Below are 64,989 nucleotides of genomic sequence, written 5' to 3' on the forward strand. Positions count from 1 at the left end.
AATATCACACATGTTGCATACCTTAGAAGACTTCCTGTGGAAAATGATGAGCACGGTTTTCATTGGATTGACTTTTAATAAAGCGTAAAACACACACACACACACACAAAAAAAAAAACACTAGACACAGAACTTACAATGAGAAGAAAAAAATTAACTTTAGAAAATTTTCATATCTGTTTCGCCGAAATGTTTTTTTTCTTTTAAGGCCTGATTTATTTATATTACGAGTCCGTGCACGATTCGATGCATCTCCTGAGGTCCTTATCCTGGGTGTCTCCTGGTCCTTGTCCTAATCTTGGGCGTTTGCCCCCCTATCCCATTTAACGGGACGTAGGTCCAACGACGGTCTTGTTCATCTTCCCTATTGAACAAGACATTTCGCCGCTACACTCCTGTTTCGCCTTCAGTTATAGACTCAGGGAACAATTTACGATTCCCAGTATCTTGTACCTGTGGTGAAGTAAGTTCTAGGCACTGGTTGTTTCGCCTAACCTAACGCGATCCAGACTGTTAGGTGGTTATGGAACGACTAACTTCATCGCCCTAATAACAAAGGGAAGATGACACTGAATGTACAATGGCGTTCAGAATAATATCTCTCGTTTGCTGCTCATATCAAACTATTCCCGCAAACCACTATCCTGTACTTATGCACACAGTTGCGAGCTTCACTTTCACAGGATTACAAACGAAAGTTTATATATAGTTCGACGCTGAACATGATAAATGCGATAAATATTTTATGTGTTTAGCTATAGTTTATATATACAAGTCGTTCGCGCACATAACTAATATAAGTGCAAACAAGCACAAAATTCAACATTCGTAACTAACGCTGATTATTCATTCTACATATGCTGTACGATCGAAGTCAAAATTATTCAAAGTTTTCAATAGCGCGTAGAGAGTCCTACTACTCTCACAATCCAACACAAATTCTTGAAGAACATGAAGAGTGTACCTTCTCTTCCGATGACAAGACACGAATTGCCTCACTTCCTCCCGCCTGCTTGTATTTAATAAACCCATCTTCTATTCAAAAGGCTGGGCTCGCTTTCTAGCTTTTGCGAATCTTATGACGGGGGCGAAGAGGGGGACCAGAGGGTTGCCTCCACAGGATATTGTACCCTCTGACCTCAATTTACACTTTTACAGCTTCTCATCATGATTATTTAAAATTGGTAATTGATAATCACAAACTGATGCTTCCACTATATAGCTGTAATGTCAAGCTTTTGATTGATATGCAACACTTCACTTAAAATGTTATTAACAAACGTATACTCTAAATTTTCACACAAAATTATACACATTTTGGACGAGATAACCCCTTGCGCTCATGCACTTCCGCAGTGCTGCCATCTAGCGGGATTTCTCTAAGGCAGTTCACCTGTATGAAGGGTTGCTATAGTGGAGATTTTCACTTTTGCATTGTTTTTGTGTGTTCGGAATGTTTGTCACCACACAACAGACTAAAATAAACACACACACACACACACACACACACACACACACACACACATATATATATATATATATATATATATATATATATATATATATATATATATATATATAGGGTGCGGCACGTAAAACCGGCCCGTAAAGTGAACACATAAAATGAAATGTAATGTTTTGAATATGACTACTCACCTTCACAGCAGGTGCTGAAAGTGTCCTCCGCCCACTTCAACACACATGTGAGCACGATTGAGGAGGTTCATATATACCCTTGTCAGTTCTTGTGTTGTAATGCTATTGGTGTCATCCTGGAACCTGGTCTTGAGTTCTTCAATTGTGTGTGGATTTGTTTCGTATACTCTTCCCTTTAACAGTCCCCATAAGTAAAAGTCACACGTGGGCAAGTCTGGTGACCGAGGAGGCCACAAGCCTTTGCTGATTGTCCTCTCTGGTGTAAACATCTCATGCACAAGGGACAATGATGCAGCTGATGTGTGGCATGTTGCACCGTCCTGCTAAAAGTAACATAACTGACGCTCCTCTTCGGTCAAGTGTGTATAAAACTCCTCCAGGATTCCCATATACACGTCACTGTTCACTGTCATCTCAAAGAATGTGGGCCCAATAACGCGTGTGGCGGAAATGGCACACCAAACACCAATCTTCTCATCATGCAAGGGTACCTGGTGGATTGCGTGTGGATTTTCTGTCGACCAATACCGGTTGTTTTGGGAATTTACGTACCCAGATAGGTGGAACCACGCCTCGTCACTCATGATGAGCATTAGTGGATCCAAGAAACCACTGGCAACATTGCTCAACAGCCATGAACAGAAATGCGCCCTCTTCTGCAGGTCAGGCTCCTTCAGTTCTTGCACAACACTTATCCGGTACGGTTTTAACTTCAGTCCCCTTAAAACACGTCTGCAACTTCTCTCACTCGCAAGAACCTGTTGACTCAATCTCCTGGTTGACTTTCGAGGACTTCTTGTCATTATCTCCTCCACCTGCATCTTTAATTCAGGTGTGCACACAGATGGTCGTCTGCTCCTGGGAGCATTTTGAACCGATCCTGTACGCCGCCATTTTTCAATCAATTCCTGAATGGTGCTTTTTGCTGGCACAGAACGTCCTGGAAATTTCTCCCGAAACAAATTCTTTGTTTTCTCAAAAGATCCAATAAGAATGAACCCTTCAACAATGGCAACACGCTCGGGTATCGAATACGGCATTATCACACACTGACACTCACCCGGCTTAACACAACGAGGCCTTTTTCTCAACTGGTTTCGACAAGTTTCACTGGCTGCGGCTGCACGTGACTGCTGCAGGTCACGTAAGTCGACCCGACCTCGACACGCCATCTCTTGGTAGGAAGGTAGATTATTTAAGTGTTGCCAAAAACACAATATACCAGAATATTACGACGGGTCGGTTTTACGCCCGCAAACTGTATCTGTATATATATATATATATATATATATATATATATATATATATATATATATATATATATATATATATATATATATACATTAAAACATCTGAACTGAACATATGACATGCTGTCATATCCGATAAACATAAAAGTTACACATGCATTTCTCTCAGGTTTATACTGCCGAACTTGTCGTCCTGAACTGAAATAAACCTTTCTTTACTCATTTATTAAATAATACCGTACAGCGACTAACCTATCTTATATACTACAATATCGAAACTTCAAGAAAATTATTACAACAATGAAATAATTAGTTGTGGAAGAAAAATTATATACAGGAGTGAAGGATTCTACATAGAATGCTCATTTCCTCGGTTTTGCTCCGGTGAGGTGAGGGGAGCTGCAAATTTGTAGGCTGGACTTGAGCTGGCGGAATTGGAGGTGACGCTTCACACGAAAAAGGTGTGATTTCTGGTCATTTCCACAAAATTTCACGGCTCTTTGTAATTGGAAATCTCGCATATACCTCTCAACTCCAGCAAGAATTTTTAACAATGGCTGCTCTTGTCTCGGTGTCTCCAACTGTCATCGTATCCGACCTTAGTATTATTCTCGTCGATATCTTTTGTAGGCTTATGAATACTGAAGTTTCAGCCATATTCCCTTCTCTATGGAAAATAGAGTTAGCAACTATGGACCAGCTGCTTCTAACTCTTGGGTGTTCTCTGCTTGCAGACAAAGAATCTTCCAACTTTTCTCTTTTTTTTCTGTGCTGGGTTTCATGCGAGCTACGTTCCAACTTCCTATAATTTCCAGAGCATTGCCTTATGATTGCATTTTATTCAAAATCGACATGTTTAGTTAATATTCTTTACATATTTTAATCCTTCCCATGACACTGACATAAACACACATAATAATAATAATAATAATAATAATAATAATAATAATAATAATAATAATAATAATAATAATAATAATAATAATAATAATACACAAAATGAAATAAACTCTACACAATTACTTCCACAACTAATCCTTTACGTATTATCTAACACATGCAAATAATTATACGAAAAATATATATTTAATACGTAAATCAGACACAAAATAATGATATGCATGACATACTTAAATAGATTTGCAGACGGTGCTGTATGTATGTTACAATGAGAAATATTTTGAGGGTAGCTCCCCGGCTCTATACTGGTACCTTCGAAAGGAACACCATTTCTGGCCAATATAATTTTTGCACAAGTTTGGTTTGATTCGGCGAAGAAGTGCAGCCGATAATGTAAGTAAAATATACAATATTTAGGTGGATTAAATAGACGTAGAAACATCCCTACCCCACCGCCGATTTGGACTATCTTCTAAAGGAACCAAATTTTTAACCCATGCTAATCCTGTGTAAATTTCGTTTCATTCTGTTAAGAAATGAAGTAAACAAAGAAATTACAAATTAACATGGAATGTTGGGGTGCATAGTCCCCCAAGCCCTACATTAATTTAACTCATGAAATAGGTCGTTTTTCTGCCTCATACGAGTATCGTGCAATTTGGTTTCATTCGGTTAAGAAATGCAAATGCAGCTGCTATCGAGAGCCAAAAAGCGTTAGGGTCTATATATATCAAGCAAAACCCGCTGCGGATTTTTCGAGGCAGTGACAAACACCAATATTGAATATCGACAATATCAATATCGAGTATCGATATCGACAGCATTGATATCAATATTATATATCGTTATCCACGATATCGGAATCGATTTCGAATATCGACGATATCGGATATCGATATCGAATATCGACGATATCGAATATCAACGATATTGGATATCGACATCGAAAATCGACGATATCGGATATCGATATCGAAGATATCGGATATTGATATAGAATATCGACGATCTCGATATATCGACGTCGATATTTTTGCGATATCAATTATCGATATAAGCTGATATCGATATCGACGATATCGACATTTCGCACAGCCCTACACACAGTAGTCCTATGTTTCTTGCAGTATTAAGGCTTTTAGTACGATGTTAATCATACGTCAAAACGACTCTGCGTAACGACTAACGACTCTGGGCACCACTTACGACATTTCCGCAGTACATGACGCGGAATCTTTGTCAGTGGGAGGAGCTTACTTCGTTAATAATGCAGCTATAAAATAAAGATAATTTATATATTTATTTCCCACGCTGTTTTGTCTAATTTAAAATAAACAAAAACTATTAATGGTAATCTCCATTGAGTTTTAACTCCAAAGTTTCTTCTACATTAGCCTTTCAGGGAACTTTTTAGGAGGATTAGTGGATTTACGAGTGTTATATGGCTACACTGGTCCTTCTTCTCCGTCTGGTTTCGATCTGAGCTAAACGTGCATAGTTTGGTGGTATTTTTTTGTGGCTAAATTGATTTGTGTGTTTGTCATTTACTCTGTTATTTACGGTATGTATTTTCCAGCGAAATAGATTTATTTATAATATCAACCGAAATATGTTACTTGTGTAATGAAAGGTGATCAATCGATACATTCGTATTTGCATTTCATTGGTTACAACCTGCCTTAAGGCTAACTTAAAGGGTCAGCTTTAATTAGATCTGAAATCAGTGTAACGTAATACTTTCTTGCATGTGCATGCAGGGAGGTTTTTTACCAAAGTGTATTCATGATATAGCAAGTGGTATCAGCATTACATTCTGCAATTACGGAAACCACGTGGCATAGTTGTCAAAGCCGGTTTTTATCTCGGAGTTATTTCTGCCTGGTATCTTGAATGATTATAATAGATCAACATTTAACATACAGTTAGAAGGTAAAAACACTAATCCGCCGTGTACAGATTGATAATAGCTCAGTGTAAAAATGGAAACTTGGTTAAAATATGTATTCTCAACGGGAGGAGAGGGGTTAGCGCTTACACTTCTGTTGTGAGGGGTCCCTGATTCGGTTGGAAGTTCTGTGAGTGTGCTGGACAGCGGGAACTTAAGAAAAAAGTACAGGTTTACTTTTGGTACAAAAGTACAGGTACCACTAGAAAGAATTGTCGAAAAATTATAATTTACACTAATTTCCTTCATATTGTCCCCTAGAAGGTTTCCACTGGGTGACGTGAAAATATATCAGTTGGTATAGATTAAATTCAAGGGGACCACCAGAAGTAATTGTTAAAAAATTACGATTTACGTTAAATATGGCTTTCGGATGTGTAGCAGAATAGTCCAAAAACAAACCAACTTGTGCTATGTGGCCACTAAAAATGCTAATAGTCGGAGCAGGGCAAAGGTGGGGATCCCGTGCGGAGGTGCGTCCAAAGAGAGCAGGTGCCCTGTAAATCAGTTGTACATTAGTAATTCTGCATTTGTAAACCTAAAATACAGCTGTATTACTTTGCACTTAATTCAGTCGCCCGCAGAAACTTGTTGCTTATAACCCATCTTTTCATGCAAAGCATTGAATGTTACCTATATATCATTCAAACTGTGGTGCGCCAAAACTGCACCTGCGCACAAGAAAAATAAAAAGTAAAAGTTGTCATTCGAAAAATTATAATTCATTAATTTTCTTGTTCTCCTTCTAAATAAACTGTGCTGGGTGACATGGTAGGCCTTTCTCTCGTTCTTATCTTAGTGAAGTGCTAGGAATCCACCAGTAATAATTGTTTAACAAAAGTAGTTCTTTCACGATTTGTTTATAATACAGCGTTTAGATACACCCTAAAACCTACAGTGCAAGAATTAAACTAGCCTATGCTATGTGACTTCCGCAAGGCAGAGCTAGTTTAGATGCGGCCATAAGTAGTAGGCGCTTGAGCGACGATGGGTATGTGCGTAGCGAGGTAGAGCGTTCACCTCTGGTGCTTGGGGTCACGGGTTGGATCCCAGCCCTCGCCAAATGGACTTTGTGGTGGACAAACACCGTGCTCCTGGGTTTTCTCGGGGTTCTCCCGTTTCCTCCCACTTTCTTCATTCCATCATTTTCACCCCTCTCTCATCATCACCGTCTCCTTTAGCCTAACCGGCATAACCGTGGGACGTAAAACTCAAGGATTTATTTTTTTTCAACTTTGTACAGGGTCATGTTTTGAAATACAGTAAATCTTCCATTTAGCGGCCTAGTTGGATCGAAAGCATGTTCGTGAAACACGAAGTGTTTGAATCCAAATGTAATCTTGAATTTTGTTATGAACGATGTATACAATGAAATATTACGCTTGAAATTTTGCTGTACAGGGCGAGCATAAATGGTTCATTCATTTTGAAAAGGCTATATTTTCAAAAGTATTACATGCACACACATGAACACAAACTCACCAAGTTTATACACCCTCTACAGATGTTCTACAATATGCGCCCCTTTGGTGACACGACACACGTCCAGGCGATACTCGACATCTTATTTTCTTGTTTTTTCTTTCATTTTCGACAGGTACTAACCTCGTACTGCCACACAATACAAACTTTGTGAGTTTGTGATTCTTTTCATAGATATATATATATATATCTTTCATGTATGTAGGTGTAATACTTTTTAAAATATAGCTTTTTCAAAATGAATTAATTATTTATGCTAACCCTGTACAATAAAATATTACACTTAAAATTGCACTGTGTAATGCTAAATTTAATACGGGACATATATTAAGTATTTACCAAAAAAAAAAAAAAAATCCTCTGTTAGAAGAGTGGAGAAAAGCCTCAAGCTTCATTTTCGTTCCCGTTAAATATTGTTTCTTAGTAATCACCTCTGTAACCGCACTTTTTTAAACAATGGCATATTACAGTCGCATCCGTCGCCGCGTTTTTTTTTTTTTTTAATTAATTTGGTTGAAGTATTTTTGTCTCACTAGTTTTACTCCCAGCTACACTTGCTACCAAGTTATATCATAAATACTGTCATAAAGTTTGGAGTGGTGCTGTAGGCATCCGGAGTGGCACAGTGCTGCCATCTGTGTATAAAGCGGAAGATAGCAGGTAGTGTGTGTTTGACTGTTCATGACATACGTTGATACTGTATTGAGTTTTGATGGAGTGAGGCAGGGCTCATAACGAGTTACTTTTTAAACTAAGTTACTTTTTTTCAAGTTGGTCACTAAAAGTTACTTTTTTGGGAGGTAAAGTGACTTTTTTGTGTGATTATATATAGTATATATAGATTATAAAAATAATCTATATATACTACCGGTATATATAAATTGTGAGTATATATAGATTATAAAAATAAATAGAAAAAGGCAGAAACTTGTTACTCATTACTCTTCTGAAAGCTTCAGTATTTGCTGCCACATGTGAAATAGTCAGCTTTATTCTCACTTCAGCTTTTATTCTTTCTAAAGCACAGTGGATGGTTGGTGGATGCTTAAGCTCTCAAAATGGGATTGAAAACCCTTCAGTGTCTATTCTATCATAATAGTCTTTGTTTTCTCTCGTAATAGTTAACACTCCGCTCAACGTTGTGTGTGTGTGGTGTGTGTGTTTGTGTGGTTCATCATGTTCGTCTTGTGTAATGCTTCTTGTGTGTTCTTCTTAAGAGTAGGTGATGAATTTGAATATTTCATGGCTTTGAGAACTCTCAGTGCTAAGTTAAATATAACGTCTGGGATGAAGGAATTTGGAAATAGGCCAGAACTGGTTCCACATACTCAGAAGCTTGTTACATCTCCTAAGTCTGCTTACCGTAACTACAAAGCATACTTAGAAAATCTAAGAAAGGGGAAAGCTCAAAAAGAAGTAGTAAAGAAGAAAAGATGAAACAAAACAACAAACAGAGAGAGAGAGGCAATGAAGAAATTGACAAAGGAAAAGAGGGGCATGATGAGATTTTGGTCACTTTTTTCTGTGCTTTTGGTCACTTTTCAACTATTTACAAGAGACCAGACTACTATGAGCCCTAAGTGGGGCGATTTCGAAAATTGTGTAGCAGTAATTGCACTACACAAGGTCGGGAAGACAGCAGGTAGATTTTCAACCTCCTGAAACCCCTACAAATCAGCAAGAGATTCGTTTATCGCGCTATACAGCGATACACCGAGACTGGAACGGCAGCTTACCGCGAAAGGAGTGGCACACTACGAACGGTGCGAACCCCGCAGGTCCAGAAAGCAGTCGCAGCAAGAATTCGAAGAAATCCTGTTCGAACACAAAGTGTGATGGCTACTGAGATGAACATCAGCAGAAATTCCATGTCAGGAGTGACCTACATCTACGGGAACATAAGAGGCGGACTGGTCACTTTCTGACCCAAAGATTAATGTCACTGAGGGTCCTTAAATCAAAGAGAGTGTTGCGGCGTGACGCCAACAATCTGCACAGAAAGATTCTATTCACTGACGAAAAGGTGTTCACAATTGAGCAGGCCTACAACGCCCAAAATGACCATGTGTATGCCACGCCATCTACTGCAGCTGCTAAGGCAGCTCCAAGGGTTCAGAGGGTACATCATCCTGCCTCAGTGATGGTTTGGTGGGGAGTGAGCTACTCAGGCACAACCCAGCTGCATTTTTGCGAACAAGGTGTTAAAACATCTGCCAAGGTGTACCAGAACACAGTGCTAACACCTGTAGTGAAACCACTGTTTGTTACCATGTTCCCTGGAGAAAGGTGGACCTTCCAGCAGGATTCCGCTCCGGGCCACAAAGCGAAAACAACCCAGGACTGGCTGATACGGAACGTCCCCGACTTCATTTCTACCACTGATTGGCCTTCTAGCAGCCCGGATCTTAACCCGTTGGACTACAAACTTTGGGCAGTCCTTCAGGCAAAGGTCTGCCATAAACGACATCCATCTGTCGACAGTCTGAAACAATCCTTGACCCGAGCAGTGAACAATTTTCCCATGGACGTGGTGTGTAATGGCATTTACCAGTAGCCGGGCAGACTTCGTGCCTGCATCAAGGCCAAGGTGGGACATTTCGAAAAATGATTCGTGCATCAGGTATACAACATATCAATGTAAAACATAACCAAAATAAATTGCCTTGGTGTTAATACTCTGTTATTCACATTCAAACTTGTGACAGTATGTATATCAGTAGGTATATTAGTCTAATTATGTTCCCTATATCATGAATTTTCTGTTATGTTGAGTGGAAGTTTAATAAGGTGTTTTTTTTAATCTTCCCCAGATTCAACATGGCATCACCACTTGCACAAGAGAAGGTATGGTTTGACAAATATAAGTATGAAGAAGCGGAGCGGCAATATTTTGAAAAATTAGCTAAGGTGAATATCTTGAATTGTATGATATTGTAATCACGTAAATATTTTCTTAAGTTTGATCAAATTGTTAAAGTATTGAGTAAGCTTCTCTTGTTCACATTTAGTATATTTTAGTATTGAAAAAAATCTAAGGTTTTGCGTATGTGTTTGATATTATTCTGGTGAGTGCGTGGATGGATTTTTAGTATTAGTATCATTGAACCAGTATCGTGAAGCAATTGATGAAGTTCATGAATTAAGAGGCAGCGGATTTCAGTCTGGAGAACCAAGAGGTGTTAAACAACTTTAAGAAATGATTCCTTACACATACATTATATATAATCAACCTAAGTGCATAAATCTGTCATTTCAGAGCCATTGCTCACCGAAAACTGATCGGAAGGAATAAACAAAGTGCTACAACTAGAGAACGAAATGTCGGGTAAAAGAACCTTGTACTTACCTTGATAACCCGATTCCGTTAATGTACAGTCGGCAGCAAAAAACCTGCAACATGAGCATGTAATTTTATTGTCCAAGGACGAAGTCTTTTGCTCCAAAATAAGTGTGCAGCGGAGGACGCCCAGGTTTCTCTGGCGTGATTCGTGCCACTTAGACATTATGTTGATTTAATGCGTTTTTTAGGCGTAGTTTCACAATAAACTTACATGTTCATGTGTTTTGCTGTGGACTGTACCAGTGGATATGAAAAATTGTGCTAGCTGTCAGACCCTGATGAAACCTTTTTCGTTTGAAGAAGACTCACGAACTTCGTTACTGTTCCTGTTTCAAATTCACCGGAGCGTTGATGCAGTCTAGTAGTGGACACAATGACTCGCCAAGCTTGAGCCGTACATTTATCACAGAAATATTTTACTTCACACAACACATCGGAACATTTAGGTACGATTCGTGAATTTACTTTCCGAAGCCACACTTGAGAAAACGGCACCAGCAAACTTTGAAGTCAAATGCCCGAAACAGAAAACATACAACTATAGTAGGAACGGAAACAATTATTCGAATTAAATGGTAATAATAATAATAATAATAATAATAACGAAAGTATAGAACAACTACTAGAGCTTTTCTATTTCAAGTGTGTCCTCGGAAAATATGTGAAACATACTTCGGCCCCACCCTTGCCGTTCTCTTACGGAGAAAACCTTGCGTTTGCTTTGGGGAAAGAAGTGAATGACTTCCATTGTGTTGCCAGTTTGTCATTCAGTCGTTTAGTCTTGACGACGGAAGATCGTAGGTTACTTAGCATGGCTAACAAGACGGTGCATAGCGAAGCCCGTCAATCTGGCAACTCTGGCCAAAGCAACTTGTCACTCCTTCTTCGAGGGAGGCACGGGAAAACACACATCGGCAGCAGCGCTAGCAGGGGCACATTTGAAACGGAAAGACACAACAACAATAATAGAAATAACAAAACGAAACTTAGCGGCAGTTCGACACCACTGTACCTTCAGAAGATTTTCTTCGTATAGCCTGAAAGGCAATGCTGTCAAAATCTCGTGATTGAGAATAGATGGCGGGAACACGCTCTCTTGTTCTATTGAGTGATGAAATCGGTAGATCTAGGCCAAGCTTCATGACTCCTTGCGAACATTATAGGCTCAAAGTAATCATTACGATCTTTCACCCGACATTTCGTTCTCGACTTTTGACCCATTGGTTTCGACCAATTCTCGACAGCCCATAGCTCGGAAATGAGGCATTCGTATTTCTGTTTGTTGGTCTATGATTTTTTTAATGTTTTCGTGTAAAAATTCGTTTCCGTAGATTGTTTTGATGTTGATTTCAAACACAATGTATAGTTACGTTGCTAGACGGTACAGTGATCCCGTAGCACCGACTTGAACATGCATAATTTGACAGGCCATAACCATCGCAAGATTTTAGTGGAAAGTTATTTCTCCTTTAATAAGATAGATTCACAGAAACAACCGGTGTGTTCTATTTTTAGAAAAATAATTCAATGTAGTCGTATTATTTAAAAGAAAAGGAAAAATAAATTGGACAGTATTAAGAAAATTTTTCATGCTTGTGAGCATACATCTCTCGGTTCTTTGATGTTGTTTTCGAACACTTTGTATTTTCATTTCCTATAGTAGTGTTTTTCTAGTCTGCTGCCTCAACTGTAATTTTCCAAAATTAGTTTCTCCGATTTGACATTTTCCATAGAATGACTGATAGTACGAGATATTGTCATGTTTAAAGGACGTCAATTTTACAATTTAAAGTGTTTTTTTTTTTATTACGTCGTACAAATACATTTTCTGGTTCAATATCTTCACTTTTTGTGTTTTTTAATTAACATGTTCGTAGTTTCATCATTGCTCTGTCAAGGATGCGTAATATCTCCTCTGGAGCGTCCAGCGAAAAGTTGAGAGTCCAAATAAACAAACTTACTCACCGAATAAGATATTCATCCGCATGCTCATGTGTCTTGCATAAGCGAGACTGCTTTTATGGCGGGAAGACAAAAACTACAAATCCATAGGAAGGAGAACAGGCATTGAAAATGACCACATACAGGAAGCCATGTAAAGTGCAATGCATACCAGTTGGTTATACAGGGTGTGTCTCGGTCACGAAATCAGAAAACGGTCATGAAAGTCAAGAAATTTAGCTCTTGGGTCACTTTTTTAATTTTTTTTTTTTTTTATTATTAATTTGTGCAAGGAAAAGTACAGACTGGAAAATTTTGTTGTATAGAACGTCAAAATTCACCACCAACAATATCTATGGTCGGCTTTAGATGCTACCAAATTGCAAGCAAAGCACGCTTCTATCGCATGGATGAAAATTTGGCCTAATTCGCACCCACATTCGCTCTTCAAAATGTTACGAAATTTTATGGTTTGGTTAAAAAAAAAAAAAAAAAAAGTCACGAAATGTCATTTTGGTATTTCAGTAGACACCCTTTTATACTACTGTGAAGATTCGTTGAATACATTTAAACTCCGAATGTTTTCGCCACTTGTTAAAGGTTGCTTCCTTCTTATGTCGGAGAAAAGGATTCAAGGTGTTCTAGGTTATCTCGCAAAACTATGTGCACATTCCCTGTGTCATTTTTGCCTACCCTTAAATTCCGTTCGAACAACTTGCTGAACTGAAAACCTGATTTAACATAGGAAGCCTTACCATTGTGGAGCTTAAACGGCTAGTGCGATTGGAGAAATTCGATCATTTTAGATTGAAAAAAATCATCATTTCCAACTCTTTCTTTCTTTCTTTTCTTTTCTTTCTTTCTTGCGTGCTTTTTTGCTTTTTCTTTACGCATAAGTGAATTGCCTTGTGACCCCGGACTTTTGTTACACCAAGTATAGATTGTGCAGTATTTCGCAACCAAACTTTCACAAATTTGCATTAGGTTTATATTGTCAATATTTTAATACCGTAGAAACTGAACAGTAAGAGAGAGGGGAAAACTGTTTTCTACTTTTACACATGACCCCGAAGCTGAATGCAACCAATCAAGTGAAAAAAACGTTCCGACCTCTTTCTCACTGACAAAATCACAAAAGACAAAACTACCTCTCGAGGTACGGAGTAAACAATAATAACGGTAACTTCGGAAGTAGTGGTAATAAAGAAGAATCATCATATCACGTTTATGGCAACTTGTTGATTTCCACTTCTAGTTCGTCTATTGTGCCATAAATAAGACTTTGTAATAGTGGTAATAAAGAAGAATCAATATATTGCGTTTATGGCAACTTGTTGATTTCCACTTCTAATCCGTCTATTGTGCCATAAATAAGACTTCGTAATTCAAAAAGAGAAGAATGATCACAGTTTGCATATAACTTAAAAACTACAGCGGAGATACTCATATCGTACTTCAAATAGTTCAAATAAATGTATCGTCGGCGTTCAGGCAGAAGTCACTAACTCAAAAAACTACTGATGGGGCTAGGCACTTCTTCCAGTACGAGGATGATATACAAGGTGAAATATACGACGTTCTGGTGGATATTACGAAGCTAGATGTAGGAGATGACATTGAAATGGTAAGGATAAAAACGCTTAGCATCACAATTTCACCTGCTACATCTAGCCTGACAATGTTAAAACGTCGTGTATTACACCTTGTGTATCGGTATCGTACTGGAAGAAGTACCTAACTCCATTTGTGTGTTTTTGGAGTTAGTGACTTCTGCCCTGAACGCCGACGATATACTTTCCACCCCAGACATGATTCAAATCTAGATCGAAATAAACAAGCTGGAAACTTGTTTCTTAGCAGCCTTTCTACACATGTGTGATAGACAGAAGTACTTGAAGTTTATTTAGGTATTTCTATTAAAACGTAGATGTGTTATATCAAATAACAGTATCTTTACTTTTAAGATAAGTACATTATACATTTAGAAAAAAAAAAAAAAAATACCTGTTTACTTTTGGTAGTCTCGTATTTTACTCGAATTAATTTAGCAGACTGAACAGGAGTCATATGGCGTAACGGATCAAAAAACCATTAATAAAGTTAAACCAGTGGAAAGAAGTTTACTAACAGCCACGTAATTTTGTTTATCTAGACTTAATTTTTCACTCTACAGATTCTATGGTGATTGCAAAAAGACAAAAGTTCCATCCTTAATTTGATGTCATAAGGCATGTTTTACCATGTTGATTCCTTGCTCACTACCACAAACTATTGCAATCCGAGTAAAATTGTTATTAAAATATTTATACATCTCTATCTTCTGTTTTCTCAAAACTTACTTCAGTGGAATATTCTCTTTGTGAAACTATCATCCAAATAATACTACTACTACTACTAATAATAATAATCAGGGATTCTTGAAGAATACTTACATTTACTTTAATTAAAACGTAAATTCCTTTCTCATTCAAAGGTTGAACTTGTTTAATTACAAATGCATATTCCATGTCTTGATCCTGTATTGTATTTCAAATTTTGAAACTTCAGATCACAGATAAATACACAGACAAGTATGATATGGACAAAATTCACGTTAGCTATATAAAGTTTAATCTTACACTAAAATATTAGAGTACAGTCCTCATAATGGTTTAATATAACGTTATCATTCATTTCATTATCAAGGAGCTCTCTTGTGGCTAATTTCTTAGCGTAAACACCTTGGGCATGGAAAACCCAGTTTCCAGGCGGGGGCTCATACGGTCGGGATTCCACGTTAAGAGTCTTCATCCCGGCGAAATTAAAATACCGCTAATTTTACAGTAATTATGTGATATCTTCAAATAGATAAAAGATAATTGAAATATGGAACAAGAGCGCCCTAGACAATATTATTTTGCATGAGGTACCGTTACCACAAGTCACCTAGTAGCTTTCCGTTTTCAGCTGTTTAGAAACGCGAAAATAAATGCCGATTTTCAAAATGGCTCGAAATCGGAAGCAGATAAGTGAGTCGTGATAACGGTTTCTCATGTAAAATAATATTGTCTAGGGCGCTCTTGTTCCACATTTCGATTATCTTTTATCTATTTGAAGATATCACATAATTACTGTAAAATTAGCGGTATTTTAATTTCGCCGGGATGAAGACTCTTAAGCTGTAGTTCCACGTCTCATACAGCCACGCTGCTGAAGGGAATGCTAAGCTGAAAATAAGTCAAGTCAAGTCAAATTTCATGTCATGTTTGTTGTGCATTTGTCTGTGTTCAGAAGTTTCAAAATGTTAGTTGCAATGTCGAAGCTAAATGAAGACATGGAAAATGTGCCGGTAATTTGGGAATTCTATTTTTGAATGAGAAAAATATACTGGAAGGCTATAGAAACATAGTAGCGGTGGACGAAACCAATGGGTCGATACAGTGGAAGTAATTATAAATTTTAGGTATTTAGTTGTGTATCATTTACCAAAATAGAACTAAGTATAAATTTTAAGTATTTAGTTGTGTATAATTTACCAATGTTGAAGTGGTTTTAAATTTTAGATATTTCATTATGTATAATGTACCATCGTTTTTCTTTACAAGCTGCTTGTTAACAATGGACTTTCCTGCCCTAAACGTGAACCTACTTTTACCCCTTTCCCTAAACCTGATCCCCCTGTTTCTGTTGAAGCTCCCCCAATGCAGCAAGTTCATGTTGAAATCGCTCCTTCTGCAATCTCTATTGTCCATGGTTCTCCCAGAAAAGCCCCCACCCATTCTCCCAGACCTGAGAAACACATGAAGCAAAGAGAAGGTAAGGAAATTAAAGAGAAAAAGAACAAGGCTGATAAAAAGGGTAGAGAACGCAGGCACCGTGAAGAGAGTAAGGTACAGTAGTGTTCTTAAAATAACGTTCAGTGTATAAATGTTCGCATGAACTTAGGAAGAATGTTTTATTTTTATTTATTTATTTATTTATTATTATTATTGCTTATCTTACGGGGGCACAGTGACTTACCTCTAGCACATGGGGTCTGTGGTTCGGTTCCCGGCCAAGTAAGTTTGTGGTGGACGACATCGTGTCCGCGGGTTTTCTCGCGGCACTCCCGTTTCCTCCCACAATTTCATTGCACCCAATTCTTCCATCATCATTCACTTGCCTTAATCATTCGTGTCCCTAAATCTAGGTTGCCATGCTGCAAGAATCTTATAGCTGTCATTAAAAAAATAATAATAATAAAAAAAAAACCTTGCGACAATTCTTTCATCTTGCAAGGAGTCAAACCATGTGCAACCTTCTGGGTCGTCTTGCTTACTACCTGCTATCGCCCTCCCACTGACATAAAGAGAAAAAGCAGTTTCGCCGCTTCCGAAATGATGAATTCTTTTGGACGGGGAGGGGAAGCGCGTCAAAATAAACATTTTTAATGAGGAGGTTCACTATTTGCCCACCAGAGTGCAGTTCTGCATGAGTGGAGATATTTTTCTTGCTTTCAGAAAGTTGTAAAGTATAAACAGCAAATATAAAAATGGGGTTGCATAATTTTTTAATGACAGCTACAAGATTCTTGCAGCATGTCACCCTAGCTTTAACCTGAGAGCATAATCGTGAGAGATTAAACTGAAATTTTTAATTTTAATTTTGGCCACCTTTCTGCTCTTTATTTCAATTCATTGAAAGTTTTCAATTACTATACTGGTCAGTTGGGTATAAAAAGGATTTCTGATTGAGAAGTGTCCTGTGATTCGTTGTTCAATACACATATAATCTGAGCGGATAGCTTTTGAAGAGGAAACAGTTCATCTTTCGTGTTATTATTTTGCCACTAAGGTTTCAAACGTTTTTCTTCTCTGACCCAATTTATCCGTAAGACTTTGTTATTTTTACCGCACTTCTAACACTTCCTTGATATATATATATAACGTAAACTTGTACTTTGTCAGTGATGTGTTTGTTCTCTGGTAAATACAAGAGGAAGTCAAAAAATAAAGGGACTTTCGAGAAAAAGTACACTCATATCCAAAATGATTGTCGCATATCTATAACTGTCTTCTTGTAAGAATATAATTTGATCATGATTTTGCAGGGTACTTTTAGTGCTGATACTATGTGTATAATCGGGAAATTATATTTGTGATAAATTTCATAGGAAAAGAATTATAAATACGAAAATTAGAATGAGTAAAACAAAATATTGCTAAATGGACAAGAAAGTTTTATTTTCGTTTTATTGTCCTTATTTACTAATCTTTTGACATGAAATTTGCCACATACATGTCTTTGCCGATTATATACGTACTAACATTGTAAGAAATATCGGGCGAATTCGTTATCAAATTATATTTATATAGACATGCGACAGCAATTTTGGACATGAGTGTACATTTATTCTAATGGTAGAAAACTGAAACATACATTATTTTTCTACATAATCCCCGTGCACTTCAACGCACTTTTCCCAACGTTTCACAAGTTTATTGATTTTATCGGAAAAGAAGCAAGTTATTCGGTTGCACCGCATCAATGACTAGCTGATGGTTGATGTTTAAATTTCTTAATTTCTGGTGATGATGAGTGTTTCCAAACCATGCTCGCAGCCTACTTTCCGATTCGTGATGATGTACCCAAGTTTCATATACAGTAACGATTTGCTGTAAAAACCCATCTCCCTCTCGATAAAAATGGGCCAAATGTTTACGAGAGATGATGTGCCTTACGCTGCGCTGACAGTTCTTTGGGGACCCACTCTACACATACTTTCCGGTTGTGTTTAACATCTTCCGCAAACAAAAAAACGAATCGTTGTCCTCATTTCCTCCTTGGTGCAGATCGACAATAGAGATGCTGCTACACTCCAACGACTAAGTGTGACATGTTGGATAGAAGTGTTGCAGACGACACTAATACGATAGGTTACCATGGCGCTATATTCTATATAGCGTGATTAAACAATGCTGAGCCAATTATGTCGTCTGACTAACATTAAACTTAACACAGTTACAATTCTGTTCTCATTGTGACAGATGATTTGCCACAATTATCTTACAAATCCTGTTTTGTCATTCATTACTTAGTTTTCCAACTGTAGTATGAGGCTGGCGTATTACTAAAAATAAATCACACACTTCATACGCGTAATATAAGGTTACTACACATCCCGATTCCCTGACTGCACTCACATTTTGTTTCTAATCCTCGGGGAAAAATCTTCAGACTGTTTTCCGACATGGTCCCACAATTTTCAGTTTTCCTTATTTAAAGTCACATTGATAGTTTTTTTTTTTTTTTCACTTTTACTTTGTATACAGTTGTGTATTTCAGTCGCAAATTAAGGCAATCGGAGATCTTATTACAATTTTGAAGGCTTGATTCAAATGCCACGAATTGGCGAGAGAGAGAGAGAGAGAGAGAAAGCTTGTGAAAAGTTTCACATTTTCTTCATACATTCTGTTGTTTTAAATTTGCGGGTGCAATTTTGACTATATCTAAACTTAATTAGCCAACGTTAAATTTTTAGTAATGTGTTTCACTGCTGCGTAAGTAAATTTTGATGAGTCTTGATTATTATGTACTTATTCTATTTATTTTTACGGTGAAGAGTTTTGGCGATGGATCTTAAGAATAGAATTCCGCTAACTCACCTTCCGACATCACATTTCTTATAACTCGACGATCACTTTGCCATTTTAATCGATAAATGATTTCTGCTGGTCATCTTTGAAATAATGTGTGGTGGTCTACCAAGAGCTGAGTAATAATCGCCTAACATAGCTTATACAGTACAAACAGTATAGGTATATTTTAATTCTGTATTACTGCAATTAGAGTACATATTTATTCGCATAAATGTCCGCATGGTTTTGTGTTTGAAGATTGGTTACGGTATTCAATTTGTGGGGGGCGCGGAGGCTCATTGGTAGAGCGTTCATCTCTAGTGCATGGATCCTTGGTTCAATCCTAGCTCGCGCAAATGATCTTTATGATGGGCAAACACCGTGTGCGTGGGTTTTCTCGGGGTTTTTCCGTTTCCTCGCACTTTCTTCATTTCACCATTTTAATCATTTCTCATCATCATAGTCTCCTTTAGCCTAGCCAGCATAATCGTGGGACGTAAAACTTAATTTAATTTCATTTTATTTTTGTTTACGGTATTCAATCTCTAATTCCTTCCCTTTGTGACACTAATTCTCAGAACTGTCTGACGAATTTGAGACGGATTTTGTTCTTTTCCTAATCTACTCCATTTCCCCTCTCAATAAGGAAATTGATGAAGAAAATCGGCTGCTGTTAAAACAGCACTCATATTCCTTTCTATTGATGCTAACCGTTAGTAGACTTGTCTGAAGATTTATGGCTATATCGTATTTGCACAGACAAGAATACACAAGCATTCATTTACATTTGATCTTTTAATGATTATTTTAGCGTAGACGGTATTTCCTGTATCCAGTATTGTGCTAGAACTTTTTTTTTCGAGTAATATGCAGTAAATGTATATACAGTAGAACCTCTCGTCCGCCCTCGGCTGATCCGACCAAGCCGAACTTGGTTCCGACTCGTCGGTAACTCACGAGGCCCACCCATTGTCATTTTCTGCCGTCGCGGCATTGTTGTTTACTTGCTGTTACCACATATCCCCTTTAGTGCTCCGTTGTCTCTTGTATAGTTTCCTATTACATCAATTCAGTATCATTCACTTTCATTGATAATCTTCCTCTTTTAGCCTCGAAAATACGATCGTGGGACCTAATATTGAAAGATTTAGAAACAGAAGTAAACGCATCTGCCCATTTTCTGTCCTTTGGTTAATAGCGTTGGTACTGTTGGATAAATTTGAATACAATGTGCTTGACACAAAGATAATATAATTCTCTGTATATTACAAAATACTATATTTAACGAATTCTGAAATTGTTGACAATCAAGAAATAATTGGTAGTGGGGAAGCACTTTTCGGTGGCCGCTCTCTCACGTACGTTTATTACTGTGTAGTGTTTTGTAATTGTTACACTATCTGCTGCAATGTCAAGTTACGTGCATCCTTCACGTGCATTTTTATTTCCAGAAGTTATTTTGTAATGGGAACACACTTGGAGTGCACCTTTTTATTGAGCATACACAGAGTGAAGCAGAGGAAACACATGTTTTTTGAACTGCTACTACTCGGTGACGAAGTAGGGGTATTGATTTTGAACGACGTTGTCAGACAGCTCAGACAATGCAGTTTCAGTTGCTCTAGAGCGTTAAACATCGTGTGTTCGCGGTTGAGCAGTTTTTTAGAAATTATGATTCTGTAGTTACGGTTCAACGTCTTTTGCTTCAAAAGTTTAATGTGGAATGTTGTGGTACAGTCCCAGATCGAAATACTATACTCCAATGGGTTGCAGCTTTCAGAAGACTGGATCTGTGATGAAAAAGAAAATTTGAGATCATCATGTAAGATGCGATGAAATGAACGATGTGACATACCCAGCGATACAGCCTAGCGCCTAGCGAATCGTTTCGGACTAGCAAGAATTGTTCGTTTCACTCTACGTTTTCCGGAGTTCGAACTGAACTGGAAAGACCAAGTAGTTTGTTTTCCATCACAGATTCAGTACTTCTGAACACTGCAACCTATCGGAGTATAATGTTTCGATCTGGGACTGAACCTCGATGTTCGATATTAAACTTCCGATGGAAAAGGCGTTGAACCGTGACCACGGAATCATTGTTTCTAAAGAACTGCTCGACCGCGAACACACGATGCTCTACGCTGCTCTAACGCTCCATACCGACTGAAAACTTCATTGTCTGAGCTGTCTATCAACGGTTGCTCAAGATCAATACCCTACTTGCGCCAAATACTAGCGCATTAAAAAAACATGCTCTATCCTGTATTTGCCTTAATGGAAAAATAATTTTGAAAAAAGGTGAAGATCCTTAGCTATTTGTATAGTAGACTTAACGGTTACATTTAGACTTTCGAACTATGCTGTATATATAGGTATAATAAACTGTAAGTGAAATTGTCATAGAACGAGTCATTTTGATAAGTATCAGAGCTAGAATGGTAAAGATATAAGAGGAATGCTATTATTGAATTCTCACATAAACAGGAATTGGCGTGATATAAAATCGATTATTTCCTCTGTTAATGTAATATAAGTGTATAAGTTCAATATATAATCAAATGTATAAATTCAACCATCAGAGATGTACTATAAACGTAGCTTACAGAATAATCCAAAAGTAGATACATTTGTTCAATTTCATGTTGCTGTCAGGTAGTGTTGGAGTCTGAGACCCCCAGAGTATATTTCTTCAAAGTTTATGTATTTCGAAAAATAAACAGGTGTCAGTGACTCCATGTCTTTGCTTTATGAGCTTCATTTCAATTGTTCTGAAATTCGCCTTTTTACATATATATATTTACTTGTAGATATGAAATCAGTTGAACTTGGCAAATTCAGTCTCGATATCCCACGTTGTAAATATGTAAATAATACCGTATATTTCAGAATCCAAGACAACTCACCGATTTTTAAACAAAGGATTAAAAATAAAAGTTTACACTACGTATTGAGTATATTTTCAGGGTTTAACTATATAACTACACTAAAAATAGAATCATATACTGATCTTCCTTCGTCCTCCTCACTGGATCTTTGAACGTTCAAGGCTAAAGCAGTAGACAAGGAAGAGGATAAAATTACAGCTTTATGGAGGCTCGTGATTCTGATCAATAAAGACAAAATCTACGTCACATATTGCAAAAGCAAGACGACTTCATATTTTTGGGAACCAAACTGCGGCAAAAAATCTCGTCTTCGATTCAGAAATATACGGTAATAGAAATAGGGGTAACATACCCACCACCTTTCTCGACACCTATAGAGATAAATTTGTGAATAAACAAACTAAATAATACCGATTGTTTATCTTAAAGGTAACTGCGTAGGTGTGTTTCTTTTTGACTTGGTGTCTTGTAATGGTTTCGGTAACACAGTATGTAGACATGTAGAGTAACTGTGAATTAGTGCATGCTTATATGGATGTGCGAGATCATATGGGAATTAAAAAAATCTAGAATCATCTGGTCATAGCAGTTTTTTTTTTTTTTTTTGTCACGTCCCTTTGTTTACATACGAGGGTCACTACGAAAGTTTTGAGATGTGAAATAACTTACATACTTAAAATCAATTTAACACTTACATTTTCTCAAAGTATTCACCATTACACTGTACACACTCCTGCATCCTTGAAAACCACTTTTGGAAGCAGTATTGAAAGTCTTTTTCTTCAAGTGTTGAAAGTTCATTCTCGTAAGCCACTACAGCTTCTTCAGGGCTGCAAAATCTCTTCCCACGCATGCGATCTTTGATCCTGGGGAACAGAAAAAAATCACACTTGGCCAGGTCAGGGCTATACGGCGGATGAGTCATAAGTTTGACCTCCGTACATTCTAAAAACTGAATTGTGATGTTGGCCGTGTGTGCGGACGCGTTGTCATGAAGAAGCAGGACCCCACGCAATCCAGTTCTTGGACGCCGTTCCCGAAGCTCCTGGAACACTTTTGTTAGGCAAACAGTGGTGTACCACTGAGCAGTAACAGTCCTTTGTTCTTCAAGTGGAACAGTTGCAACATGCCCAGATTTGGAGAAGAAAGTTGCGACCATCTTCTTCCCCACACTTTGCGGTCGCTTCACTTTCGTGGGTGGATTTTCGTCGGAAAGATCGAAACTGTAGACTGGCGTTTATTTTCAGGGTCAAATTGGTAGATCCTAGTCTCATCACCAGTAACAATGTCAGAGACGCGTTGAGAATTGCCTCCATCAAATCTTGCAAGCATTTCTTCACACCATTCCACACGCATGCGCTTCTGCTGTTCAAAGTGTGAGGCACCCAACGAGATGAAACCTTCCTGAGCCGAAGATCATCATGAAGAATTTTTGTTACTGCTGGCGATCCAATGTTCACTGTAGATTAAATGTCCTTGAAAGTTGTTCGAGGATTTTCTCGAATCATTTGTTCCACAGCGGCAATGTTTTCATCTGACACAGATGTTGGTGCCGGACGTCCAGTTCTCTCTTCATCTTTAAGCGATGTCCGGCCTCTTCTGAATTCACGAAACCACCGAAAAATTGTAGCACGGGAAGGAGCAAGGTCCCCAAATGCCCCCTGCAAACGGTCAAGGCTCTATGTCTCGTTCAAACTACTTTTGAAATCGTAAAGGATCATTGCCCGAAAATGTTTCCTTTCGAGCTCCATTCTAGACAGCCGAATACTTCTCACATCAACAAACAAGTGAAGGTGATACGGCCACGCCGATAAGCTAGGCGAGTTGAAACTTGCTTCGCTTCTTCGCTCTGGATACCACTACCGAACGCAATTGTTGGAATTCACATACTGTGCCATTACAATGCATATCTCAAAACTTTCGTAGTGACCCTCGTATCGCCTGTGGAAACATTATCAGGTAGGATCTCCTTCATTCATGCATGACTTTTTCTTTATTCCTTAGAGTTACACATCCCTCTTGTGTATACTAGGGAAATATGCAATTCATTTTATCTAAAGTAGAATAGTGCCTAGTGTTGTTGGTGTTTAGTATGGATGCTTAGTATCGTAGTTAATCTTAAGGATTTTGGAAGTGATATATGTTAACATTTTACCTCTAACATAGACCATTAATGCATCTGCAATGTCGATTCTTGGATTATCTAATTGATGTTATAAAATTTCGTTGAGTATAGCGTGTCAAGAGTTAAATTCAAGGAGGAGGTAACTTTAACATGAATGTAGTGAAATTGTCAAACCGTTTGAGTTAGGTTTATCAGCCAGAACACCTTTTTATATTTACTGTGTGTTCGTCTGTCCTTTATATATTTACCTTGTCTGTCCGTCTGTCCTTTATATATTTACCTTGTCTCTCCGTCTGTCCTTTATGTATTTACCCTGTCTGTTCTTTATATTTTTAACTTGTCTTTCCTTGATATATTTACGTTGTCTGCCCTTTATATATTAACCCTATTTGTCCGTCTGTCCTTTAAATATTTACCCTGTTCGTTCGTCTGTCATTTATATATTTACCGTGTATGCCCGTCTGTCTTTTATATATTTACCCTATTGGTTCGTCTGTCCTTTATATATTTACCATGTATGTCCGTCTGTCTTTTTGTGTATTTACCTTGTCTGTCCTTTATATATTTACTCTGTTTGTCCATCTGTCCTTTATATATTTACCGTGTATGCCCGTCTGTCTTTTATATATTTACCCTGTCAGTTCGTGTCCTTGTGTATATTTACCCTATTCGTTCGTCTGTCCTTTATATATTTACCCTGTTTGTCCGTTTTATGTTTATCCTGTCTGTCCGTCTGTTCTTTATATTTTTATTTTGTCTGTCCTGTATATATTTACCTTGTTTGTCTGTCTTTGAGGAGACAAAAATTCTCAAGAACTATTTTACTTGATGGATCACCAACTTTAGCCAGGATGTAGGTCAAAATCTAAGAATAGAATTAGTTCATGGAGGTGATCCTTCCACTGGAAGTGTAGAAATGATTCGTAACCGGTTTGTATGATGATCACTATAAATGTGTAGTTTCAGGTTCATGTGAGCTTTAAGTATGAAATTATTATTATTTTTCCGTTCTTTCATAAATTTCCTTCGAAATAACTCCATAGCAGAGTGCCCACTTACATCATAACGTCCGTATATTTGTTTTCCTGGACCCTTCACCCCCTCCCCCACCTATTCAGTTAACTCCATCAAATCTCATAATCATTCATTTGGATGAATCGTTCGTTTTTGTAGTGAGCTTGGGATGTAGAGCTAGAGGTGTCTTTCTTTTATTATTTTAAGTCTTCATCGTAATATATATCCATTCAGCTAATACAGAGTTTGTGACTGGATTCGCATTTGTAGTTTTGCTTAGTGCGTATTAAATAAATGTTAAAATGTAAAATATTCTAGAATTTATGAATGTATATATAGTATGGCGTTGTCTTTATGTTTAGATATGTATAATACTGAGTACTGAAAGTTATTGTTAATAGAACTTCGTGAAAAGTATTGTAGAATTTATGGTGGTGTATTTAATTGTGCGTGCTTGTCATCGTAGAAAGGGATTAGTACGAAAGAAAAACTGAATTACTTTGAATTGGAGTTCAAAAAATCCAGGGCAGTATGTTTGCCATAGGGACTGGACTAGGTCTTACATCTAGCTAGCTAATTCAAGACAAAGACACATAGGATGTGTGTATCAAATTGAATTTGTTGTTATGGCGCCTAGTTTTCAGAACTGGTGCGTAGGTCAGAAGACTATTTCTCCAACATTGCTTTCAACTTCTGCTAGTGTGCGTACTATTTGTTAATTGGAAGTTTGTAATGATCATTATTTTAAAATATGTTATTTTTCATTTTCGTGATTCATCCTTATGTGATGACTGGCTTGAAGTAGTGCATTGTTTGATGCTGAAAGAAATAGGAATAGTAATAGTTGGTTTACAGTTACTTAATTACGCTAGTGTGACAGTATAAGGAACATGTTGCCTGAGAAAGGAAATTCAGGAATAAGGAAATTTAAATGTATGCGTAACTCATCTGCAGTGACACGAACGGGTCATTCCATGTCAACTCAAGACACTGTTTTATACTGACCCTTTAAGATTTTGATTATTTTTACGTCACGTGAAGATATCATAGCAAGATTGAAAAATACCAAATTTCAACCTCCTACGTTAGTTAGTTTTCGAAATTTTACGGTTCGAAATTTCTAATTTAGTCGAAGACTTACGTCATTGCAAGGACATTGTTTTAATCTTTTTTCAGATAAATAAATCAATGAGGATATACTAAAAAGAATTTTCGAAAAATTCAAATTTCTCGAAAAAGGGCACTTTTAAATTTAAAAAAAAAAAGTCTTATATGAAGGTTAGGCCTGTATAAAGATATGGTCAAAATATAATTTTGGGATCGTTATAGGATCGAGAGATACAGACTTTGAAGAAATTGTGTGAATAAAGAAAAAATGATTTGCATAGTGTTCACTGAACGTTCCTTGCGCTGTAACATTTGACAATGATTCAAACTACTCAACTATAGCACATCTAATTAAATATTGAACTTTGGTACAGAAAGGAACCAAACTAGCTATTTTACTAACCTATATTACGAGGGGGGGGGGGGGGCTGTGTTCTACACAGCCACAATATTGTGCTCAAGGCTGTCCGATATTGTAACTAAGTTATAGTGGTCATTTTTGTTACCTTTTTGGTGATAAATGGCGAAAGCGTTCCGCTGTAACTTGGTTGGTATTCCAGTGAAATGACTGTGCTTCATCTTGTACAACAAAAAGATAATTTTCTGCGAAGTCACAAACAACAAATTCACTTTCAATTTTTTTTCCTTTAACATGGTTAAAAAATAAACGTTGCTTTGCGATGAAGTCATGATAAAGATGATCATCTAATTCTTGATAAAATAGCTCAATAAATTCTGATGATGGCTTCTGAAGTTTCTAGTTTCTAATGTACATCTATCAACATAAAGTCTCAGTTTCAATTAAGTTTTCCTCTAGGACGTCTTCCAACAGAGTTCGGTTTGATGACGTAAGTTCGTGGGCGAGAAGAGCAAGTTCCTATAGAACAATTTTCAGACACAGGTTCACACGTCATGGGGTGTAGGTAGTCCTTGTAAAATGTTATAGAACCATTGGTGAGAGTTTGTAACTTGGCATTTTCTATCATTAACTTCACATTTTGATGTGTCATACAAACGCAAACAGTGTGTGTTCCATTACCTCCAGCTATTACAACATATTTTGGGCGAAGATTTGCAAATTTTGAAAACCCTATGTTCATATAAGGAAACTGATCTTTTAACAACGGATATACTTCCCGCAAATTATACAAAACAAGACGTTTAGAAATTTAACTTTCTTCCCACTATTGTTTCTTTCAGAAAGACAGTCTTTTATGCCTGGCATAATCCTAGAAATGTCAGCAATTTGGTAGAATTGCTTGACGGCCTGGGCGTTTTCTAGTGGAAGAAGTTCACCCGGGACGTTTCTATTATTTGTATCTCGCGATCCCGCGTACTTATATTTTGACCGTATCTTTATAAAGGCCTAACTTACAAGTGAGATTTTTTTCCCCACAAATTGAAAGTTGCCCTTTCCCGAGAAATTCGGATTTTTGAAAAAAAAAAAAGTATACTCCCATTGATTGATTTATATATCTAAAAATAAAAATACCTAAAACAATAGCTTTGCAATGACCTAAGACTTAGTTCGGTACGTTAATTAGGAGTCAAAATATATCAAATTAAAGGAGCTAATATATGCAATTTTTCGACCAAAATTGGAAACTATGAACCGTAAGATTTCGAAAATTGATCAACCTAGAAGCTTGAAATATGGTATTTTTCAATCTTGCTACGGTATTTTCATGCGACGTAAAAATCATCAAAATCCGAAAATGTGAAGGAGAAAAAAATGTGCTTTTTATTTGTTGATTTCATATGGAATGACCCGAACACTTCCGAGGGGCTGTTTCCATGGTGTTTTTGAGAAGCTTATCTAGACATGTTGGTCAGTGCCCACGGGGCTCATTTTGCAGTGCTGGCATCGGAACCAGATTTGACAAATCAACAGTGGGAGTTCATTAGTTTTCTATGGCCCAAATGCATTGCTAATGTCTTATGCGGATTGCTGTCCAGAATGTCCCAGTGTGAATTCGTAAAGAAAAAACAGGCAATTGTGTGTTCTTCATAGTTCATTCTAGGGCCATGTTCAACACGCGTGCCTCCTAATTGGGTATCCCATGGTGTATTTTCATACGACTCTTTTCAACAACATACTGCCTCCTAACTGACTGGGTATCCCATGCTGTATTTTCATACGACCCTGTTCAACAACGCACAGCCTCCCAACTGTCTGGATGCCACAGGCTATTCACGGGTTTTGTACAGTTGTGCGTTAGACGGATAACTTTAGTCAATCTTTGTGTTGCTGAGGTGAGTTTCTTCAGACATCAAAGCGGACATTACATTCGGACTAACGTAATATGAATATTCGATAGGATTTACTGATTTGAGTTGGATTCACGATTAAATTTTGGAGAGTTACATTTCTCCACGTCAAATAAAATTACTCCTTTTTCGTGTTTTCATTTTATACTTAAAAAAGAAGAATACACATTGTTTCAGCTTTCCATGCATATTTTTTTATACATTTTTTTAAAAAGTATATATGTAATCATATTCACGCAACAGAAATTGAAAAGGGAAAACAACCGGGTTAATTCAACATAAAGTGTAAAACGGAACCGCAGATGCAGATTCCTTTGTGTTAGCTCAGTTGCTATACCTTTTCCATTTTTAACTTGCGTTATGTGAACATTATCCCCGATTTAAAATTTCTAAGCTAAAAAATATTGCTCCATTTGTTTTATATTATAGCAAGATTTAGTTTGAGTATTTGATTGAAACAATGAGTGTAACAAATAAAAGAAAATTTGTATAAAGTATCTGGCGATAGTCATATCACGCTTTGTTTAAATTTTAATAATGGTTAATTTAAAAGTACTGTATGTTGATGTGATGCTCTACTTGCTATGGTGGCCCTACGTAGCGTTGTTGTTTGTAGAGCGAGCAGTCCCGGGTTCGATTCCCGGTGGGAACACTCGATCGAAAAGATGTAACAGCTCTTTCAGGCCAGTTGTCCGAGTGAGATTTTTCTGGGATTTCGTCGTTGTCACAAGACAAATGCGATTATAGTACCTAAAATATAAGTCCCATGCTGCTTCCTTCTCCCCTTCTACGGATAATAATGTATTCGCTGAGGGACGTCATCCGTCATACGTGACGAGCTTAAAGCCATAGATACTAATAATACCTAGACACATGTATAAATGTATACATAAAATTTGCTTCTTATGCGTATGCTGTACAAAGTTTAGAAAGTCTTATAGAACGGCCGTATCTTTGTATAGATATCAAAGCAGAAACAGTAAGAGATATCAAGCTTCATTTTGGATCCCAAGAATAGTTTCTGGCAAGCAGGTAGTTGTTTGAATGAACCGTTACCGGCTTTTAACGTTAATCACTAGAGAGAAGAAACGGTAATAACTAGCGAGAAGCTGTTATTTTTTGGAATCTGTTCGGTATCTGATGAATTACTTGAATTCTAACCCTGGGCCGCGGTGGCTCAGTGGTAGAGCGTTCACCTCTGGTGCTTGGGGTCTCGGGTTCAAACCCTGCTCCCGCAAAGTGAACTTTGTGGTGGACAAACACCGTGTGCGTGGGTTTCTCGGGGTTCTCCCGTTTCCTCCCACTTTCTTCATTCCACCATTTCATTCATCTCTCATCATCACAGTCTCCTTTAGCCTAACCGGCATAACCGTGGGACGTAAAACTCAAAGATTTCATTTCATCTGAATTCTAACCCATCTCTCCCTTCTAAAACTGAAAGTAATAGAAATCCACTATGAATGACTTCCGGTTTCAGTATTGATGTCCATAGAAGAGAGAGTGAGTAGTGTTTTTTTGATATGGATTAAACATCCCAAGAATAAGTTTAATCTCGACGTGTATCCTATTCATGACTCATCGCCATAGTGAATAAACTATAATAAGTAGCAAGAAGCAGTGCGGGAAGAAAAGGTTTCATCTTCGACTTAACTCCTTTATTGGCGGAAATCTGCATCCTATTATTTCATTAAATAACATGAAAGTAGCTTTCATTTGTTCTGGCTGGTGCGTAGTTAATCCCTTGTGTTCCAGTGACATCCATGTGGATGTCATAAAATACTCCATTGCAAAATACCAGTGACATCCATGTGGTTGTCATAAAATACTCCATTGCAAAATACCAGTGACAGCCATGGGGATGTCATAAAATACTCCATTGCAAAATACCAGTGACATCCATGGGGGATGTCATAAAATACTCCATTGCAAAATGCCAGTGATATCCATGGGAATGTCATAAAATACTCCATTGCAAAATACCAGTGACATCCATGGGGATGTCATGAAAATGTATCGTTTATTAAGGGTCCTATTAATCCTGAAGATGATGAAATTTTTTAGTAGCTGCAAGACACGAATTAATGTTACTATTTCTCCGTAGGTGACAGCACCTTACTGACAAAAAGAAAAAAATAAAATGTTTTGTCACAGTAGATGGCAGGCCTGAGGGAGATACGTGTTTGCTTTGGCGATAAGTGATTGGCAACTTTGATATCTTATTTCGAAATCGGAAAAAAGAAAAACTTGATTTCGGTCAGTGTTGCTAACCTGAAGCAGCGTAAAATCCCTCCAGAACATCAAAATTTCCCTTTTTCAGTTCAAATGCTCCATAATGCAAATAATTTCTTTTAACAGTAATGTGAGTGCTATCGTTCTGCTTGTATAATAACTATGCCCTACATAATAGTCTAGGTAGTATTTTAAGAGTAAATGAAAACCTGGTATTACAGCACGTACATAAGAAAGTGACACCGCAAGGGGTTAATAGCAAAAATACGCCTACAAGCTCTACATATTCTTTAATGAATGACTTCCGACGTTGAAAAATAAATAATTCGGTCGTTTCGAAGTTATTAACAACATGTCTAGAGTATACAGGGTGTCTCAAAAATCCCCTGACATAGAATAACTGTCATTATCAGAGTTACAACAAAGTGTAAGAAGGGAAACCGTCTCCAAATATGATGTTTTCAATCTAAAATGAAGGATTTTTTCTTTTTTTTTTTTTTTAATGGACGAGCTGTTTGAGCCGTACACACTTTATGCTCCCAATGTTAATTGAAAATACAACGTTGCAATTTACCTGGATCCACAACATAAGTGAATGATGTTACTGTTTGAAATGGGGGGCTGGCCATCGACACGTTAGCGTAAAAGGCAGTCACTTAATTCTCTTATGTTATGGGTCCAGGTAAATGGCAACGTTGCATTTTCATTTAACATTGAGAGCATAAAGAGTGTACAGCCCAAACGGCTCCTCCGATTTAAAAAAAAAAAATCTTTCGCTTTAGATTGAAAACATCATATTTGAAAACGGTTTTCCCCCTTACATTTGGTTGTAACTCTTATAATAACACGGGAGACCCGGGTTCGATTCCCGGCGGGAGCTCATGTGGTTCGGATTCCACGTTAATCAATAGGTCCACGTCTCATATAGCCTTGCTGCTGAACGGGACGATAAACTCAAAATCAACTCAACTCTTATAATGACAGTTACCTTATATCAGGGGACTTTCGAAACACTCTGTATAAATCAATTTTGCTGATGATTATACAATCTGTTGTGCAGCAAAAATAACCATTAAATTTCAGTGCTAAAAATGGATTTTCTTATTAAATTGTCCACGTTCAGTCATCACTTCCAAGGTCCGTTGTAAGGTGATTGATTGCTGTGAACTTGATATAAAATCTGATCTGATCATTTTTGTCTTCTTCTTGGTGTAGGGTTCTCCTAAAAATACTCCTCTCAAAAGTACTCTGGCAGCTGAGGTAGCGAAGGCACGACAACATATTAAAAACTCATTAGAATGTGTGAGTAATTTAGTAAACTATTAATCTCATTAACCTATAGTGTTGCATGATACTGTTTTTCCTGTATAGTACTAACATAGGATAAGATGCCTTTATTTATTGCAAGTAAAATTCTAAATATATATTTTTTAAGTTGCACGTGATAATAAGGAAACTTAAGTTTGCATGTATTTTTATTATTATTATTATATACATTGGTTGTATTAACTAGATTTTAATACATAATAATATTTGTTATAAATTTTAATAATCTTATTTCAGGGGATTTTTTCTCTAAACGTAATATTTTAATTTTCTAGAATGTCTGATGAGTATAGAATCCTGAGCTTTTTTGAAGATTTTTTTTTTTTCATGTTTCGAGGGCTTTTTTCCTTAATGGGGGTAGTGGCCCCGCATAGCGTAGTAGCTAATGCTCTCGCCTTCCGTGGGACGGTCCCAGGTTCGATTCTTGGTGGGGAAACTCGGTCGACAAAGTGTAAAAAGGTTTTTTAAAGCCAGCCAACCTGAATTAGGTTTTCCTCATCCACACCAGACAAATGCCGGGGTAGTACCTCTCTTAGGTCCCAGGCCGCTTCCTTCCTTCCCTTTCCCCGGATAATGTGCTCGCCGAGGGACGTCATTCCTCATGTATATGACAGGCTAAATGGCCATAGGTGCTGAAAGCCCAGAAATCTAAATCCTAAATCCTTAATGGAGGTATCATTCAAGAGATCATCGTAGTTGATTCACCATTTCATTGCATCTTACTGCTCATTCAATTCTTTTCTGAGATACTGTCCGTAAATTTTTTAGCCAGTCAAATGTAACTATAAACTGGGAATACAGCTTTCTCAGTGTTAAACAACTTACACGGTGGTACCTGATGACCATGTACTTTTATGGCGTAACACTTTTCTTTTTAATTGGGGTAGTACGGTGGATCAGGGGTAGAGTGTTTACCTCTGATGCGTGGGGTCCCTGGTTCGACCCCATGCCAAGTAAGTTTGTGCTGGACCCCATCGTGTCCGTGGGTTTACTCCTGTTTCCTCCCACATTCCCATTCCATCATTCACTTACCTTAATCATCAATCTCCCTTAGCCTAAAGCGCATAATCGTTGGACGTTAAATTTAAGGATTTCATTTCATTTTTCTTTTTAATTAATACAATTACTGCAAAGGAAGTTCTAACGGGCGTCACTGCGTTTTTATGTAGTTAGTGCATCATGAGGCAGTTGACAAGCTACCGAAATTGACAAGGTATCGAACTCGTGACCTAACATCCATACGCATCTGCTCGGCTTTACGTAGTAAGGAATTTGATTTATCAAATCTCCTTTGTATAAATCGACCTTGTATGTTTGTCCGGGAGACAGAAAAATCTTACGAGCTCCGTGATGGATCACCATCAATTTTTGCAAGAATGTAAAGGGTCAAAAAAATTAAGAATTGAGTTCGTTGATGGTGATATTAAAACCGGAAGTACTAGGAATCAACTATTTCCGGTTGTAACGTTGGTTACCGTAGAGCAAAAACGGTAAATAGACAACAAGAAATGGTTTCCTGCAATCCCAAGAAGATATTTTTTTTCATCTCTGGATAAAAACTGAAAGTAATAGAAATTTACTACAATTTTGGTTTAAATGTTTATCTACATAGAGCAAAAATAAGAGATAGCTAGAAGCGATGTTCTTGTAATCCATTTAACGTTCTAAGAATAGGCACCATCTCTCTTAAGACACTGTTAAAACCAGAAGTGGCAACCACTTCCCTTCTTACCATTGATTTCTATAGGATATAAATGGTATTTGATAGCAAGATGCGGTTTTTTGGAATAAACTAAGCGTCCCAGGAATATATTCCATCTCCATCGTAATATGTTCTAAAACCGTAAGTGATAGAAATCGAATGTTAATTCAGTGAATATTGGGGCACAATGTCTCAGTGGTAGAACGATTACCTCTGGTGTGTGGGGTCCCTGGTTCGATCCCCGGCCATAACATCTGCCCATGCGTTTTTTCGAGATACGCCCGCTTCCTTCCACATTATCATTCCGCCAATCCAATTATTCCATCATTCACTTGCCATAGTTAGCCTCTCCCGGTCATATTCGTGGGATGTTAAAAACTGAAAAATTAAATTTCACTTCAGTTCAGAAAATATCACGCCATACAAACCAAACTTCTCCACGTTGTACACACGTGACACTTCCACGTGCAGCTTGGGAGGTTAACATAAACTGAATCATTAACAACAACAACTACTACTATGGGAGAAATGGAAAATAATCAATCAGGGTCTGGTTTAAGGATTCCATCACGGCATTCACCTGGCGGAACAGAAAATACTTCGAGGGTGGCAATCGGATTCGCTTTCGGAACTTCCCACGTATGAAGCAAGAATGCTAACCAGTAAGCCTACCTTCGTTCGATATCGGCCTGTAGTTTGGCTTATAATGCCAATGATTATATAACTTATATTACTTAAATATGTTCTAAAGTTCTTGCGGTATATGCAAACGAGAATCATTAACTGAACTGACAGAAATTGAAAACCAAATCTGCACTCAAATGGAATGTGCTTAGATCAGAAAACAGTACTCATGCATGTATATCAGAAGATCGCAGAAACAGGAAAGCGAAGTGGAACTTTTTAGGTTAGCGATACTAGTAGTTTCAAATCGGCAAATTACTTGCACTGCACAGTTTAACATGGTAGTGACCTCTTTTGACATCTTTTGCGTGTAGCGTGACCCACAGACTGAAACGGGTGTCGTATATTATTGGGATATTTAACTTCGTAAATTCGCTTTTGTCATTTCATTGCGTATATTTTAATCCAGTCTTTTTGCCCTTTTAAGAGGAAATAGTATGCAACTTCCTGGACGAATTTGGGGCCTAATGTTGTAGGACACTTCAGTTATGTTTGGTTCTAGAAGTCATCTGTTGTGAAAACCAGGGAAACCACATTAATAGATTTCGAAGGATTTTTAACCCTAAGTTATGAGCAGTAATCCAATACAGGACTGTGGCTGTTCGTTTTAGAATTGGATGAAGCACTGTAATCTTCCCACCTGACTTGATTAACGTATAATGCATTGTGATATACGCTTTCATGCTTATTAATTTATTTTAATTTTAATTAAATTGCAGATGGATGGCATTGCGGCTCTTGCATCTAGTCCAAATGTTGAAGTAGTAAATAAAATTAACAATCTAGAAAAGGAGAATGCAGATTTGCGGAAAGGTATGTATGTGTATTCTCTGTTCGAGGTTCAGAATTTGGAAATAAGAAGAAAATTGAACTCAAAAGACAGTGAAATGATTCGAAATCTAAGATATCGATTCTGCTGTAGTCGTTTATTGTTATCTTATGAAGATTATTATATTTAATAATCAGAGTGAGGGATGTACTTACACCTGGTAGCTTCTCAAATTCTGAAATTGTAAATTTAGAAAAGTGCAAACTGTACCGTATTTTAACCTCAAGTTTTGGGGCCAAATTTTTTTTTTTTTTTTTTTTTTTTTTTTTTTTTTTTTTTTTTAATTCTTGCATTCTTTCTTGGCATTTGAAATTTTCATTGAACTACGTTCGGATCGTTACTGAACTGAAAGGTTAGTTACTGAATTCTATGTTTGTTTGTGTGTGTGCGATTTTTATTTATTTATTTATTTATTGTTTCAATTTTGAGCCCTCCAATCGATAGAGCATCAAAAACTATCTGAAAGAAGTGATTGAATTTTTCGCGTCACTCCTAGCATTCTCAAGATATTGGCAAAAAAGGTTCCAGTTTCGGTAGATTTAAGAGCCTGCCTTACTAAAAAAATACAAAATTTATCATTTTTCTTTTGCTTGTTTATTCATCAGTGAAAGGAGGTAATGAAATGCAAGTCACCACAATAATAGATAATGCTATTCTACGACAGAAAATATGAACCTGAAGAATGTTCAGTGTTGCCAGAAAAACAATTTCCCTAAAATCTAAGTTAAGACAGCGAGAAGAGGAATGAACTCAACTGCATTTGATTACGTATCATGTTCTTTTGGTTTCTTGTGAACTACTTTTTAATTAACATTATTATTTAGTTTTAATAACTGTATGTTAAAACTATTTTGTTTATTACAAACTAAATACCACTATTATTTAAAAAGTAGTTCACAGGAAACCAAAACAATATGATACGTAACCAAATGCAGTTGAGTTCATTCCTCTACTCGCTGCCTTAACTTAGATTTTAGGGAAATTGTTTTTCTGGCAACACTGTAATTTCTATGGATGACAACATTGAACATTCTTCAGGTTCATATTTTCTGTCGTAGAATAGCATTATCCATGATTCTGGTGACTTGCATTTCATTATCTCCTTTCACTGATGAATAAACAAGCAAAAGAAAAATGGTAAATTTAGTATTATATTTAGTAAGGCAGGCTCTTAAGGAGCCGTATCTCGGGAAATGTAATTGAGAGAGAGATAATATTGATATTGATCAATACAAACATTGATTCAGTACCAAATTATTGCGTCAATCAAATAAATTTGATAAATTTCAAAAAAAAAAAAAAAAAAAAAAAAAAATCATTCGTAAGTTCGTTCTGGCAGTGCTTTTCGATCATTCTCAACTGGTTTCTTCCTGTTGCCTCCACAAACTAATGGCTAAAGATCAGTTCTTTGGACAGTAAAGAAACATGGGAAATGGGCAAATAGCCTGTTATAATTGGAAATATGGGCAGTAAACTCTTTAACTTTGAAATAATGAAGATAAACATTCAGTAGCATACAAAACTTACATAATTCATTATTACTGTTCAAATAATCTAGAAACCTTTGTTAAAAGTACTTCCTCAAATTCATCAAAAGTTATCTAAAGATAAATGTGTTTCGTAAAGAAGTAATAACTCTTTAGTTGAAGAAACGTGTTAGCACTACATAAATTGGAATCTCTTCAACATTCCTGAAATCAATGGGATGTATTCTAAAAAGATATGTGCTAAAGAAGGCAACAACTTTTACCGAGAACGTTCGCAAAGAAACAAACACGGAGGCACACGGTAATCGGTTTTCATACGCCAAAGCATGTACCAGTTCTCGTCTATATTACTGTCGTCTTGCATTGGATCTTCCTCGTTAAAAAATACTTACCCTAAAAACACTTAATTTAAAAAGTGAACGTTTCAGCAAAAAGTTATTTTTTTTCTCGTCGATTATATTTTTCCCAGTAGCATTAGTTTTCATACTTCCAGTGGTCTTCCATAAACTTTCTCTTGTGAGCGCTAACTGGTTTTATATAGCTCATTAATAATAATTAACACGTTGACCGCCTTTGTAAATTATATATTTTCCCCTGGAGTCTCTAATAATTATATATAGTGTGTTAATGAACTATACCGGCAAACTTTAGGAAGTGATTCCTCACGTCAAAATAAGAGAAAAAGTTCATATGAACCTATGGCGAATAGTGCATAGTTTCAGAGCTAGGGCTGTCCAAAATCGCGGAAAACACCAAATATCAAGAGGCCCTATTTCGAATTCGAGAGACTGTGGATTGTGGTCCTTATCAGCGTAAAAGAAGTCAGACATACATAATCCAAAAGTGCTATTTCATCAATTGCCAATAGGTGTAAAGGATATTTCCTACCGGGTGTAATTTTCAGATATGTTTTCAATAGAGTTTTCAGATATACCTTGATCTCAAGAAGGGTCCAAAGTAGGCAGGAGGCGACAACAATGGACATCCAATGCTTCGGAGGGAAGTGTTAGGAACCGGCAGCTCCATGTTTCTTTGTGTTCGCAATAACGTGTGATGATATGTGTTTCATCACGGTGTATTTCACGTTTTCTTCACTTATAAGCGTGAAAGAAAACATCTCACCTTGCGTTTTCTCGTGTACGAGAGACCGTTCTGCTGACAATCCTTAACACTTCCGACATCGCGCTAAAGGATTCCATGTTCACTGCTATCAAGGCTTATCGTTTGCCTACTTGGGACAAATCATAAATTCAGAGAATATCTCAAAAATCGGTTAACGCCATGTCGGGGAATTTCACCGCGTATCGCATACTCTGTACACCCGCTGAAAAGTTATGAAATATGCATTTTTAAATTGTGTATGTGTGACTTCCTTTACCGTAATAAGGACCACCATCCACAGTTTCTGGATCTGGAATTCGAAATAGGACCTGTTGAAATTTGACTTTTTCGCGATCTTGATCAGCCCTAGTTCTGAAACTATGCACTTTTGGCCATAGGTCCATATGAACTTCTCCTCTTATTTTGATGTGAGGAATCACCTCTTACAGTTTGTTGGTATAGTTCATTAACACCCGCGTCGTGTACGAGTGACAGGGGTGCCAACTTGGAATCGAAAATCGAATCCTGGCAGTTGGAATACAACAGAAAGATGTATACAAACGATCTTTGTTTGCGCAACTGCCTAATGTACCACTTTGCTGATGTTCATAGCCACTTTTAACGAGTTTTGCTTTTGATGTCACGAATTATCTCCCGGAGTTTGTACTCATCTTTCAGGTTTACTCTCTATATATGTAATTTTTAGTGTAATATTACTGAACTGTTCGCATAAAACCCTTCGAAGGGGCCACGTCGCTGTTTTCTAATGGGAAAGTTTCACGAAGATCGGACCAATGGTTTTTTATTTATTTTATTTATTTGCTTGTTTCGCATATAAATGAGAGTATTCTCGAATACGCATACAGTTGTCAAAGTTACAAAATAATTACATATATGCTGTAAAAAAAACTTAGATACAGAAATACATACATAACTATGACTTTTATAAGCTTACACATTCATAATTAACATATATATATATATATATATATATATATATATATATATATATATATATATATATATATATATATATGTGTGTGTTCAAAAAACTCATCTACCGAGCAGTAACATTTATCTACTAAGAACTTGTGAAGATCAGATTTAAACATAGAATATGATTTCTTTTGCTTTAGAAAGTCAGATAACTTATTGAAAATTTTTATACAGTTTATATATAAACTTTTTTGAAAAAACGAAAAATTTTGGGAGATAACATGCAAATTATTAACGAATCGAGTATTGTATTTATGGACGTTAGTGTTTTCAATAAATAAGTGTTTGTTACTTACGATAAACAAGATAATTTTATATAGATACACACAAGATAATATTTTTTGTCCTCGAAAGATGGGCTTGTAAGAAGACTGGTGACAATCCAAACACAAGCCTTAGTGCTTCCTTTTGTAAGCGAAACATGCTAATATATTCAGTAGAATAACCCCAAAAAATAATATCGTAAGTTATTAAAGAATGGAATTTTGCATAGTACACTGAACTAAAACCAGTGTTGTGACATTACCTCTTAGTCTACGGAGGCCGAAACAAATACTACTTAATTTTTTGTTGAGTTGAGAAATATGCTCATTCCAAGTTAGTTTCGAACTAATGGTGACACCAAGAAATTTAGTTTAAATAGAGAAGTCGACTTTTTTGTTATTTGCCATTGTGTAAGGAATAAATTTATTTTGAAGAGGATAATAAAAATTTAGCAAGGAAGTTTTATCGTTGTTTAAAACTAATTTATTGCTACTTAATCAGATACTTAATTGTGAAAATGCAGTGTTTAGATTATATTCAATATCATGTCGTGAGTTACTTGTAATAATAACATTGGTGTCATCAGCAAATAAAACACATTTATTAGGCAGCATTTCATGTGTCAAATCATTAATGTATATAAGAAAGAGCAATGGACCAAGCACCGATCCTTGAGGTACACCAGTTAGTATTGTATCTTTATAACTACTAAACTTACTCATTTTTTCATTATTTTCGTTCGTAATTTGAACTGATACCTATCCTTCTAGTAAAACTCGATCCATTTATTGGCAGTTCCTTTTATACCATAAAAGCATATTTTTTCAGTAAGAGATCATGATTTACAGTGTCAAATACTTTGGTAAGATCAACAAAGAGTCCAATTGCCCATTTTTTATTATTTATCGCATGCATAACAGTACTAAGAAAATCGAAAATTGCAGAATCAGTAGATTTGCCAGTTAAAAACCCATGTTGTGATAATGATATTAGATTATTGGAATGTAAGTAATTTCTTATCCTATTTGACATTACCGTCTCAATTCTTTTTGAAAATACAGATAAAACTGAGATAGGGCGATAATTCTTAATATTGTAACGACTACCTTTTTTGAACAAGGGAATCACTTTAGCTACTTTTAACTGCTGTGGGGAAATGCCTGATTCAAGGGGAAAATTTATTACATGAGTCAGGTGGGGAGCCATTATCGAAGCAGATTGTTTTATAATAGTGAACGGTACTTCATCAAGACCTGCAGAACTGCTATTTCTCATCTTTTATAATAGCTAATATTTCATCAATAATTACTGGGGTAACAAAAATACATTTTGGACAAGAAGGTACCTTTGAAGAACCACTTGTACCAGTTTGATGGGATAGAGTACTAAGAGCTACCTGAGAAGAAGTTATAAAATAATTATTAAATTCATTTGCATTTTCAGTAGGGTTTGTAATTCTTTTATTGTCAAAAGTGACGTGATTCAAATTAGCAATATCACCTTTATTTGTATGTACCGACTGGTGAATAATATTCCACATAGTTTTAATTTTATTTCTAGAATTATTAATCATTTTCGAATTATGCATTAGCTTTACTGTCTTAATAACTTTTTTATATGTTTGCTTATACTTTTTAACGTAATTTCTGAATACATCATGAATATTTGTATCATTAAGCAATTTAGCATACTTAATTAAATTTCGTTTGAAATTACGAATACCAGTTGTAATCCAAATTTTCTTAATTTTATTACATTCACTAATTGGCATGAGAGGAAAAGCTACATTAAAACAGTGCAAGTATGCATCTAAGAAGGAGTTAAATTTCTCGTCCATAGTGGAAGCTGAATAGATTCCATCCCATGTCTCAAGAGCCAACAAATAACAAAAGTTAACTAATGTTACTCGGTGAAAATAACCTTTTCACAATTCTGGTAGTATTTTGCAACACCGGTAAGTTAGTTGATGGAAGTGATAAGCTAACTAATTGCGCATCATAATCAGAATAACCTGGGTTGAATATTTCAAGTTTATGGTTACGACACTCTCTGGTTACTATTACTTGATCAAGTGCTGATTTTCCAAATCGGGTAGGTGTATTAACAATAGCTTTGAGATTAAATGAAGTTAATAGATTTTGTAAATCAGTTTTTAACTTTAGTGTTAACCATCCAATGTATATTTATGTCACCACATAAAATGATAATACTGTATCTTTTGCACAGATGGTCAAGAAGAAGTTCAAGATTTCTAAAAAAATATCCGTAAGTTACCCGAATTAGACCTATAAATATTACATATACACACTTGATCAGTGAGACTTATTGCAACTACTTCAAAGTGAAGTTCCAGATCAAACATCGATACATCAGTTTCATCAGCATTTAACTTGCTATGAACGAATATACAAACTCCTCCATGAATCAAGTTAAGTCTTGAATAATGACTTACCAAATCTAAACCTTTTAATTTTACAAATTTAATATCAATACAGCTTAACCAATGCTACATAATGCAAATAACATGTGCAGTTGATAACACTTGTCTCAACTAATTGTTATGAAATACTTTAAGCAAATTTAGTTTACAGTGTTTTACTATATTGATATCTCTACTGGATTTTATGTTTCCAAGGTTATTCCTGTGTTCAACGCTAAAAAATGTTCGTTTCCTATTTTAGTTTCCTTTGTGTGTACCAATGTATCCCAGTACAACGGTATTGCAATGTTGTTTTTACTACACCCTATCTCATGTACAGCCTTTAGTATTTCAGCACATACGTATTTCTTACCAAACCTATTTAGGTCTAGTCCCTTTTGAAGTGTGTAACTTCCTATCTAGCAAACTTATGTGCACAGCACAAACGTTTTTGAAGTGGTTTGCTAGTTTATATACTTCTTTGTTTACACGTTCCACTTTATTCACACATGACCACCTGGCCAAATTATATCTATGTGGCACTGTAAACTCTATAACCTTCGTATGTAATAAGGCCTGTAGTCGCTGTTTTAAGCATAGCAAAAATGCACTTGCTTGATTTTTTTGAGATCTCATTAGTCCCACTAAAAACACCAGATCATCATTATGGCCCATTTCTACCGATTCCCAAATAATTCCTTCACTAACCTTATCAAAAGTTGCACCAGGTTTTGCAGTACTTATCACCTCGCAGTTACTAGAGTTGTTGAGATGTACCGCTACACTTCTTCCATGACTGTCCGCGTACAAACGTATTTTTCTTGTCTGTTTCCTTTTACTGTACGTCTGACGCTGACCCTTTTTCTTTATTACTATCAGAAACTGCGTTGTTTATTTTGTCATTTTGTTTGTACTTATCATTTTCCTTACTGAGGACATCAAATCTGTTTTCGACTAATAAATCCGCTTCTATTTTATTTTCGGTCGTGATTTTCGTCAAACTACACTTATTTGTATTTTTCTTCACTACAGTCCACTTACCACCTTGTCCATTGGTTAAGTTGTGCTTTGCGGAGGGGTCAGCTCCGTACTAATTACTTTATTGTGAGACTTCTCAAAATGTACCAGTTTTCCTTGCACTTGTGCTTGCGCATTGTGTATCTTAAGTTTAGCACTTGCACTAATTTCTTCCACACCATAATTGTTCCCAGTAGTAGGCCTATTATTTGTACACCATCACTGTATGTTTTATTATTACAGTGGGAACGTTGCTGTGTGTATTTATTTCCTTGTGTTTGATTTGCATCCTTCAATAGACTTGTACCTTGCACATTTACTTCAGTTCAACTTTAAAAGTTGAGTTGTAAGTTCTATTTGTTCACGCCTAAGCAGGTCCACCTCATTTTTAAGTTCACTAAAGTATTTTATTGCCTGTTTCAAACACGATTCAATATTTTTAACTTCAATATTAATGTTTGATTTCAACATACTTTGATCGTCATTTGTTTTTGTAGCACTTGTATTCGTATTTTTCGCTCTTGACTTTGTTAATATCGTATTTTTGTTCTGAATTTTTATATTACTGCACAAATACTTGATGTCTCAAATTCACTGTTATTTTTACATTTTCTACATAGTTTAGCATCATTACTCTGCCTTTCTTCAAGAGCTACACATGGAACAACTACACCTTCCGCCATATTGGTGTTGATTCCTAACCCCTGGGTGGGTTTTCTAAAGAAGTAACAAAGTAGAGCAAACATGTAGATCCCATGTGGCGTACACGATGCCTAACGTGTTAAAAAAAAAAAAAAATGCTTTCTAGTCTCACAGTCTGGATGACTGTTCTTTTTCATTCCACTGGTAACGTAATTGGTCGAAGAAAAGTGTTAACATTACACTAATTTGAATATCTCCCTAGCGTTTCTCAAAAATGAAACTGAGATCTACCTTTTCTTTTTTTTTTAATCATAATACTTTTTATACTAAGAATTAACTTGTCTTGAGAAAGTGCACATGTAAGGAGATCGGAATTTCTTACTTCACTCAATTCACAATATCTCTTCCTATGGATTATGCCTCCTATTAAATCAAATACCTTAATCTAGAAATCTCGTTGTTGTAGGAAACATCTTGTATAGAAAGAAATTTGAAATCCTTTTCCGTGCACATCTAATAAACATTTTTTTTTTGTTTTTGTTTTTGTTACTGCACACCGTATACACTCGCGTAATGTCCGCACTTACTAAAATTGCGCTGTCAAAATGCAGGTGCGGACATTACGCGAGTCGTTCAAAAAATGCGCAATTTTCATCGAAGTAAATTTCATTTTGAACTTCCTACATAATATCGGTAAATAATTAAATGAAAAGCAAATGAAGACTACTAATTGAAACAAATTTATGGCATTTAAAATCAATAAACAAGTGTCTGGTGCCAGAAGTACGAAAATGTGCTTTTTTTTCTTTTTTAAAAAGGTAGAAAAAAAAGCATGTTTTTATTATATATATTATTATATATCATACAGTACCGGTACTCCATTATTGTTCTAGAAATTATTATTAAGGTTGGATTCAAGGGGTTGACTCAAAATCCATAAAGAACACGTAGCTAGTATATAAATTATTTTATTTAGCTTAAAATTATATTACACAAAATAAACTAATCCACAATTATTTTGTATAATTTATTCTAAATTTTAAAATAGTGTCTGGTGCCAGATGTGCGAAGTTGGGGTGCTGACATTACGCGAACGTATACGGTATTATTACAAAAGTTCGAAGGTTTACCAGGGTGTCTGTCGGTCACGAAAGTCACGAATAAGTCACGAAATCAGAAAACTGTCATGAAAGTCAAGATAACCTCACGAAATTTAACTTTTGGGTCACGATTTTTTTTTTTTTTTTTTTTTTTTTAATCTGTACAAATATAAGTACCGACTGGAAAATTTTGTTCTATAAAACATCAAAATTCAGCACCAAAAATGTCGGAAGTCGGCTTTAGGCGCTACCAAATCGCTAGTAAAGCACGCTTCTATCGCATGCATGAATTTGGCTTAATTCGTATCCAAATTCCCTCTTGAGAATATTACGAAATTTTATGGTTTGGTAAAGAAAAGGTCCGGAAAAGGTCACGAAATTTCACTTTGGAATTTTAGTAGACACCTGGTTACAGGTTTACATATAACAGTCCGAACAAACAAATTAACGGTCACTTTTAAGTGAGTACATAAATTATTAAATACACTTTTCAATATAGAAGATTTTTTGTTAGTCCGTAACATGGGATCCGTATGGTAAGTTGCGATTCCACATGGTAAGTTGTTTTCAAATTACCAATTAACACTACGATCATACAACAACTAATGTAATTAATAAATAAAATGAAAATAACATTCTGATTTCCACATATACATAATCGGGCATATGTAAAGCACAGAAGAACATTGCATCAAGTATACATAGTTTATTTTCACCATTAAGCATTTTTCCTGTTGTTAATATATCTAAGTCACCATTAGCCACAATGACTCGGTCACTTGTGTCGCTATGGCATTTATTCTATGTATTCACCAACCTGAACATAATTTTCTGTGATGTTCAAGTTTCTTGGAACACACAGTAATCTTCAGGTTTATGTACTTGTCCCAGTGGTAGCCTTATTTTGAGGAAAGTGTAAAGATTACATAATATTCGGCATTAAAGCACTGAGATATAGAAAAGCAAAATATGTCTGTGCTAACCATTTTTATTCCTAAGGAAATAATTTTCAGGAGTTCTATCGAGAATCCATTTTGAAGTACCGATTTTTTTAGGACTTGTTCTCTGTTTTCTTTTTACGCATCATCTTCCATACACACTTTCCTGTTAATTTAAAAAATACTGGACACTAATAAAATAAGGTAAAAATATTATATACTTTTACAGATATTTGATTACAGTCTCTGTGAGGTGAAAAAAAAAATCAACTTGCATTGGCACGCTAATGTTGAGCAAATATATTTTTATTAATTTCATTTATTTGCTACTGTTTTCTCTATTTTAGAATTTATAGATGTGCCTGTGTGTACTGAGAAGTGATTTTTACAAGACCTTTTAAATTTTCTTTCCAGAAATTGAAGACCTGAAGACCGTACTTTCTAAGCTAGACAACCGTGTAAAGGAACTCGAAACCAGATGTGCGACGTGCCCAGCGCCAGCAGGTGGAGCCAAAGTCCCACAGCCTGCACAGCCAGCCCCTGCAAAGAAAGCCGACGACGACGATGATGGGGTGGATCTCTTTGGATCTGATTCCGAGGAAGAAGACGAAGAAACTAAGAGAGTGAGGGAACAAAGGCTGGCCGAATATGCAGCAAAGAAATCAAAAAGTAAGTATTTTGCAGAGACCACTACCGTAAAGTTTAGTATTAAGAAAATGTTGTTAGTGAAATAATAGCTCTTTTGGCGACAACTGTTTAAAAAATATCAGACTAAAAGAAAGAAAAAAAAAACTATTACTAATCTCGGTAGGTCCTCCGACAAATTCTTATGTTGGTGTGAATGAAATGCTTTTCCTGGGCGCATCATTTCCAAAGGCCAGAAAAATAATATGTAAATTAATAAAATAAAAAGATACAATATAATTACTTCAATGTATTCTCGTCCTCCGTCCCTCCTGGGAAAAAGATAATGTGGTAGTATTCCCATTTCCTTTCCATATCTCCATGCCGTTGGCCACTTTGTGGTTCATCCGCCTTTTAGGACAGTTTCCTCTCCTAAGGACAACAAGGTACCATGACCTCCACCCGCTCATTCGTCCTCCAAGGAGACCATTTTACCTGGTGGAGGTGGGCTCGTTATCCCGGGAGTCCATCGGTCCTCACCTACGTTAGCCGCCTAAGACGTTGCCCAAGTTCTCCCGTGAGGAGATGTGGGTTGGGATTTTCCCTTTGTTGAGAATGAGATCCGAAGTGTGGTTGATGATTTGAAGAATAGGAGAACGTATTGGGAGTTAAAAGAGAAAGTTGAAGATGAAGAAACGTGGAAGAAGCATTTCCAGGCCTAAACCTAAATAAATAAATAAGCTTCATAGTCTCAGGACCTACCAAAAAGCAGAATTTTAATAATAATAATAATAATAACGTCCAATAATTGGATTCCGTAGCGAAAGAAGTCTTTGGGTGCAATACGAAAAAAGTCTTCAGCTGCACGTTGCATCGACCGATCATCAGGGAAAGCTTTCAGTGTGAGAGATATCGTTGTAGTACGGTTGGTGAGGAAGGGTTTAATACTGCATCTCATGGAGAACTTGCACCTTCCTTTGAGCGACATTTGTGCGCCAAACTGCAAAACGTGGCGACAGCTCAGTGATGCTATGGTCTATAATATCCTGGTCTTCAGTGTGTCTTATGGCGACGCTTAGCAGGTGCGTCACTGCCCGTGATTATATTGCCATATTAGGAATCATGTACACTCATGTCCAAAATTAGTGTCGCATATCTATAACTATCTTCTTGTAAGAATATAATTTGATAATGTTTTTGCAAGGTACTTTTAATACTGATACTATGTGTATAATTGGAAAATATATATTTGTGGTAAATTTCATAGGAAAAGAATTATAAATACGAAAATTAGAATGAATAAAACAAAATGTTGCTAAATGGACAAGAAAATTTTATCTTCGTTTTATAGTTCTTATCTACGGCTCTTTTGACATGAAATTTGCCACATACATGTCTTCGCCAACTATACACATATTAACATTATAAGAAATGCCGGGCGAATTCATTATCAAATTATATTCGTAAAACAATATATTTATAGGCATGCGACAACAATTTTGGACATGAGTGTGCATCCTGTTCTCCAGATGTACTCGACAGTGACGCCATATTTCAGGATGATAATACGTGCATTCACACAACTATAGCGCTGCTTCTTCGAGGTTTGAGGAACATACAATTGGATTCTGTAGTTCGTTTTGGAGACACGAATCCGGCGCAGTTTTCTATCTCCATTCTCTCTCACGAAACCAAGTAATGTAATGCACGCGAAATAATGCAATCTTCCATTTCTACCATTCACTACCTCTGTCCCCATTCCACGTTGCATTAGAATTGCTCTGAGGGTGACTCGTAACTTGCAATTTTTTTAGGTGTTTTCAGGACATTGATATATTGCATATATACACGGTGAACCTAAAAGATAAGCACAAACTCCAGGAGGTGATTCATAACATCAAAAGAAGAAATAAATGGCTTTTCATGTTATCGAATTCCGCATCGTCAGGGATGCCAGGGGTGCCAGCTTGGAACCGAAACTCGAATCCTGACGATTGGAACGGAATAGAAAGATGTGCACGTCAATGCACCAAGCAAGAAGAATGTTTGTCTTCTTTTGATGTGATGAATCACGTCTCGAAGTATGTGCACATCTTTCTATTCCGTTCCAATTGCCTGTATTCGAGTTTCGATTTTACGTTGGCACTGCTGTCCGTCGTACACGATACGGAATTCGACAACATGCAAAGAGGACTTTGTCTTCTTTTCATATCACGAATCCCTTCCCGGAATTTATGCACATCTTTCAGGTTCTCTCTCTCTCTCTCTCTCTCTATATATATATATATATATATATATCGATCGGGTGTTGTAGAAATGGCACCCACGGACCGCAGAGCAATATGATGGAATGCCCCTCCGGGTGCAATTCGCGTCTCCAGACGAGTATTCTAAAGGTATACAAATATACTGTATATATTTTTTGCTTTTTATATATATATATATATATATATATATATATATATATATATATATATATATATATATATATATATATATATATAGAGTAATGTTCAAACAACGAAAATGCATCTCTCAAACTATTCTGCTCTAAATGTAGAACTGAAGCGAAGACAACTTATTTCTTCTTGTGACTGTGTGTGTCAAGAAACAGTTTCAACAGTTGAAGAAAGAGAAAAAAAAAATAGAATATTTGTATTATTTTAGTTACATATTATAGCAAATGATGCTTCTCATAATGCCTTCTAAAATTGTATGACTCTTACATGTTTCGGCTCATTGCATCAACTATTTTTCGGAGGCTATAGAGGCCAATTAAAAATACGTAAGGAAATTGAGGTATGAGAAAAAGAAAATTTTAATCTTGAAAGGTCTTTTCTATAATATTCAATACGCAGTGCGCATAGTTCTGCCCAGACGTGTGATTATTTCTTTTTTTAAAAAAATGGCTTGATACCTTTAGTTCGCAAGCGGGTTTCCACCATGATTGTGCCACCACCATTGACATAACTTTTTATCTATTGTTATTTCTGTTGATTTGCGTCAGTTTTCCTTCATAGCTCCTCATACTCTTTATGCCTTCTTTTGATTTGTATCACTTTTCCTCCATACAGTTCCATTGCCTTTTCAGAGTTTCTATCGGTCACGAAAGTCACGAGGCCACAAAATCAGAAAACGGTCATGAAAGTCAAGAAATTTAGATTTTGGGTCACGAATTCTTTTTATCTGTACAAATGTAAGTAGAAACTGGAAAATTTTGTTCTATAAAACGACAAAATTCGCCGTTAAAAATGTCTATGGTCGGCTGCAGACGCTACCAAATCGTAAGCAAAGCACGCTATAGCTGGCATCCTTAAGTAGTGGCGATACTAATCGCATCGCATCACCAAAATCACCTAAGCTTCTATTGAGTTTACTCCACTGTGAGAAGACCCCAAGTTTTTATGTCTACAAGGAACAGCCTTTAAAAGTAGAGATAAGTGCTAAAGAATATCAGAACCGGATCTAGTAGGTAAAAACGGGGGGGGGGGGGGGCAGGCCAAACCCAGACTATGATAGGTATATCGTGAGTTCACTATAAACTTCCAAAAATGTATAAATAATAACAAATTGTTTTTGTCACTCAAAAAACTTGGGGGGGGGGAGTCTAGATCCGTCACTGCCTGAATGTTAATGAAATTTTATGGTTTGGTAAAGAAAAGGTCACGAAATTTCATTTTGGAATTTTAGTAGACACGCTGCGTTTATTTCATGCCCTATACTGTTTCTAAAAGATTACTCACATAATGAACCGAAACGCATAAAACTTAACATGAAATTTTGAACGAGTGTTTTATTTTTTATTTATTTATTTATTTTTTTTTTTAATGCATTCCCCTTCGTAACATCGTGCAGTTGAGAGTGAAATCTTCCGCTACATCATGATTCGGATAAGAACTTGATAGTATTACTTGTGTTCTTTCTTTCCAGAGCCAGTCCTTATAGCTAAATCGAACATTATCTTGGATGTTAAACCGTGGGACGATGAAACTGATATGAAGGTAATGGAACAGGCTGTCCGAAAGATCACTACAGATGGATTAGTATGGGGTGCATGTAAGTATCTAAACATTAGTGTATTCTTTTGTAAAACAATGCTTTGTGCAACTGCCACACGGTGGTTTAGAACTCTGAAAACATCATCGAAAATATTTCTGATGGTATTGTAAAAATAAGATTAGAACTAATGCAGCAATAATTTTAAATTGTTTACACTCAAGGTATTTTGTGAATTTTTAGATTAAATGTCTCATAAATATGCATTTGACTAAAATCTTAACTTTTTTTAACTCTTCAGTTTATAACAAAGTGTAATGCTAATTTATTTATTTATAACTTCTAAGTTTTTTCATGTGTATTGAACAAATCGCAGAGCTTTTTATGTATTCGGGAACCGTAGAGATTCAGAGGTAAAGCCAATCGACAAGTTGAACTAATTTCATCGGACTTTTGCTCCTTAAATGTGGAATACGTCTAGAAATACCACAATATACTTTCTACTTTGAGCTTATGGTACAATATTTATTTAATTGTTGTACACTTACAGGGCATATTTAATCATTTTCCGTCAATAGTTAACACATTCGTAATGAGGATGATGCGTTAAAAATTATGCAGTAGTTTGCAAACATGTATGGTAAATAAATTCAAATAAAGTGTCATTCTCTCTCTCTCTCTAATTATTTGAGCCAAATTGTTGTGTGCTTATTCAGTGCCAGTACGAATGTGTAAAGTTTTATAAAACAAGACATTTTTTAGACAAGACATGTAAATATTTTTTTAAGTGGAATGCAGCTTTTGTGAGGGAGGGTCAAAAACTGTTCTGGGGATGGAGGGTGTCTCTCCACGGGGACCTCTTTTCCAAAAATACATAATAAAGATTTTGTTTGGTTGTTTAGTAATTTACAGTAAAATGAAAATAAAAAAGAAAAGGAATCCTTAGAATTTGTAGTTCAAATTTCGATACTAATCAGTTGTTTCTGCTGATTATTCATAACTGTGTAAGTAACGAAGTTTCAAGATGTGCAGTTCGCCTTTTAATATTGCCATCTTCATAAACTTTTGAACAAAGTTTAAGGCCTTTTTTCCCAGTCACTTCTCATATTCATCCCTTAACAGTCTTCGGTTAGTCCTCGGGAGCATGTGTGCTGTCATCCTTCTTAGTGTTGTTGTTCTTCTGTTTACACCCAATGTAACGACTGTTTTCTCACGAGGAAAACTAGCCGGAACCTAGTGGTTCTTAAAGACAAAAAGAGAAAGAAAGTAGGTTAACAGGCTCATAAATCTTGACCACATGTCGCGAAGTCTATTAGAGGAATATTTAGAGTACTTTCACAATTCGTGAAAAAAAAAAAACTCTCTATCCATGTCCTGTTCTTTACCTTTTCTGTAGGAAAAATCATGGGATCGCCATTATTTCATAAGTGCTATTCTGTATCTTGTTTTACGCCTTGTTATTTACCTATGTCAACAAATCTGTGGTGTCTTCGTAATACATCAAGATGAATGCAATGTCTGCATTCGAAATGTCGGAATTTCACCTGAGTTGATAGCCTGAACATACACTTGAAACACGTTGCCAGGAAAGATTAAACAACGTACTTCTTGCAATTAAGTATTATTTTAGATTAAATAAATAAAACTGTTCGGCTCATTATTATTTAAAATTTTTCTGCTGCTCTATATACAAATATTTTTTATTAGAAATATTCCTTGTTCTCATCAGTATTGCGCTTATTTAATTGTACATATTATTCAAAATATGTTTCTTTTCAGCTAAACTTGTACCATTGGCGTATGGAATCAACAAGCTGCAAATTTCATGTGTCGTCGAAGATGACAAAGTCTCAGTGGATTGGTTGCAAGAAGCCATTCAGGAAATTGAAGATTATGTAAGTATTTGCCTCCCTTGAATTGGCAATAGATTGGGAACTGCGGAAGGCATACTTTAGAAACAATATGTACAGCCTTGTTCTAGCCTACCACACTTTTTTTGGGTGTTCTTTTCTCTCCCATACAAACCACGTAGTGAGCTCATCCGTGGCTAAGCGGTTAGCGTACGCGCATTTGGCGTGGAAAACCAGGGTTCGATTCCCGGCGGGAGCTAATGTGGTTCGGATTCCACGTTAATCAGTTGGTCCACGTCTCATATAGCCTCGCTGCTGGACGGGACGTTCAACTTAAAATCAACTCAACTCAAGAAACCACGTAGTTATGTCCTTTGTATTTGTTGTTGTAATGGCTGTATTTTTAGTTCTGTTCTGATTTGACTTCTCACCGTGTCTCTCTCGTTTCTCTCTCTATGTTTCTGAAATATTTCGTTTTTCTTGCTTGTAGCGTATTGTAATGTTTGGTTGTCAGCGGAGATGACTCACATTCATAATGTTAATGTTGGTACATACATTGTTTTGTAGATACTTAACTTGCTTGACTTCAGTATGTTTATTAATTAAGAAATTTAAGGCATGGTGTGAAGCTCTCTCGTAGCTAAGTGGTTAGCATATGCGCCTTTGACGCGGGGACCCGGATTCTGTTTCCGGCGGGAGCTCATGTGGTTCGAATTCCTGATTCGGGCTCCTAAGTACTTGAAATGTGTTACTTAATCTAAGTCGCAGCATATTCTGGCGTGTTGAATTAGGTGGACGGAACCTTCAACTTTTGCAGCGCACCATAGGTCAGTCTATTCCGAGGAGGTATCAAGATCGCCGATTTAGTGCACCACGTCATAGCGGATACTTTCGAACAACGTTGGATGATCAAGTTCTGCACAAAACTCGACAAAGACGTTGCAGAAACTCATGAACTACTGCAGAAAAAGGAGTCATCCGTATGCGAAAAAACACCGCTACTTGGTTGTTGCATCACGACAATGCGCCTAGCCAGCCACACATCTCTGCGCATCCGTGAGTTACTGGTGGAACTTAACGTGGCAGCGCTACCGCAGCCACTCTACCGATTTAGTTTTTTCCCCAAGATCAAGAAATAGTACTCCCAAGAACGCCATTTCGACAGAATTGAGGCTGCCTAAGTAAAGGAGGTCTTCGAGGGGGGTGTACCGGCGTGGGAGAGTCTGCGAAAAAATATGTAGATGTTCATGGATAGTACTTTGAAGAATATTAACCCTTTGTACAGATCTTGTTAGTAAATGTTCAATATATATATATATATATTAAATCCCTTTTGGGACACACCCTGTAGTTTTTATATTGTCCTTTTATGTGCAATATACCAATATTTCTTACATTGCTGTAATCTGCCTTTTTTTATTTATTACTCTCTACGCTAGTCTAGTGCTACCACTCGCTTATTTGCTGGACATGGTCCTGTGTTCGATCCTCAATGGGAGAGCATTGAACGTATTGTAGTGGTTTGGATTCCCGTAGCCTCAGAGCGGAAAGGAGGTTAAACAGTCTTTTATGATATTGTGTTTAAAGTTTGCCAAATATGTGTTACTAGGGCAGTCTTATACTAGTCTAAAAAATATAAAATAAAATGAAATTAAACTTAAAAAAAAAAAACTGTGATACAACATTAAGAACCTTCAAAGATGTAGCGCTCGTGCCACTGGTAAAAGTGACTCTTGGATAAATTTATAATTGCGCCTTTTATATTAACTTAAAAACATGACATCTGTATTTTGAAACTCGCATATTTTTAAATTATATCGGTTTATGTGATCAGAAGAAAAAAACTCCAGGCGGATAAGTTTGAAAATAGTTTCATTAGGTTCTGTGTTCTGAAGTTAATATACGAGGAAGGAGCAGAAACTAGGGTTACAAGGTCAATATTTCTTGAGTTGTGTCTGTTATAGAGGAATGAGCTGTGTGCGGTAATTGTAATACATGGAGTTGGCAACTGTGCAGTTTCAGCCACCCGCTACCTGCGGCGCTAGTTGTAGATAGACACAAATGGCGACTCGTTTGGAAAACTGGTCTGGCGAAGAAGTCCGTCCGCTCAGTTATTTGATTTCCATTGGCGAAACATGTAACCGCAGCTGAAATTCACCGGCAGCTGGTAGAGCTGTACGGAAAGACTGTAATGTTCTGTCAGCATGTCGCAGAATAGTTTTGAAAATTTTTAGCTGGTAGAGAAAACGTCACCGACAAGTACAATGGCCAACCCAGGACACTGTTGAAAGAGTTTCGCTGGGACATATCGACCACCCTCCCTACAGCCGGGACCTCGCTCCGAGCTACTTTCACCTGTTCCTGAAATTGAAGGAGCACCTAGGAGGCCGTCGCTTCGCTTCAGACGAGGTGGTGAAACACTTCGTGACAACGTGGTGGAACATGCAAGAACAGGATTTTTACCAGGAGAGAATCTTTAAAGTCATTCCAAGATGCAACAAGTCCTTCAACCGCTACGCTATGTCGAAAAATAACCTAGTGGTGTTTGCTATATTGGTTGTATGAAATAATATATATACGTTTCACTGCAGGCTTTGTAACCTCATTTTCTGATCACTCGTAAAAAGGGCAATTAGTAATTTATCCAAGCGCGGCCACTTTTGTGATTGACATGAGAAGTAGTTCTTCTGTATGTAATGACTCATATCCTTTTCTTGTAATGGAGTTCATAGCAGAATCACCAGAAATACAATACAGTATTATAATTCAAATGATAATCCACCCCTAATCTGAATACTTGATGAGTGTCGTATTTTGTAGGATGTAATGAACTACTCAGCGTTAGAAGCTACAAATAATACTTTTTTTGACTTTCAGGTTCAGAGTGTTGATATAGCAGCGTTCAACAAGGTGTAAATATTGTGGAAACATGTACTTACTATACTGTCCCATGATGCATCATTCCATTTCAACAGTTCCAACATGGCGGAATCACATTCGCACCACCAGTAACATGAAAACTGCAACATTGTATTGTTTTGTGGGCATTGTTATCCCAGTAATTAAGTGTTTGTAATTAATAACTGTAATACCAGTAGCTCCCGATGAATTAATGTTTGGAATGATGATCTGCATGCTTTAAATGGGTGTCATCGAGCCTTGATTTTGCGACAATGGTGCAGTATTGATGTTACATTGTTTCGTTCTCTGAACTTGATGTAATAAAAATGTTGTGTATGAAAATGTTTTTGATTTTCCTCCTACGTAACTTTCTTTTAATATATATTCAAAGGTTGTTGTAGAGGTGAGTGTAATGCCTGTATAGAACAACAGCAACCTCTCCATTGGCTAGCACAGTGGTTCTCAACCGATGTGTCGCGACACATTGGTATGTCACGCACTCTCCTAAGGTGTGTCGCGAAATGTTAAATTTAAAAATCGTGAAGAATTTATTAATAATTAGTTAAAATCGAGACAGACTGTAGAGCCAACATCTCCAGCGGTAGCAATAATGCTCAGTGCTATATAGTCATTATAAAAACTAATTGGTTTAACTATTATAATAGATATTATTATTATTATTTATAATAAAAATATCAAACAAGTGTGTCGCGATGTCAGTCCTGTAAAGTGTGTCGTCAGTGAAAAAAGGTTGAGAACCACTGGGCTGGTTCATTAGATTCCGATTGATACCAAAATGAACACAATAGGTCAAAAAGTTGTGACTGGTAGCAGTTAAAAGAGAACCATGTACATAGGTCCCTCCAAGAACCATTAAATGAAACAAAAAAACCTTCGAAAACCTTTTTATTCAGAATCAGCCATATCTGATGTTGATTCAGAAACACATCATTAGCACTCTCAGACATATCCCTGTCATCACGAATAATTGTTGTAATAGTATTCACTAGTTTCTCGTTAATTACGGACGGTCTTTGTCCAAGATGGGGAAGCAAAGCGCTTGATTCACGTCTATCTTCGAACAACTTGTGCTATCGGTACATTCTGGCTCTACTCAGCCTGTCTTGATCGGCATATGCCAGTTGAAACATTGCATGTTTTCCGTAGCACACGCCAATATTACCTTAGATAGTCGAAACGTCCGAAAACCTCTCACTCTTCAGGGCTGATACCAATTTGGGGATCAAGAAAACGTCCGATGGAGACAAATCTGGTAAGTATGGTGGGTGATTGACAGCTTCTCTGTTGGCCAGGAGCTGCTGCACCAGAAAGCAGTGTGTTACTGCGCATTGTTGTGAAGCAGGGTCCAGTCGCCTTACTTGGCTAACTGGGTAGCATACCCACTTGATCGTACGTAGCGACATTTAACATGGTGCCCTCAGGAGGAATTCTTTATGGATTATTGTCCGGGATGCATATTTTTTATTCCTGCCCAAGTCTAACCAAAGCAAGAAAACAATTCGAGTAAGACAGTTGCTTACTGACAAGGGAGTGGCTCCGCTGAGATCCGAACGAGACTTGTGTTCGCATTTGATATGTTATAAATAGACGAATCCCGAAGTTATACGTGCCACCGGGCGGGATATCGTGAGTTACAACATATTCAACGAACTTACAAAGTTTGTTACTGAATTGTCTGTCTGTCTGTCTCTTATTTGCGATTTTTTCAATTTTGAACACTGCATTCGATAGAGCATCAAAAAGAGAAAGTGATTAAATTTTTCGCGTCACTCTTACCGTTTCCGAGATATTGAGCAAAAAATGACCGATTTACAGAAATTTAAGGACCCATATCTTGGGAACCGTAACTCATAGAGAGATCATATTCGGGTTGATCAATATCTGAAAGGATGGTAAACATTTTGGTACCAAATAGTAACCGGTGGCCACTGTCCAATTGGCCAGTGACCACCAATTAATATCGGTATGAAAATGTTTAACATTCTATTAGGAATTGATTGCCACCCTATATCATATCTCTATGACTTACCATTCCCGTGATATTGGCCAAAAATGGCCAATTTCTAGATATTTAACGAACCATAAGTTGTAGAGAGATGATATGGATGTTGAATACCTAAGAGGATGGTAAATATTTGGGTACCAAATAGTAACCGGTAGCCACTGGTTTGGCCAATAGCCAGTTCGCTAGTGGCCACCCATTATTATCGGTACCAAAATGTTTACCATACTCTTAAGTATTGATTAACACCAATATCTGTCTATGACTTACCGTTCCCATGATATTGGTCAAAATGGCCATTTCATGGTCGAGCGGCTGCTCATAAGCCACACATCACGCATGTAAATGCCAAACGACGCCTCGCTTGGTGTAAGGAGCGTAAACCTTGGACGATTGAACAGTGGAAAAACGTGTGGAGTCACGAATCACGGTACACAATGTGGCGATCCGATGGCAGGGTGTGGGTATGGACGAATGCCCGGTGAACGTCACCTGTCAGCGTGTGTAGTGCCAACAGTAAAATTCGGAGGTGGTGGTGGTATGGTGTGGTAGTGTTTTTCTTGGATGGGGCTTGCACCCCTTGTTGGTTTGCGTGGCATTCTCACAGCGCAGGCCTACATTGATGTTTTAAGCACCTTCTTTCTTCCCACTGTTGAAGAGCAATTGGGGGATGGCGATTGCATCTTTCAACACGATCGAGCACTAGTTCATACTGTACTCACTGCCTGTAGCGGAGTGTTTACACGACCATCACATCCCTGTAATGGACTGGCCTGCACAGAGTACTGATTTTGATTTTATAGAACACCTTTGGGATGTTTTAGAACACATCACGCCAGCAGCCATATCTCGAGAATTGTAAGTTGTAGAGAGATATTTTGGCAATTTTTGTGAGAAAGAGATGATGATACGGACAAAGAGATTTACCTTTACATCTAACAACAATGACAGTTATCCTTCCCGCTCCTCTCTCCATTCTTTTTAAGTTCGTTCTAGCAATGCTCATGGAGCATTCTCAACTGGTTTGTAATGGAAAACCTACAAAAAAAAAAAAAAAAAAAAAAAAAAAAAAAAAAAAAAAAAAAACCTGGTAGAATAGTTTGAACTGAGTCATTTGTTCGGAAAAGGTTGGGTACATGGAAAACTCGGTGAACACGTATGCTATCATTTTCAAGGGCACACTTTTTGGGGTAAAGTTTGCCCCAAAGTTCCCCGTAGGGCCCCAGACGGGATCCAACTCAAAAGTTTCAAGTGGGAAGGGGGGTTAAGTAGTACATAGTTTGAAAGCTGTTGTAAAATGAAGAAAAATGGAGCAAGTCGCAACTCTACAATAACCCTGTGCAAAATGGCGGCGGGTCAAAATGTAAACAAAAACTTAATTGAAAAATCTACGGCCACCCCTATAAATCGAAAATGGTGAGACAAATGTGGAAACAGGAAAGGACGTGTAGCATTACGAGATTGAGCTAAAGAGAATTTCACAGTGAATATCAAGATGAAGCTCGAACTAGTGAGAATCTTGACTAGTGTGATCCTCATTGAGATTAGCGAACGCGAGCTCCATTGAGGATAGCGAGCATGAGCCCGAGTGAGTCACGGTTGCAAAATTACAATTTTTCTTCTTTCTTTTATATCTTTTTTCCCCTACTCGAATGCGTAAGGTTTGTGAACAGCAGAAGTGCTTGCTAGAAAGACTAATTAGCATGTGCTTGAATTACCCATAGCAACTGTTTAGATATCTAACGCAAGTTACGTTCGCATTTTAGCAATTCAGGTTGTAATTAAAACCTTGAATACTGAGCAGATGAGCACGCAGAATTTTTTGTTGGGGTGTATTTCTGATACGCAATTAATTCTTCGTAAACAAATACAACTATATAGTATCTGAAGCGGCTTGAGTTGGATTGAATGAAAACATGAACATGTATTAGAATTGCGCAATGTATTGTTAATTATCATGAACTCGAAAAATCAGAAAAAAAATAGAAGCGCGACTAATAAGCACCAAATATTTGTTGACGTCAAAGCCGCACATCTCAAAAACCAGAAAAAAGATTGCCTCATCAACTAACCGTTGTCTTGTGCAAGTCAGTTGCTTCTTGTTATAATTGTGAAATTTCCTGCAAGTTAATCAGAATGTTGAAATTTTCCTACATTTTAAATTAATTTATTATGTACTGATCAGCCAGAACATGTGACTATCTACCTACTATCGATATAAACCCATCCAGTCGATAGTCAGTCACACGTATGATGCATGTAGTATCAGTGAGAGTGCTGGCCGTGTGTAGAATGGGGAAGGTGCGCCATCTATCTGAGTTTGACCGAGGGCAGGTTGTAATGGCCGGGAGACTCGGCAGGAGAACTTCGGAAACTGCAGGACTTGTCGGGTGTTCGAGGAGGGCTGTGGTGAGTGTCTTCAACAAGTGGCGAAACCAAGGGTAAACGACATCCAAATGTCGAGGGATTGGGCGCCCCCACCTCATAGGCTGCGCAGACTAGTAAAACAGGACAGGCAGCGAACTGTGGCAGAACTAACATCAGATATTGTTGGCCAAAGTACAAGTGTGTCTGAACACACAATGCACCGAACACCCCTAACGATGGGACTCCGAAGCCCATGACCCATCCATGTGCGAATGTTAACATCATGACATCGGCAACTACGACTGAAATGAACACATGACCATCGTCACTGAACCTTGGCACAGTGGCAGAGCGTTGCATTGTCTGATGAATCCCGATACCTTCTCCCGATGACGATGCGCGGGTGCGAATCGTCGTGTTCCAAGGGAACAGCTCCTTGACACCTGTACTGAGGGACGGAGACAAGCTGGTGGCGGCTTAATTATGCTCTGGGAACATTCACTTGAGCATCCATGTGTCTAGTGGAGCTCGAGCAAGGCACCATGATGGCCAAGGCGTATCGCACACTGCTTGCAGACTACGTACACCCCTTCATGACCATGTTTTCCAACGGTAGTGGCATTTTTCGCAAAGATAATGCACCATATCACAAGACCAGGATTGTGATGGAGTGGTTCGAGGAACACAGGTGCAAGTTCCAAGTGACGTGCTGGCCCCCAACTCGCCGGATCTGTACCCAATTGAACACATCTGGGATGTGATTAAACGTGACGTCAGAGCGCATTGCCCCTCCCCAGAATTTACGGGAATTAGGTGATCTGTGTGTACGCATGTGGTGCCAACTCTTCCCAGTGGCGTTTCAAGGATCATTGCGTCCATGCCAAGACGTGTCGCCATGTTATCCGTGCCAAAGGTGGATACACTGACAATTGGGTAGGTAGTCATAATGTTCTGGCTGATGTGTGCGTATATTTTGTCTCGACTTGAATTTCGAGACGTCTGGTCTCGAATTCGAGTCGAGTCGAGACAGGCTTAAATCTCGACTCGGCTCGTGCGCATCTAGGGATGGTACCGAGACCGAGACTAGTCTCGGTATCGTCTCGGTCTCGTCTCGATAATTCGAGACGAGACCGAGACGGACTTTTACATACCGAGACGAGACAGAGCTCTATAAATCGAGACGAGACCTTGGTCAGTCTCGGTCTCGTCTCGAATATTGATAGTTATTTTGCCTTTACTCAAAATTTGTTTCGTTGCTCAATGAGATAATATGGAAACGGTTGACTGATGTACACTGGCGTATTTAAGGGGTAGGTAACGGGCTCAAGCCCCTCCCAAAATAAATTTGTAATTATTTTTCGCATTGCATGTGCAACACAAATGTTTGTTACCAGCTCCTCAAGCCTCTCCCGAAACAAAATCCGCAGCTGTTATATACAATCTCTCTCCCTCCCTCTCTCTCTCTTTCTCTATCTATCTATCTATCTATCTATATATATATATATATATATATATATATGGCGCGGATCCAGGATATCATCAAGGGAGGGGCTAAACCATACTTTGCCTCTTTATCCAGTGTAAAGCAGAATTGAAGCTCATTTTATTCAGTGTATACCTGAGCGTTAAGGGGGGATATAGCCCCTATAGCCCTTCCCTTGGATCCGCGCGTATATATAAACAAGCAGTGTTACCAGTGCAAAATAAACTTGTATTTTCTCAAATTGCACTATGTAAGGTATTACCTATTTCTAATTTAGATATTAAATAATACCACATACATTGTTCAGTGTAACAAAGGACAATACAATATCACTAACATCAACATTTTGGAGATCTCTAATAACTCAAATAGCATAGACTGTGCATTGCGCATCATTTGTATCTTAGCGTCAAATACTATGATCATGGTATAATGTATTTCGAATGAATGAATGAACAAAGTTACAAGAAATGAAAAATTTAACTTTTTCTAAAGACTTTACTTCGAAAACGTGCTGTTATATTATATCTCATCATGTAGATTTGTTTTATGGTGCAAGAATGTTTTCAAAAGACGACGTTTTTCATAGTCTTTAGGCTATTTATAATGTTAATGTCAAAGTTTTCGTTCCAGAAATACATGTAAATGCAAATTGTAACAAATTAAATGCAACTGATAACTTTTCAGTAATACTAGTTGTTCCCCTAAGCTTTAGGCCTGATGTACTCAAAACCATGCTTAATTGAAAGTTCTAAATAGACTCTAATTACATTTCACTTGTTTTAGTATGACCACCGACCACCTCAAACTCGATCCATACCATATACCTATATGCAATTATTCAAGGACTTACAGTTAGTAATCACATTGTGTTGATCTTTTTGTTTCGTTTGTTTTAGTTTAACGTCTCATGATTATGCTAGGGCGTCTAAAGAAGACGTGGAACGAATGACTATAATGGAATCGGAACCACTTCGGTCGTTCAACTGTACCCCCACCAGAAATTGAATTCGGGACCACGCGAACCGAAGTCAAGCGTGCTAGCCGCTAGACCAAATGGAGGTCCTCACATTGTGTTGATTTAAATCACTGAGTCGCCGTGTTGCCAGATTTGAAGACCAAAAAGTAACGTGTCTGTGCTCCAAAAGTAGCAGATTTGAACTATTTGTGGGCCAAATATATACAATAGAATTGGCAACTAATGACTGGTACTAATTGAATAATTTTTAACATGGGCTGGAAAATGTGTTGGACATATTGCAAGAAATTATGATCGATGAACAAAAACAATTCAAGACATGATACCACGAAGTAAAAACAGCTTAGGAAACGTCCTGATACAAGAAGGTTTGACGAAATCAAGAACAACTGGGGAGTAACCTGAAAAAGAATTGCTCAAGATAGTTGTGGAGAAAACTTGGAAAGACCTTCATCCAGCAGTGGATTGATAATTGTTGATTATGATTATGGCTATGATTTTATTATATCTGAACCTCAGATGTAGACAAAACTAAGCCATAATTTCGTAATTTTACAGGAGAAGCGAAAAACCAGTTCCTTAAGTAAGATATATAGTACTGTTTTCAAACTATACTAAGTAGTTACAAAGTAATAGGATGCTTTTAGACTTATATTATTACACCACTAGAAAGAACATAGTATATTAAAAAAGTATTCTTAACTCAATTTCGACCAAAAAATGACTTAGCATATTCTACCTCTAAAGTTCACGTATATATATAACTTTTACTAGGTAAGGTAAGGTAAAAACAGATCCAAAATTTAACGAAATGCGTACAGCGAAAAAAAAAAAAATGACCCTTCATATTGCAGGAAAACTACGAAAATTAATGCAAAAGAAAACTAGAAAGTTAAGAATCAATTGTTTTGCCGGGCCAGAGAAAATAGATACATATAGCTCGAATTACCTATATACTTACATAATATGTATGCCCATGTGTCGCAAGTAATTTTCAAGCAATATAAAATTTCAGCGTAATGAACGCATGATTAGTTCTCTCGAATAAAGATCACATGCACCGCTGAGAACTCAGGAATAAGCTTAATGTATGTTACGGCACTGGATATATTCTATGTTTATATAATACATTATAACCTTGTATAATGTAGACCTTATAAACTTGTATAAGAAACAGAATGTACTTAAAATGAGACGCGAACTATACGAAACATAAGACTTTGAATCTAACTTGTTTGGTGATCCAACCCGAGACCACAGATAGCAAAGATGAGTGCCATAGCTCCCACCATAAGGTTAACGAAGTGCTTGTTTTAAAGTGTCAATTAAACACTGAGATGTGAAACGGTAATAAAGCATTTGATCAATTTGAAACAAAAAATATGGTAGTAATAATTTACTCTATTTGTTAAGATAATGAACGTTCTGTTTTTAAAATGACAATCAAAACAGAATGTTTTGGATAATAACTGAGAAATTGTAAAATTTCAATTTCGGTACGATTAAATACATTCGTGCTGCTATATGTTCCGTTATCCGTTAAGAGGTATTGAACAATTCTGATTCAAAGGAAGGAAATAAACTACTGTATAGTACTGGAGTTAATTTAATCGAGTTTAATTGTATAGTCAGTACTGAGGCTATTTGAGACAAAGTCTATTGCTGAAAGTGAAATATGGGTTACTATTAGGGTTTTATCCCAGGTATGTTATACCCACTGATGATTGAACCTGGAACACACGCATGGAAAGCATTAGCGCTAGCAAATTGGCTACGAAGAGGTGCATCATACCATAATTCTAAGTCAAGAATGAAGACAAAATGTAAGAAGCGGAAACGAAAAACTGTACGATAATAATACTTTCACAATTTTAATTTCATATTATTTATTTGGAGACGAGACCCGAGACGAGATCGAGACTTGACCTTCGAGACCGAGACAAGCATCTGTTGACCGAGACGGCGATTTTTGACTCGAGACGAGATCGAGACTGCTACTTATCAACCGAAACGAGACCGAGACTGTACGAAGTCTCGTCTCGTCTCGATACCATCCCTATGCGCATCCCTGACGAGGATAGAGTTCCATTGATGTTTTCGCCGTGTGACTATATGTCTCATCTTGGTGAAGTTCAATGTGGTTTATATCTTGTCCGTACAATGCTGGGATTTCAGTCAGGACAAAGTCTGGTAGTACGCAGCATTTATTTTGACGTTTTGCTCCACCTTTCGGAGATACAGTTTGCACCTGTGCGAAAAACCGGTCACAATCATGAACCCTTTTGGGAAACACCACGCACTAGCGGAATGATGTGTTTTGGCTCTTGGCATCAACAGGTCTGTATGTAATGGCACGAACTTTACAACAGTCAGTAAGGTAAATCCATGCCTCATCAAAGTTAACAACAAACTTTCACTGATCACCCGCGATATGACGTTCATACAGCTCCTGCAGTTTCTTTTCCGCTCAGCCACATGACACGGTTTCAGGGTGTGCACATTGTTCTTGCGAACGGCTGTGAGATCTAAATCATGTGAATGTCGCAATTGATTGTTGCCTGCGATGTGTGGCATGTGCTGATTTGTGTGTGGAGGTTTCCGGAGGTTGCCTTATGCGGAATTGGACGCAAAAGCGATTGGAGGTCCTGTTCACGAGAGACTGGTTTCTAGCTGCTAGCGTCAGTTTGGTGAGCCCAGCACTCTATGCCTCGTATTTTTCTATAACACAATTTACACTAGCACGACCTACACGGAAATTACGCACCTTACATTTTTATACGATGCTTGACGCCGTGAACTGTGCGCCGGAAAGGGTTACAATAAACCTCTTTCAGAATCTGTTTAATTTCGACAGCATCAAACTGCGCTCGATACACTGCTCTACTACATGTGAAACGAAATACTTTTTAGTGCTTATAGCAATTTCATGACGATGAGTTGCACATGTTCGGTACACCTTGCCATGCAACAGTATGCCAACTGATCCTTCTCATTGGCAAGGAAGTGTTTCCAAGAGAAGTTAAGAGTCCAATTATTCAAGCGAGAAAAATGCGAAAACTATGGTAAACATCAAGAACTTCAAAATAATGGGATTGAACTTGCGACTCTTTTGGCAGAAGTGGGAGCTCTACAACTAAATTATCAACGAAGAATTCCCAGATGCCCCTGCTTATCCGAGGCAGTTCAGGATTTACATATTCGTCCCTCTAGGAATTGTTCGTATATCAAATATCTATGGGTCACATACCCTGTCAGTCTTCTCAAAGTTTTACGGACCGTAAAAGCTAGAACAAGCAAGTGTTATGTCGATTATTACTATTTAAAACGCACATTTAATGTTATATTACCGCAAACCCTTACGGAATGATACTATATGGTGTCGTTGCATAACATAGTGACACACAAATCATTAAGGGCCTTATGCAGAGTCGTTTTGATGCGCGATTAGTGCCACACTAAAGAGTACGACTAACATAAGTCTCCTGCAGTAGTCAGTATTTTAGTATGACGCTAATCATACTTC

The 64,989-nt window shown here is 37.2% G+C and overlaps 1 protein-coding gene across 2 annotated transcripts; it reads left to right on the plus strand.

Annotated features, from left to right (window-relative positions):
* The first annotated feature begins 5,209 nt into the window (after window positions 1-5,209).
* Window positions 5,210-54,956, plus strand: LOC145683772 (putative elongation factor 1-delta). 2 transcript variants are annotated; one of them, XM_081755338.1, is made up of 9 exons: window positions 5,210-5,367; window positions 10,044-10,140; window positions 16,099-16,383; window positions 31,954-32,040; window positions 35,170-35,263; window positions 45,658-45,912; window positions 49,798-49,923; window positions 51,643-51,758; window positions 54,591-54,956. In XM_081755338.1, the coding sequence occupies exons 2-9, from the start codon at window positions 10,051-10,053 to the stop codon at window positions 54,627-54,629; spliced, it is 1,092 nt and encodes a 363-aa protein (XP_081611464.1). In that variant the 5' UTR covers window positions 5,210-5,367; window positions 10,044-10,050; the 3' UTR covers window positions 54,630-54,956. The 2 variants fall into 2 exon arrangements, with proteins under 2 accessions (XP_081611464.1, XP_081611465.1); XM_081755339.1 differs by lacking the exon at window positions 16,099-16,383 and having other exon boundaries at window positions 5,211-5,367.
* The last annotated feature ends 10,033 nt before the right edge of the window (window positions 54,957-64,989 follow it).

Source organism: Thermobia domestica, chromosome 4 (assembly GCF_964235325.1).
Source record: "Thermobia domestica chromosome 4, izTheDome1.hap1.1, whole genome shotgun sequence".
Classification (NCBI taxonomy): Eukaryota; Metazoa; Arthropoda; class Insecta; order Zygentoma; family Lepismatidae; genus Thermobia; species Thermobia domestica.

What these genes read in the sequence shown, in the direction of transcription:
- LOC145683772 (XM_081755338.1), top strand. Translation starts at nt 10,051, where the DNA reads ATGGCATCACCACTTGCACAAGAGAAGGTATGGTTTGACAAATATAAG. An exon ending in ATTTTGAAAAATTAGCTAAG is followed by an intron (nt 10,141 to 16,098) that starts GTGAATATCTTG and finishes TTTCTTTACAAG; the next exon opens with CTGCTTGTTAACAATGGACT. An exon ending in TGCAGCAAAGAAATCAAAAA is followed by an intron (nt 45,913 to 49,797) that starts GTAAGTATTTTG and finishes CTTTCTTTCCAG; the next exon opens with AGCCAGTCCTTATAGCTAAA.